This window comes from Triticum aestivum, chromosome 6A (genome assembly GCF_018294505.1).
Source record: "Triticum aestivum cultivar Chinese Spring chromosome 6A, IWGSC CS RefSeq v2.1, whole genome shotgun sequence".
Classification (NCBI taxonomy): domain Eukaryota; kingdom Viridiplantae; phylum Streptophyta; class Magnoliopsida; order Poales; family Poaceae; genus Triticum; species Triticum aestivum.
The window spans coordinates 387,841,239-387,913,327 of record NC_057809.1 but is presented as its reverse complement, the minus strand read 5'-3'; positions in this window follow the sequence as shown (position 1 = coordinate 387,913,327).

The window sequence follows — 72,089 nt, the reverse complement described above, 5'->3', positions numbered from 1 at the left end:
TGTTTGGCTAGCATTGGCGTCCTGTAGCCTTTGCAGTCTTGCATTCCAAATTTCTTCAGGCAATCTTTGAGGTATTTCTCTTGAGATATAAAGATGCCGTTGCATTGCTGACGTATTTGAAGACCAAGAAGAACTTCAGCTCACCCATCATGGACATCTGATATTGCTCTTGCATCATATATCCAAACTCACCAGTGTATTTCTGATTGGTGCAGCCGAAGATAATGTCATCCACATATATTTGGCACACAAACAGTTCACCATCATATGTCTTTGTGAAGAGAGTGGGGTCGAGGGAACCAGGTTTGAAGCCTTTGCTCTTCAGGAAGTCTTTGAGTGTGTCATACCAAGCCTGAGGGGTTTGTTTGAGGCCATACAGTGCCAGGCGGTTGTGCAACATACACTTCTTCTTCAATCTTGCCATTGAGAAAAGCACTCTTCACATCCATTTGATACAAAAGAATGTTATGATGATTTGCATAGGCCAGCAGTATGCATATGGCTTCAAGCCTAGCCACAGGAGCAAATGTTTCATCGAATTCAATCCCTTCAACTTGAGTGTATCCTTGAGCAACGAGACGAGCTTTGTTTCTGACAACTTGACCATGCTCATCTTGTTTGTTGCGATATATCCATTTAGTGCCTATTATATTGTGCTTACGAGGATCAGGACGCTTAACCAGTTCCCATACATTATTCAGCTCAAATTGTTGAAGCTCTTCTTGCATAGCTTGAATCCATTCAGGTTCCATGAATGCTTCATCAACTTTCTTGGGTTCAGATATTGAGACGAATGCGAAGTGCCCACAGAAATTTGCTAGCTATGTTGCCCTTGAACGAGTGAGTGGACCTGGTGCATTGATGCTATCAATTATTCTCTCAATCTGTACTTCATTTGCAACACGTGGATGTACAGGATGAAGATTTTGCTCTTGCTAATCATTGTCATCGTTAGAGGGATTGTCTTCAGGTTGATCAGTTGCAGAGATGATAAGTTCCTCTTTAGGCTGAGCTTCAGATGGTATGATTTCTCCAGTTCCCATAAGTTTGATTGATTCACTGATGGAACTTCATCTAGCACATTTGGCAGGTGCTCTCTTTGCGAGCCGTTAGTCTCATCGAACCGCACATCCACAGTTTCAACCACTTTATAGTGAAAGAGGTTGAAGACTCTGTAGGAGTGCGAATCCTTTCCATATCCAAGCATAAAACCTTCATGTGCTTTCGGTTCAAATTTTGAAGTGTGAGGTGGATCCTTGTTCCAGCACCTGGCACCAAATACTCTGAAGTAACTGACATTTGGCTTCTTGCCAGTAAGGAGCTCATAGGATGTCTTGTTCAGAAGCTTGTGAAGATAAACACGGTTGATGATATGGCATGCAGTATCAATGGCTTCAGGCCAGAACTTTCTTGGAGTCTTGTATTCATAAAGCATCGTCCGGGCCATCTCAATAAGTGTTCTGTTCTTGCGTTCCACGATGCCATTCTGCTGCGGTGTGTACGGAGTTGAGAATTCATGTGTGATGCCCAAAGTATCAAGAAAAGTATCTAGTCCAGTGTCCTTGAATTCAGTGCCATTGTCACTTTTGATGTGCTTGATCTTGACGCCATAGTTGTTCATGGCTCGATTGGCGAAGCGTCTGAAGACATCCTGCACTTCAGTCTTGTAGAGGATTATATGCACCCAAGTATATCTTGAATAATCATCAACAATGACAAAGCCATAGAGACAAGCAGTAGTAGTAAGAGTTGAGTAATGAGTGGGACCGAACAGGTCCATGTGGAGCAGTTCGAAGGGTTGAGTCGTTGTCATGATTGTCTTCGAGGGATGCTTGGCCCTCGTCATCTTTCCTGCTTCACATGCACCGCATAAGTGATCCTTCTTGAACTTGACGCCCTCGATGCCTATGACATGCTTCTTCTTTGCAAGGGTGTGCAGGTTCCTCATGCCAGCATGCCCTAGCCTTCGATGCCAGAGCCAGCATTTAGAAGCTTTTGCTAGAAGACATACAGCAAGTTGTGGTCCTGCTAAGAAATCTACCATGTACAAATCATCTTTCTGATACCCTTCAAAGACTAGAGACTTGTCAGATTCCATTAGAACAAGGCAACGATATTTTCCAAACATCACAATCATGTTCAAATCACAAAGCATTGAGACAGACATTAAGTTGAAACCAAGGGATTCAACAAGCATGACTTTATCCATGTGTTGATCCCTTGAGATTGCAAGTCTACCTAGACCCAATACCTTGCTTTTACCAGTGTCAGCAAATGTGATGTGACTTTTGTCAAATGGACGTAAGGTTGAGTCCATAAAAATACTTCGCTTGCCAGTCATGTGATTAGTACACCCACTATCAATAATCCATTATGAAGCAGCTAGTGTCGTACCCTACAATGCAGTTAGGGGGATAGGCTTCACGAAGAGAATTGTGAAGCATAAACATTTGACGAGCAAGTGGATTATGAAAGCTTAGATAAAGGTTAGGACTGATAGGGCAAGTAGCAAGCGACTCAGGAACAAAATACATAATAAGACCATTTGGGCATTTGATCTTGCGCCCTACAATAGCTTCAGACGATTTTGGTTTTCGGCTGGAGACCTTTCCCTGCAAAAGAGAGTTAAGCTTTCTTAGCCACACACATCTTCAAGGGTGGCTTCGAAGCAATGAGTCTAAGTGCAGCATCTGAGAACTTTGGCTTTGGAGCCCTAGCAAAAAGTCTTGCAGGTGGACAATAGTACTCATAAGAATAAGCAGAATAGTTCTTGGTCTTATGAACATGGCGGTTTGATGAAACGCGCTCATATTCATAGGCCTGAGTATGGCTTCCCTGCAAAACATTTGCATTAGTGCGACTCAGGTGAGTCCTTTGTCTGTATGAAGCCTTTGGACCATATGAAGCCTGTGGTCTGGGGTTTGCCTTCTTCACTTGTGGTGTCATGACAACATTCACAGGAAGATTCCCCAACAACCTTTTCGGCACCCAGACTTTCTTCATAGGTGGCCCGTTCCTGCAGTTAGTACCAATATACCTGGCAAACACTTCACCATTCTAATTCTTAAACATTTTATAGTTTGCATCAAAGGATTCATCAACAACAATGGGATTAGCACAATTGAAGCCTGGCAGGGTGGATGGATCCACTAAGGGTTCCTTTGCAGCAACCCATGTGGTTTTGGGGTACTGCTCAGGTTTCCAGTAAGAGCCATCAGCATTCATTTTCCTTTCAAACCCAAGACCCTCTTTCCTAGGGTTTCGGTTCAGGATCTGCCTTTTAAGAACATCGCATAGTGTCTGATGCCCTTTGAGACTTTTGTACATCCCTTTTCAAGCAATGTCTTCAACCTAGCATTGTCATCAGCAATAGCAGTGGTATCCTCAGCAGAGGGGTTAGTTACCATATCAACAGTTGAAAATATTGCAATAGTAGCAGCAGTAGAACACCCAGCAACATAAGTAGCATTGTCACGCTCAATGCATTTAAGACATGGTGGTTCAAATCCTTCCTGAGCGGAACTGATCTGTTCGGCGCAAAGTGACTCGTTTTCCTTTTGAAGATCTTCATGAGCCGCTCTCAATTTCTCAAGATCTTGCTTCCTTTGAAGATAATCATAGGAAAGCTTTTCATGAGTTGTTGAGAGCGTTTCATGACGACTTTCAAGTTCCTCATACTTAACGTGAAGATTTTTTATGTCTTCAATTAAGGACTGAGATCGAGTCATTTCAGCGTCTAACAAGTCATCACTTTTGTCTAACAATTTTTGAATATGTTCCATAGCTTTCTGTTGTTCAGTTGTAATTTTAGCAAGTGTTTTGTAGCTGGGTTTGGAACCACAATCAGAGTTATCTTCACTGGATGTTTGATAGTGAGTAGTGCGTGTGTTTACCTTGGCACCGCGTGCCATGAAGCAGTAGGTAGGAGCGGAGTAGTCCTTGTCATTTGCATCGGTGTCGGTGATGAAGTCATTGTCTTCAGTGTTGAAGATGGACTTGGCAACGTATGTTGTAGCCAGACTCGCAACGCCAGAATCGGACTCCTCCTTAGACTCCACCTCCGCCTCCTCAGAAGTGGACTCCTCCTCTGAATCCATTTCCTTGCCAACAACGCACGAGCCTTGCCGAATGAGCTCTTCTTGTATGATGAAGACTTTGAGGAAGACTTGGAAGAAGACTTTGAGTATTTCTTCTTCTTCTTGTCATCAGAGTCATACTCCTTGCTCTTCTTCTTGTTGTTGTTCTCATTGTCCCACTGCGGACACTCAGAGATGTAGTGGCCAGGTTTCTTGCACTTGTGGCATGTTCTCTTCTTGTAGTCATGAGCATAAGCTTCATCATTCCTTGAGCTTGATCGTGAAGACTTTCTGAAGCCTTTCTTCTTGGTGAATTTTTGGAACTTCTTCACAAGCATAGCAAGCTCCTTTCCAATGTCTTCAGGATCATCAGAACTGCTGTCAGATTCTTCTTCAGATGAGGAGACAGCTTTTGCCTTCGAGGCACGAGTTCGCCCATAGTTGGGACCGTAGATGTCTCTTTTCTCAGAAAGCTGAAACTCGTGTGTGTTGAGCCTCTCAAGTATGTTAGGCGGATCGAGTGTCTTGAAGTCAGGACGTTCTTGAATCATCAGGGCTAGGGTGTCAAACGAGCTGTCAAGTGATCTCAGGAGTGTCTTGACGACTTCATGCTTGGTGATCTCAGTAGTGCTGAGGGCTTGAAGCTCATTTGTGATGTCAGTGAGTCAATCAAACGTGAGCTGGACATTCTCATTGTCATTTCTCTTGAAGCGGTTGAAGAGGTTGCGAAGGACACTGATTCTTTGATCTCTCTGGGTTGAGACGCCTTTGTTGACCTTGGAGAGCCAGTCCCAGACTAGCTTAGATGTTTCCAAAGCACTCACATGGCCGTACTGTCCTTTAGTGAGATGACCATAAATGATGTTCTTGGCAGTGGAGTCCAGTTGAACGAACTTCTTGACATCAGCAGCGGTGACACCTTCACCAGCCTTGGGAACGCCATTCTTGATGACATACCATAGGTCGACATCAATGGCTTCAAGATGCATGCGCATCTTATTCTTCCAGTAGGGATATTCAGTTCCATCGAAGACTGGGCACGCAGCGGAGACTTTGATTATCCCTGCAGTCGACATAGCTAAAACTCCAGGTGGTTAAACCAAATCACACAGAACAAGGGAGTACCTTGCTTTGATACCAATTGAAAGTGCTAGTGGTCGACTAGAGGGGGGGTGAATAGGCGATTTTTATGAAGGTCTTCGAAACATGGAAGTTTCGAAGACAAACGATATTAATAAACCTATTAATTACCATGCAGCGGAAGGTACTACACTAAGCAAGCCATAGTCAAGTATTCAATGAAGTGAAAGCACAATGACTAATAGCAGCTAGGCAGTATAGATTAGGTAGGGAGATAGTGTGAAGCCAATCAGAACAAGCAGTCACTCAGTGAAGACAAAAGATAATGCAATCATACAATGACTTCACCAGGGCCAATAGTAGGTAAAGGAAAGGGAAGGATGAAACCAGTGACTCGTTGAAGACAATGATTTGTTGGAGCAGTTCCAGTTGCTGTGACAACTGTACGTCTGGTTAGGGAGGCTGAGATTCAACTCAGAAGACCGCATCTTCACCTTATTCCCCTTGAGCTAAGGACACCCAGTCCTCGCCCAATCACTCTAGTAAGTCTTCAAGGTAGACTCCCAAACCTTCACAGACTTCGTTCACCGGCGATCCACAATGACTCTTGGATGCTCAGCACGCGACGCCTAACCAGCTGGAGGATTCACAGTCCTCAAGTGTAATAAGTCTTCAGATCACATAGACAGGAAGACTTAAGTGATGCCTAACACTCTTTGGCTCTGGGTGTTTAGGGCTTTATCCTCGCAAGGAATTCTCTCTCAAAGGCTTCGAGGTGGGTTGCTCTCAAACGACAAAAGCCTTACACTAACTCTGAGCAGCCGACCGTTTATGGTTGTAGGGGGTGGGCTATTTATAGCCACTAGGCAACCCGACCTGATTTGTCCGAAATGACCCTTGGCCACTAAGGAACTGACACGTGTTCCAACGGTCAGATTTCAAACACACACGACAACTTTAGTTGGGCTACAAGCAAAGTTGACTTACCCAACTCTTAATAAGATTTCCTCTCATAGTCTTCACTCTAAGACATGGGATTTTGGTTAAGCATCACTTCTGTCAGTCTGACTGGTTCTCTTGGACCCCACTTAACAGTACGGTGGTTCCTATGACTCAACAAAGAAAAAACAAAGAACGACGAAACTGCTAAGTCTTCGCGCTCCATAGTCTTCACTCGATGTCTTCTCTTGTCATAGTCTTTAATGTGAATGTCTTCACATACCACCTTTGACTTCAATGTCTTCATACATTTTTAGGGGTCATCTCTGGTAGCAAAACCGAATCAATGAGGGACTTCTACCTGTGTGATCCTGCAATTCTCACAAACACATTAGTCCCTCAACCAGGTTTGTCGTCAATACTCCAAAACCAACTAGGGGTGGCACTAGATGCACTTACAGCTTGTAAACCGTCTGGTTAGGGCGGGTCACCATTGAGTCGCCAAGCTCCAGCCAGGTCATACATCCGGCGGGTTACACCGCGGGGTATATCCCCGACATTAGCCCCCAGTTTAGCTTGGAATTATCCATGGTAAACTTATGCTGCAAACTAAACACAAGAACAAATTTGACAGGTTGTGCCCCGGTTTAAAAGTTCTTGTAAACCGGCACATAAGCATCCTTAATTCCTTTGCAGTTCCTTCTTCTAGAAAATCTAGGTCAATAAGCCAGCTTCATAATCAATTGACGTTGGTTTCTCACATAAATATTGTAAGAAATAATCCACTTGAATCGGCTTTCTAAAGCACCAGCTTAAAAATATTGGTCTTGAAATACTCCTTTGATTTTCAGCCGGCTTGCATATGTAGATCTTGCCAATTTATGATTACCAAAATTGACGGGTTATAAACAGATGATGCCGAGTCATAATTTGTTGTCGACGCCAGGTCATAATTGTTGCAGACACCGGGTCAATCTGGTTTACTCAAAACTGAGAATTTGAAGATTTTTCTCCCTTATATCCATATTACCTGTAGTACCCAAGTCTTGAGTAGAAGAAAGTGATGGCTTAAGACTCACTTCAATATAAATACTGCCACTTTTGAAGAAATCCATGTTGTTCATCTGAATCACTAGTAAAAACTGAATACTCCATATTATGTAGCCCCCAAGTGTCAGGTTGTTATGCTTGCAGCAACGTGGGACTTGTAATTGCCTGATGCTCAAAAAACATCAACCAGTGTAGCCCCCAAGGGCCGGGTCATTATGCAATAATGAGCAGGGAGTTTATGAATATGATCATGCTTCATTAAAAATAACATCATATGATATAACTCCACCATGGGGCTTGAACCCACGTCCACAAGGTTAAGAGCTTTGTGCTTTACCAACCGAGCAGTGGACCCTTGAATATAATGGATTAAGACTTGTGTGCCTTGAATCATTGATAGGAGCAATGGGTAGCCCCCAAGGGCGGGCTCATTATGATGTAATGAGTCGGGTCTTCAATAAGGCCAATAAAAATGACTTTGCATTAGCCCCCAAGTGTTATGGTGCATGATTGTGATGTCTACTACACAACCTTCTTCTTGTAGATGTTATTGGGCCTCCAAGTGCATAGGTTTATAGGACAGTAACGAATTTCCCTCAAGTGGATGACCTAAGGTTTATCAATCCGTAGGAGGCGTAGGATGAAGATGGTCTCTCTCAAGCAACCCTGCAACCAAATAACAAAGAGTCTCTTGTGTCCCCAACACACCCAATACAATGGTACATTGTATAGGTGCACTAGTTTGGCGAAGAGATGGTGATACAAGTGGTATATGGATAGTAGATATGGGTATTTGTAATCTGAAAATATAAAAACAGCAAGGTAACGAATGATAAAAGTGAGCGTAAACGGTATTGCAATGCTAGGAAACAAGGCCTAGGGTTCATACTTTCACTAGTGCAAGTCCTCTCAACAATAATAACATAATTGGATCACATAACTATCCCTCAACATGCAACAAAGAGTCACTCCAAAGTCACTAATAGCGGAGAACGAACGAAGAGATTATGGTAGGGTACGAAACCACCTCAAAGTTATTCTTTCCAATACATCCGTTGGGCTATTCCTATAAGTGTCACAAATAGCCCTAAAGTTCGTACTAGAATGACACCTTAATACAGAAATCAACCAAAACCCTAATGTCACCTAGATACTCCAATATCACCTCAAGTATCCGTGGGTATGAATATACGATATGCATCACACAATCTCAGATTCATCTATTCAACCAACACATAGAACCTCAAAGAGTGCCCCAAAGTTTCTACTGAAGAATCACGATGAAAACATGTGCCAACCCTATGCATAGGTTCATGGGCGGAACCCGCAAGTTGATCACCAAAACATACATCAAGTGAATCACGTGATATCCCATTGTCACCACAGATACGCACGACAAGACATACATCGAGTGTTCTCAAATCTTTAAAGACTCAACCCGATAAGATAACTTCAAAGGGGAAACTCAATTCCTTACAAATGAGTAGAGGGGGAGGAGAAACATAAGATCCAACTATAATAGCAAAGCTCATGATACATCAAGATCGTATCACCTCAAGAACACGAGAGAGAGAGAGAGATCAAACACATAGCTACTGATACATACCCTCAGCCCCGAGGGAGAGCTACTCCCTCCTCGTCATGGAGAGCACCGGGATGATGAAGATGGCCACCGGAGAGGGCTTGCCCGCTCCGGCAGGGTGCCGGAACGGGTCTAGATTGGTTTTCGGTGGCTACGGAGGCTTCTGGCGGCGGAACTCCCGATCTATTGTGCTCCCTGATGTTTTTAGGGTATATGGAGATATATAGGCGGAAGAAGTACATCAGGGGAGACATGAGGGGCCCATGAGGGTGGACGGCGCGCCCAGGGGGGTGGGCGTGTCCCCCTACCTCGTGGCCTCCTCGAAGCTTCCCTTACATGGACTCCAAGTCTTCTGGGCTTCTTCTGATCCAAAAATAAGTTTCGTGAAGTTTCAGGTCAATTGGACTCCGTTTGATTTTCCTTTTCTGCGATATTCTAAAACAAGGAAAAAAAAATTGGCACTAGGCTCTAGGTTAATAGGTTAGTCCCAAAAATCATATAAAATAGCATATAAATGCATATAAAACATCCAAGGTTGATAATATAATAGCATGGAACAATCCAAAATTATAGATACGTTGGAGACGTATCAGCATCCCCAAGCTTAATTCCTGCTCGTCCTCAAGTTGGTAAATGATAAAAACAGAATTTTTGATGTGGAATGCTACCTAACATATTTCTCTAAGTAATTCTTATTTATTATGGCAAGAACATTTCAGATCCATAAGATTCAAGATAGAAGTTTAATATTGACATAAAAATAATAATACTTCAAGCATACTAACAAAGCAATTATGTGTTCTCAAAATAACATGGCCAAAGAAAGCTATCCCTACAAAATCATATAGTCTGGCTATGCTCCATCTTCACCACAAAAAATATTTAAATCATGCACAACCCCGATGACAAGCCAAGCAATTGTTTCATACTTTTAGTGTTCTCAAACTTTTTCAATCTTCATGCAATACATGAGCATGAGCCATGGATATAGCACTATAGGTGGAATAGAATGGTGGTTGTGGAGAAGACAAAAAGAAGAAGATAGTATCACATCAACTAGGCGTATCAACAGGCTATGGAGATGCCCATTAATAGATATCAATGTGAGTGAGTAGGGATTGCCATGGAACGGATGCACTAGAGCTATAAGTGTATGAAAGCTCAACAAAAGAAACTAGTGGGTGTGCATCCAACTTGCTTGCTCACGAAGACCTAAGGCATTTTGAGGAAGCCCATCATTGGAATATACAAGCCAAGTTCTATAATAAAAAAATTCCCACTAGTATATGAAAGTGATATCATAGGAGACTCTCTATCATGAAGATCATGGTGCCACTTTGAAGCACAAGTGTGGTAAAAGGATAGTAGCATTGCCCCTTCTCTCTTTTTCTCTCCCTTTTTTGGGCCTTCTCTTTTTTATGGCCTCTTTTCTCTTATTTTTTTGGGCTTCTTTGGCCTCTTTTATTTATTTATTTTCATCCGGAGTCTCATCCCGACTTATGGGGGGATCATAGTCTCCATCATCCTTTCCTCACTGGGACAATGCTCCAATAATGATGATCATCACACTTTTATTTACTTACAACTCAAGAATTACAACTCGATACTTAGAACAAAATATGACTCTATATGAATGCCTCCGGCGGTGTACCGGGATGTGCAATGACTCATGAGTGACATGTATGAAAGAATTATGAACGGTGGCTTTGCCACAAATACGATGTCAACTACATGATCATGCAAAGCAATATGACAATGATGAAGCGTGTCATAATAACGGAACGGTGGAAAGTTGCATGGCAATATATCTCCGAATGACTGTGGGAATGCCATAATAGGTAGGTATGGTGGCTGTTTTGAGGAAGGTATATGGTGGGTTTAAGGTACCGGCGAAAGTTGTGCGGTACTAGAGAGGCTAGCATGGTGGAAGGGTGAGAGTGCGTATAATCAATGGACTCAACATTAGTCATAAATAACTCACATACTTATTGCAAAAATCTATTAGTTATTTAAACAAAGTACTACGCGCATGCTCCTAGGGGGATAGATTGGTAGGAAAAGACCATCGCTCGTCCTTGACCGCCACTCATAAGGAAGACAATCAATAAATAAATTATGCTCCGACTTCATCACATAAAGGTTCACCATACGTGCATGCTACGGGAATCACAAACTTCAACACAAGCATTTCTCAAATTCACAACTAATCAACTAGCATGACTCTAATATCACCATCTCCATATCTCAAAACAATTATCAAGTATCAAACTTCTCTTAGTATTCAATGCACTTTATATGAAAGTTTTTATTATATCCCTCTTGGATGCCCATCATATTAGGACTAAATTCATAACCAAAACAAACTACCATGCTGCTTAGAGACTCTCAAAATGGTATATGTGAAGCAAGAGAGTTCATCTATTTCTTCAGAATAAAACCACCACCATGCTCTAAAAGATATAAGTGAAGCACTAGAGCAAATGACAAACTACTCCGAAAGATATAAGTGAAGATCAATGAGCAGTTGAATAATTATGCAACTATGTGAAGAATCTCTAAGATTTAAGAATTTCAGATCTTGGTATTTTATTCAAACAGCAAGCAAATCTAAATAAAATAAAATGACGCTCCAAGCAAAACACATGTCAAGTGGCGAATAAAAATATAGCTCCAAGTAAAGTTACCGATGAACGAAGACGAAAGAGGGGATGCCTTCCAGGGCATCCCCAAGCTTAGGCTATTTCCACTCCTTATTCCATAGTCCATCGAATCTTTACCCAAAACTTGAAAACTTCACAACACGAAACTTAACAGAAAACTCGTAAGCTCCGTTAGCGAAAGAAAACAAAACACCACTTCAAGGTAGTTAGCGAAAGAAAACAAAACACCACTTCAAGGTACTGTAATGAACCCATTCTTTATTTATATTGGTGTAATATCTACTGTATTCCAACTTCTCTACGGTTCATACCCTGCGATACTACTCATAGATTCATCAAAATAAGCAAGCAACACATAGAAAACAGAATCTGTCAAAAAAAGAACAGTCTGTAGTAATCTGTAACTAATGCAAACTTTTGGAACCCCAAAAATTCTAAAATAAATTGATTGACGTGAGGAATTTATCTATTAATCATCTGCAAAAATAATTAACTAAATAGCACTCTCCAAATAATAATGGCAGCAATTCTCGTGAGCGCTAAAGTTTCTGTTTTTTACAGGAAGATCAACAAGACTTTCCCCAAGTCTTCCCAAAGGTTCTACTTGGCACAAACACTAATTAAAACAATAAAACCACGTATAAACAGAGTCTAGATAAATTATTTATTACTAAACATTAGCAAAAAGCAAGTAACAAAAATAAACTTGGGTTGCCTCCCAACAAGCGCTATCGTTTAACGCCCCTAGCCAGGCATGATGATTTCAATGATGCTCACATAAAAGATAAGAATTGAAACATAAAGAGAGCATCATGAAGAATATTAATAGCACATTTAAGCCTAACCCACTTCCTATGCATAGGGATTTTGTGAGCAAACAACTTGTGGGAGCAATAATCAACTAGCGTAGGAAGGTAAAACAAGCATAACTTCAAAACTTTAAGCACATAGAGAGGAAACTTGATATTATTGCAATTCCTACAAGCATATATTCCTCCCTCATAATAATTTTCAGTGGCATCATGAATGAATTCAAGAATATAACCAGCACCTAAAGCATTCTTTTCATGATCTACAAGCATAGAAAATTTACTACTCTCCACATAAGCAAATCTATTCTCATCAATAGTAGTGGGAGAAAACTCAGCGAAATGATTATCATGTGAGGCATAATCCAATTGAAAACTAAAATCATAATGACAAGTTTCATGGTTATCATTATTTTTAATAGCATACAAGTCATCACAATAATCATCATATATAGCAAGTTTGTTCTCATAATCAATTGGAACCTCTTCCGAAATAGTGGAATCATTACTAAATAAAGTCAAGACCTCTCCAAATCCACTTTCATCAATATAATCATCATAAATAGGAGGCATGCTTTCATCATAATAAATTTGCTCATTAAAGCTTGGGGGACAAAAAATATCATCTTCATCAAACATAGCTTCCCCAAGTTTGAGGCTTTGCATATCATTAGCATCATGGATATTCAAGAAATTCATACTAACAACATTGCAATCATGCTCATCATTCAAATTTTAGTGCCAAACATTCTAATGCATTCTTCTTCTAGCACTTGAGCACAATTATCGGAATCCTTATTCTCACGAAAGACATTAAAAAGATGAAGCATATGAGGCATCCTTAATTCCATTTTTTATAGTTTTCTTTTATAAACTAAACAAGTGATAAAACAAGAAACTAAAAGACTCGATTGCAAGATATAAAGATATACCTTCAAGCACTCACCTCCCCGACAATGGCGCCAGAAAAGAGCTTTATGTCTACTACACAACCTTCTTCTTGTAGACGTTGTTGGTCCTCCAAGTGCAGAGGTTTGTAGGACAGTAGCAAATTTCCCTCAAGTGGATGACCTAAGGTTTATCAATCCGTAGGAGGCGTAGGATGAAGATGGTCTCTCTCAAGCAACCCTGCAACCAAATAACAAAGAGTCTCTTGTGTCCCCAACACACCCAATACAATGGTAAATTGTATAGGTGCACTAGTTCGGCGAAGAGATGGTGATACAGGTGGTATATGGATAGTAGATATGGGTATTTGTAATCTGAAAATATAAAAACAGCAAGGTAATGAATGATAAAAGTGAGCATAAACGGTATTGCAATGCTAGGAAACAAGGCCTAGGATTCATAATTTCACTAGTGCAAGTCCTCTCAACAATAATAACATAATTTTATCACATAACTATCTCTCAACATGCAACAAAGAGTCACTCCAAAGTCACTAATAGCGGAGAACGAACGAAGAGATTATGGTAGGGTACGAAACCACCTCAAAGTTATTCTTTCCAATCAATCTGTTGGGCTATTCCTATAAGTTTCATAAACAGCCCTAGAGTTCGTACTAGAATAACACCTTAAGACACAAATCAACCAAAACCCTAATTTCACCTAGATACTCCAATGTCACCTCAAGTATCCGTGGGTATGATTATACGATATGCATCACACAATCGTAGATTCATCTATTCAACCAACACATAGAACCTCAAAGAGTGACCCGAAGTTTCTACCGGAGAATCACGACGAAAACGTGTGCAAACCCCTATGCATAGGTTCATGGGCGGAACCCGCAAGTTGATCACCAAAACATACATCAAGTGAATCACGTGATATCCCATTGTCACCACAGATACGCACGGCAAGACATACATCAAGTGTTCTCAAATCTTTAAAGACTCAATCCGATAAGATAACTTCAAAGGGGAAACTCAATTAATTACAAGAGAGTAGAGGGGGAGGAGAAACATAAGATCCAACTATAATAGCAAAGCTCGCGATACATCAAGATTGTATCACCTCAAGAACACGCGAGAGAGAGAGGTAGATCAAACACATAGCTACTGGTACATACCCTCAGCCCCGAGGGAGAACTACTCCCTCCTCGTCATGGAGAGCACCGAGATGATGAAGATGGCCACCGGAGAGGGCTTGCCCCCTTCGGCAGGGTGCCGGAATGGGTCTAGATTGGTTTTTGATGGCTACGGAGGCTTCTGGCGGCGGAACTCCCGATCTATTGTGCTCCCTGATGTTTTTAGGGTATATGGAGATATATAGGTGGAAGAAGTACGTCAGGGGAGCCACGAGGGGCCCACGAGGGTGGAGGGTGCGCCCAGGGGGGTGGGCGCGCCCCCCTACCTCATGGCCTCCTCGAAGCTTCCCTTACGTGGACTCCAAGTCTTTTGGGCTTCTTCTGATCCAAAAATAAGTTCCGTGAAGTTTCAGGTCAATTGGACTCTGTTTGATTTTCCTTTTCTGCGATATTCTAAAACAAGGAAAAAATAGAAACTGGCACTGGGCTCTAGGTTAATAGGTTAGTCCCAAAAATCATATAAAATAGCATATAAATTCATATAAAACATCCAAGGTTGATAATATAATAGCATGGAACAATCAAAAATTATAGATACGTTGGAGACGTATCAGCTTGCAGCGACATGAGACTTGCATATTTGATGTAATCCCAACTTGAATAATGTAGCCCCAAGTATCGGGTCGTAAGCCTGCGACTCGGGACTATTCCTTCAATTGTAGAATAAATCATATCCATTGATAAAATAATAGCCATTGCACTAAAGTGACTTTGAAAACCTTAATCATAATACTGGTTATTGATAACCATAATAAAATCCAGCCATGTTGGCTATTTGAAGATTTGAATAATATAATCCAATGATTTATGAGCGCATGATTCCAATGGCACAATCCAAATATATATTGGCGACTTATAGTCCCAAGCCAGGCCGGTTTAATAAACACCGGATAATTTATCATCATACTAGCGACTTATAGTCGAAAGCCGGACCGGGTCAGTAAACGCCAGATTAACATAAACCTCATCAAAATATACCGCCAAAAGAAAGACTTCAAAAGAAAACCATGCAAGAAGCAAGGCTTTTCATGGGCTACCAGGCCACTGAGTTAAACCATTTTACAAAGCCTTATAAGATGGACCTCACATTAACCAATCATCATTTTAACTATGACAAGTTCAGGGTCTGTATAAGATTGACTTGTCAAACATTCGACAGGTCTTGCCAGGATTACCTGGGCGGAGTGACTTACTTAAAAAGGCAGGATAACCCGGGGTTTTAGGTGAATACACCTGGCTTCCAAGCCTGGCTTTTATAGCCTATTACAAGGTTATAGACTCTTTGTTCTTGTAGAACAAAAGATCCCCCAAGAAATATTTTGAGCTGTGCTCAGGGCGAACCTATGTTTGAGTTGTGCTTTTGCAACAGACTCTCTTTGGTCCCTTTAACTTTTCCGAGAACTCGAACTTTGCGAGAAATATTTCTTCTTGAACCAGTTCTTAAACCGGATATTGAGAGCTTCAAAGCTTTGTGGGAGACATCTTTCCCTTGAACCGGATTTTAAACTGGAATCTTCATTTTCAGCCGGAAATTTTCTGATGACCTTTAAACTCGATCTTGCGAGAGATTAATTCTTTTTGAACCGGAAATTCTTAAACCGGATTTGAGAGCTTCAGAGCTTTGTGGGAGAACAGATTTCCCTTGAACCGGATTTTAAATCGGCATTCTTCATTTTGAACCAGAAACTTTCTGACGGCCTTTAAATTTTCATCAATATGGTAGTAGCCTCCGGGACCGGGTTATTTTCCCTCCAACGTCCTGGGGTTCTTGACTTCACTGAAAACCGGCAACATTTGTTGAGTCATATCATTGTAGCCCCCGAGTCTCAAGGTGACTCGAGGAGTTGGCTTGAGATTCTCCATATTTAACCGTGATATAAACCGGCATAAGTTGTATATCATTGGTGTTGATAGCACGATGTGAATCCACAGAAGGTTGAGGTGACTGCAGCGAGTTATAAATGATCCCGTATGAGCCGTGTCAGCAACTCGACCAATGGTTCCTTCCAACTGGCTATTTGAAGTTAACCAAACTGTAGTGGTGGCGACTTGTGCGCCTGCCCATTGGGCCACCCAGTGCAGACGTCGGTTGATACTATATGATAATTTGCCTCCATTTTGTTGAAAGAAAACTGGGCTACCCAAGCTGTGACTTTCTCATACTCAATAAAGAACTCATGCAGACATGTGCGGCCCGGTATGTTGATGTAGACCAGGCCACGAGAGACGGACAACAAAGATGACCGCAACATTAGAGGCAGCTCGGACAGATGAGTCGGCCGCGGCATTGTAAGCCAGTGCAGACGGGGAAAGTCGGCACCAGTGTTGTAAACCGGCATGGACGGGCGAGTTAATCGCGGGGGTAGTAACCCGCGCGAACGGGCGAGTTAACGTAGACCGGGTTCACAGAGGCGGCGACTTATGTACGTCCGCACACTCCATAGATACGGAATGATACCATCTTTACAATGAATCATCATCCTGCAAAAAATATATATTGCCGACCAGAGTAATTGTTTCTTTGACAAAAACAATATGTGCCAAAAATAAACCTTAGATGGATACCACCTGACTCGTCCAGACAGTAAATGAGTCGGCTGCGGCGTTGCCAGCCGGTGCGGACGGGGAAAATCGTCCTCCGCATTGTAAGCCGGTGCGGACGTGTGAACCGATCGCGAAGGCGGACGGGCGAGTCGTCCGTGGCGCTGTAAGGCGGCGCAGACGGGCGAGTCGGCCGACGCGTTGGTGAAAAACGGATCGCGACACGCCTGTCCGTGAAGCCGCGCGGCACAGCGGAACGTGCATCCGTGGTATAAAACCACCCCTTTTTCTTTCAATACTCTCCCTGCGTAAAAATATTACAACTCAGAGTAATTGTTGTCGGATGAATTAACATGTACTGATAAAATACATAGGAAAAATAACACCTGATATTTTTTGCCGGATGCTGGCGCAGGATAATGCATAGTTCTACTCTTGTTTTTGACAGAAGAGTTGATTGGTTCTCTGTCTTCTTGTGCCTGAGGTTTCCATGTGACCTTCTCCTCCTTTTTTTAAACAAGACCAAAACGGTGCACACAGTGTCCCTCGAGCAGAGTTTCTCTTTTTTAACCAGCAGAGGCGATCCCAAAAGCAATCCTGACCGTTTCGACGAGACGAACAACTTTCATGTTGAATGTTTTTTGATCAAAGGTCATCTTGAAGGTCAAATCAGTCGCACAAAACAGACTATTCCCTCGCGCTACCCATCAGACATGTGTCTGGTGGGGTGCGCCACATCTCGCCTCGTGACAGGGCTGCACTCCGATTGCTCTAACCTTTGCATACGAACTCGGATTTGGACGATTTTTATATCAAAATCGATCGTTTCAATGAGACGAAGACAACCCTGTAGATCATTTTTCCATTTGATGTCGTCTTGGGGGCTTAATCGGCCAAATTGTACTCTGAATATAAGATCTTAGTACTTTGAGCATAGTTTCGGCCTTCGAGATGAACTCGGACGGTGATGACCCAAACTTCAAAGATGTTCATATCAACAATACGGAACTCTTTCATGTAGATCACTTCTCCATTTGAGGCCATCTTAAATAAGTTCTTGACCGTGACAAAATCTGGTGTCAACACATGCCACACTGTTTTTCGGCAAAACTTGGATGGCGAAAAATAATTTGCCCAGAGTTTGTTCTAAGGATGATGCCAATACTCCATCGTCCATTTATATGTGCTTAGGGCGATAATTATATATCGGCCATGTCTTTTCTTAGGGTGATAGTTATATATCGACCACTTTGATTAGCAACAAAATACAGCTAATCGAATGTATGTTGATGAGGTAAAACCCTTGCATGTTGTAAGAAGTTATATTGCGTCCATGGATCAAAATAAGTCCATGGAGGGTAACCAGTCATACCTGAGGATGAATTCCATGTCATCGACATCAATGGCATAGTTGGAAAATGTGGATAATGTGCGCACCGAAGACGTTGAAACCTTCGGCTTGGTCATTCATAATTTTCACTCTTTTCCTTCTTTACCTTTGTCGCACTTCTTGCAATGGAACCTTGCACATCACTCTTGTTTTGATTATTTCCTTTGGGAACCCATGCCATGTTTCTCTTTTCGAGCTCTTGTGCACTAAGTTTTTGTAATTTCTTTTTTTGCCAATACGATAAGCCAAGTGAGCGCCCCGGCTGTGATTTTGTTTGAACTAATGACAATTCTTGTTTTACCTTGTGCACTTTCAACTTCTTCTCTTCAGAGTTGGCACTTTGATTCTCGACAATTGATTGCTTCATCTCATTGCCTTTAGTAGCCAATGTTAACACTTTAATTGGCTCTTTATCCTTTAAGATCAAATCTGAATTGGCACTCTTGCGACCATCTTTTTTAACTCGATATACTTGTTTGCTCACCTCTTCCTTCTTTCTTGAGATCCGGACCAATTCTTTCTTATTGAAATGGTCTTGAACATATGACAGCTCACTGAACGTTGATATTCTTGAAGCTACATAATAATGGTGAGATGGTCTAAAATATGATGGAGAATGTGCCGTTGTATCGTACCTGTCCCATGATGAATATCGATCTACATGAGCATAGGGAGGCATCCACATCATCACAATTGGCGACCAAAAATAAGGATATGAACATGTTGCATTAAAATTCTTTTCTTGTCAATACCGATACTTGGATTTGCGCCTAGGGGTGATCTTGATGCTTTTGCATTACTCGGTCGATAAGCACCATTCTCTTCACTTTTATTTTGATATTTATCTAATAACTGTGCAAAAGTGACCTTGGATTTCTTTTGCTTGTGCTTATTGCGGCCTTTATCTCCTTTTGTTTTGCTTGCATTGATCTTTGGATTGCTTTGTTGCCCCCCAGTCCTTGGGGTCTTCATTGTATCTTCGATAGAACTCATGCCTTCAAGAATATTTTCATTGTGCTCTTGAACAACTTCTTTACTTTAAAGCTTGTTCCCATCATCCACTGTGATTTCCTTCTCATCATTTAATGAATCAGCTTGAAGAAGCCGATACAAAAACTTTTTGCCATCAGGACCAATCGAAATAGACCGGTCATCCTTTGGTGTCTCAACAAATCTCAATCGTCCTTTATCAATGGCTGATTTGACTACTTGACGAAACATATTGCAATCCTTAAAAATTATGTTTGAACGAATGATGCAACCTACAATACATTCGTCCTTGAATTGATGGCTTGACATGGTGATCAAGAATTTTTATGTAATTATTTTTCAGCAAAAAATCAAATATTTGATCACACATGCTTGAATTGAAGGTAAACTCTTTATTCTTTAGCCGATCTTGCTATGAGAATGTCTTTGAAGTTAAGCAAACGAATGGTTTAGATTTTGCATTACCCCATTTGGCTATGCGTTGTGTTTTGCACTCTATCTCCGATGTCTTTGAAAAGGAAATTATACCATCATCGGTTTTCTCAACACAGTATAACCTTGGCTTTAAATTTCTGAAATCAAAGTAGTTAGAACATACATGTCTCAATTGAGGCCATGCATAAGCCAAGTATGAAGCAAGCAAAGCTACCCAATTAGATATGAATTTTAAAAAAATCAATGGGAAAAACTTTGGCTGCAATAATAAATCATTATCAGTCTTTGTAAATGGCATAATAGGTTGACCGAGATGTTCCATAACAATTTTATTGCTAAGAAGTAAATTACCCTTCTTCATTGGTCTTTCAAAATTACTTATGAGAATTTTTCTTATAGAAGCATCAACAATAAAGTTGTAACCAAATCGGAAGATAGGTAAATCACTTGCTAGACATACCTTTTCTAACACTTTGGGAAAGCATGATGGTTGCGTTACTTGAACGATATGTTGTTCCTCTTTCGAATTGCTCTCCAACACCTTGTTGTCCTCTTTTTCTAGAACAGATTCGGCATATGTAATATTTGATTCGGTCTTTTCAATAACCGAATGAACTTTGTTATCCCAATCACCACTCCTTTTGATAATTCTATCCACACTCAATGCTTTATCTTTTTGACATAATGTAGCTTGTATTGCAGCAGAACTAATAGGTTCCCCTCTTTCATTAATTCATTTAGAACAACATTTCACTTGTCCCAAAAAGATGTAAGATTTTTCTTAATGACCCAATCTGGATAGAATTGCCCCCCGACACTTTTAGACTCTTTTGGTAACAAGATGTCGCCGAAATTCTGTAATTGTGGAGGGGAAACATTGTATGCGATGGTACTAGGTGAAGGCACATGTGATCCTATAGAATTTTCAGTTATTCGGCTATTAGCGTGAAGGTGCAAAGCCGAATTATGAATACCTATAGTTGCATATGATGCCAAAACATTAGAAGCATGAGGTGTAGCATATGATGGGTAATTGGCCAGATAACTAGTAGTATCATGGCCAATTCCTCTATCCACCAGCATGTTTGGATTAACATATTGCAAGCTAGTTGCCGATGAATAAAAAGGAGAAACACTTTGTTGCATACTATCAGAAGTTCCCGTGTGAGGTGTTTCAACTTGATTAACTGAACTCATCATGTTGTTCATCGGCATATGCATTTCTGGGGTTGCCGATGCATGGGAGTTGGAATACATATGTTGCATGTTGCTAAAATTATATGAAGCTGAAGCATGAAGATTATTCTGAATCGGCTGTTGAGCATAACAAGATGCTTGATTTATAAAACTAGGGCTAGCCGCCACATTATGCTGATTAAACGATCTAGCAACAACATATGCATTATTTGCATCTACATAACTGAATTGGGTATTCATATTACCTTTGTAGATTGCAAACCCTAGATGACGCTCTCTTCGTAGCAAGAACGGGCTGGAGACCGTTCAAAGCTTCATCCCCAGCGGAGGCGCAAAAAATTGTGTTCGCACATGAACACGTCACCATGTACCCTCGACGCCGGGGGTGATGCACCGCATCTCACGTCGAAGGAGACCCGGCCGGAAGCGCGGTACGCAGGCAATCCGATGGGTGCTTTTGAAGACCCGAAACCCCACACGCCCGGGAGGGACCCCGTCAGGGCGCGCAGTGGCTATGGTCTTCCCTAGGTCGACCTGATCACCCCTAGGGCCTCGAGGTTCGTCGCCCTGCAACAAGAAGAACAGACGAAGAACGAGGAAGAAGAACTAGGATTAAGGAGAAAAGATAAAAGATAAAAAGTGGTAGATGAATTGATCGATTGTGTGTTGTTCAATCGGTCGTCACTCCTTAGATATATAAGAGGCAGCTGGACTTCCCATGCAAAGAAAAGTCTTAGATTCACGTCCAAAACCCTAGTCAAATTCGGATTGGTTTTGTCTGAACTTTCCAAAACTGTTCGGTTTAAACTGGCTGCACCATGCGGATCTTTTTTGTGGTGGTAAACGATCTCAGATGGAAATGATCCCAAAAGCAACCTTGACTGTTTTGATGAGACGAACAACTTTCATGTTGAACGTTTTTTGATCAGAGATAATCTTGAGGGTCAAATCGGTCACGCAAAACAGGCTATTCCCTCGCGCTACCCATCAGACATGTGTCTGGTGGGGCGCGCCACATGTCGCCTCGTGACAGGGCTGCACTCCGATTGCTCTAACTTTTGGATACGAACTCGGATTTGGACGATTTTTATATCAAAATCGATCATTCGACGAGATGAAGACAACCCGTGTAGACCATTTTTCCATTTGAGGTCGTTTTGGGGGCTTAATTGGCCAAACTATACTCTGAATATAAGATCTTAGTACTTTGAGCATAGTTTCCGCCTTCGAGATGAAATCAGACGGTGATGACCCAAACTTCAAAGATGTTCATATCATCAATACGGAATTCTTTCATGTAGATCACTTCTCCATTTGAGTCCATCTTAAATAAGTTCTTGACCGTGCCAAAATCTAGTGTCAACAGTATGGTCTGATGACAGATTTAAGTCATGTTCATCGTGGTGACGGGGAGCGACTGCCGTGGTCTCGAATCCGTCGAAGATCAAGTCTCCGCGGATATCCGCGACATAGTTAAGTTCCCGAATCTGACCTGACGGCCAGGAGCATAGCTATCGATCTGCTCTAGATGGCCAAGCGAGTTGGCCTGCAGTGCGAAGCCGCCAAACACGATGATCTGTCCGGGGAGGAAGACTTCCCGTTGAATAGCATTGTTGTAGATGATTGAAGGAGCCATCAAACCTTTAGAGGACAGCATAGTGGAACTCTCAATGAAAGCACCAATGTCAGTGTCAAAACCGGCAGATCTCGGGTAGGGGTCCCGAACTGTGCGTCTAAGGTCGATAGTAACAGGAGATAGGGGACTTAATGTTTACCCAGGTTCGGACCCTCTCTATCGAGGTAATACCCTACGTCCTGCTTGATTGATCTTGATGAATATGAGTATTACAAGAGTTGATCTACCACGAGATCGTAATGGCTAAAACCCTGGAAGTCTAGCCTGTATGACTATGATTATAAATCCTGGCCTCTACGGACCTACCCCTCCGGTTTATATAGACACCGGAGGGATCTAGGGTTACATAAGATCGGTTACAGAGAAAGGAATCTTCATATTTGGACGCCAAGCTTACCTTCCACGCCAAGGAGAGTCCCATCCGGACACGGGAGAGAGTCTTCGGTCTTGTATCTTCATAGCCCACTAGTCCGGCCCATGTCCAACAGGCCGGACGCTCGAGGACCCCTTAGTCCAGGACTCCCTCAGGTGGCTCTCTGATATATTGGGAATATTTGAGAATTTATAGTGCTAGAATTAGGTTAGGAGGGGCCCACAATCCTGGGGGCACCCCTCCCCCCGGGGCGCGCCTGGCAGGCTTATAGCTGCCTCGTGGCACTTTAGGTCTTTTCCCGAAGCTTCTAGGGTCTCTTCTAGTGCAGAAAAAATCATCAAAAAGTTTCGTAGCACTTGGACTCCCTTTGGTACTGATTTTACGGAAAACCAAAAACAAGGAAAAAAACAACTAACACTGGGCACTAGGTTAATTAACATGTTAGTTCCAAAAAATGATATATAATTGCATAATAAGCATCCAAGATTGATATATAATAGCATGGAACAATGAAAAATTATAGATACATTGGAGACTTATCATGAACCCATTCATATTTTATTATTGAATAATACCTACTATATTCCAACTTCTCAATGGCTTGTACCCCCGGATACAATGCATAGATTCATCAAAAAAACAAACTATGCAACGGAAATAGAATCTGTCTAAAACAGAACGGTCTGTAAAGATCTGAACAATGACTATACTTATGTAACTCTAAAAATTCTGAAAAATTAGGATAATGTGAGAAATTTACATCTCAATCATGTGTAAAATATGCAGGTCAAAAGCGTGTTCCAATGATTTTTAGATTTTTTTGGACTGAGTGCAAAAGTTTCTATTTTTTCACAGAATCAAATCAAGTATCAACCAAATCATCTCAAAGGCTTTACTTGGCACAACACGAATTAAAACACAAAAACATAATCATAACAAAGTAGCATAATTGTGTGAACACTCAAGAACAAAAAGGGAAAACAAAGATAACTATTTGGTTGCCTCCCAACAAGCGTTATTGTTTTATGCCCCTAGCTAGGCGTAAGGCAATGTTTTAAGTGTTATCATCTTTCGTTCCCAATTCATCAATCATACACAACCACGCTTCTAAGGAGGCTTCATTAGATCAATGAAGTCGGGGTGAACACTAATCATTTTAAGATCTTCACTTCCACTACTAGATGTGGCACCCTAGTTCTTAGGAACATACATAAACTGCAAATTCTTGCTAGTAGGAGTCCTAATATTTTTAACAGAAGAAAAAATGGAACCCAAATTATTAATAACTTCTTTCAACTTATCAATTCTAGTGAGACTTCGTTCCATCCTCCCATTAGTTACCGGTTCCTTATCTTTTAGCACTTTCAAAGTAGTTCCTACCTTTGATCCAAATTGAGTAATATGATTATGAATATTTTTATCTAGATTCTCAATATGTTCTATGGTAGGCATTTAATTTTCAATAATTTCTAGCATTTGCATAAAGTTCACCGTTTCATTAATAGTGATAGGTGGTGATCCCAGTAAATTTCCCATAGCATTGAATGCATCCATAGGGTGACTAATCAAGAAATTTCCTCCGGATAGTGTCGAGCACAAATCTATACCAAGTAGTGACAACCACATAAAATTGTGAAGAAGAACAATAGTAGATTGCTTACGAGTTGATCTATTTTGAGCATCGCAAATTCTATACAAGGCATCTTTTGAATTATCTCATCTCCTTTGTTTAAAATTGAGCACTTCATTTTTAGGGGTACATGTTACAAAGAAGAACTAGCCATAGTGGTAAAGCAAGCAAGCAAGTGAAAATATTTTTGTGTTTTTGTAAAAAAAATTAGGAGTGGGGGAGATGAAAATGACAGAAAAAGGCAAAAAAAAGGCAAATAAAAGTAAGAGCAAGTAGATGATAGTTTATGCGAAGGTACTTTATAGGTTTTGGTGATGTCTCCTTGACAACGACGCTACAAATTCTTCCTGCTACTTCTGATCTAAGTTGGGATTTCCTCGAAGAGGAAATGATGAAGTAGTAAAGTAGATATAAGTATTTCCCTTAGTTAAGAACCAAGGTTATCAATCCAATAGGAGAACCACACAGAACCTCATTAGCAGCACCTACACACACAAAAGCAAATACTTGCACCCAACACGATCAAGGGGGCTGTGAATCCCCTTGGCGGTTTTTTGCAAGGATCAAATCTCATAGTTGTAGACAGATAAAATAAAATAAGATAGAAAAAGTGCAACAAGGTATTTTTGGATTTTATATATGATAAAAGTAGACCCGACAACCATAGCTTTCACTAGAGGCTTGTCTCTCGAACACGTAGCATACGGTGGGTGAGGGAGTCCTGGATTAGGGGGTGTTCGGATAGCCAGACTATACCTTCAGCCAGACTCCTGGACTATGAAGATACAAGATTGAAGACTTCATCCCGTGTCCGGGAGGGACTTTCCTTGGCGTGGAAGGCAAGCTTGGCGATACGGATATGCAGATCTCCTACCATTGTAACCGACTCTATGTAACCCTAACCCTACCCAGTGTCTATATAAACCGGAGGGTTTTAATCCGTAGGACAACATACACATCGACAATCATACCATAGGCTAGCTTCTAGGGTTTAGCCTCCTCGATCTCATGGTAGATCTACTCTTGTACTACCCATATCATTAATATTAATCAAGCAGGACATAGGGTTTTACCTCCATCGAGAGGGCCCGAACCTGGGTAAAACTTCGTGTCCCTTGTCTCCTGTTACCATCCGGCCTAGACGCACAGTTCGGGACCCCCTACCCGAGATCCGCCGGTTTTGACACCGACATTGGTGCTTTCATTGAGAGTTCCTCTGTGTCGTCGCCGTCAGGCTTGATGGCCCCTGCGATCATCAATAGCGATGCAGTCCAGGGTGAGACCTTCCTCCCCAAACAGATCTTTGTCTTCGGCGGCTTTGCACTGCGGGCCAATTCACTTGGCCGTCTAGAGCAGATCGAAAGCTACGCCCCTGGCCGTCAGGTCAGATTTGGAAGTTTAAACTACACGACTGACATCCGTGGGGACTTGATCTTCGATGGACTCGAGCCACTGCCGAGCGCGCCGCACTGTCCCGACGAGCATGATCTAGCTCTACCACCGAACAGTGCCCTGGAGGCCGCACCCGCGTCAGCTTCGACCCTTAATTCGGAGCCAACTGTGTCGATCGAGGATGGGCGGTCGGACGCCACCTCGGGGGCTGCGATCCCAACGGCGATTGAGCCGAACGCCAGCCCCGTACTCTGCGAGACTCGTGACTCCAAGGAGCCGGACTCCTCTCCGGACTCCGAACCCTCTACGCCCCTGCCGATCGAATCCGATAGGGCGCCGATCATGGAGTTTACTGCCACGGACATCTTTCAGCACTCGCCTTTCAGCGATATCCTTAAGACACTGAAGTCTCTCTCTCTTTATCAGGAGAGCCCTGGCCGGACAACGGTCAGCAAGGTTGGGGTATGGACGATGAAGAAATTCAAAGCCCACCCACCACCCACTTTGTAGCCACTGTCGACGATTTAACTGACATGCTCAACTTCGACTCCGAAGACATCGACGGTATGGATGCCGATGAAGGAGACGATGAAGAACCAGTGCCTATTGGGCCCTGGAACGCCACCTCGTCATATGACGTATACATGGTTGACGCACCAGAAGATGACGACGAGGAGCAGAAGGACGCACCGAAGGTCTGTTCCCTCGAAAAGCAGTCAAAGCAGCGACGCAAGCGCCGCCCCAAATACTGCCTCGATAGAAATAGCGATCACGCAGACCCAGCGCTGGAGCAGGGCGAACCGCTGCCGGACAACGGCAATCCGGATAATCAAACCGAACAAACAAATCCTATCAAGGATAATGGTCCGGACGACATAACGCCGGACAAACACCCGGAGCAACAGACTGCCCGTAAAAGGCTTGTTGCCACTGCAAGGAGCCTGAAAAAGAAGAAACAAAGGCTCAAGGCCACGCAAGACACACTCTAATTCAGATGGAGTAAAATACTCAGCACTGTAGCAAGGTACGACGACAATCGCCCTTCCAAAAGCTACCCAAAGCAGAAGCTGCTACCCGAATTCGATGAGGCCTCAGAACCCCTACAACCAAATATCAAAGCAGCCACCTGGTCGGATAGACGACCCCTCTACCAACACAGAGCGGCATACAATGCCGCTCACAATACAATATGCGACCCATGCGAGGGCCCGCACCCAAAGGACAGCGCAACAAGATCCATCTATGGACCATGCAAGCGCGCCCAGCATACAATGCAACACAACAAACATCCGAACAACATGGTACACCCAGCTACGGGGGTGCCGCACACCCCCTATTTTTCATCGATGAGGTCCTGGACCATGAATTTCTAGAGGGATTCAAGCCCATAAACATAGAGGCATATGACAGAACAACAGACCCTGGGGTCCGGATTGAGGACTACATCCTTCACATCCATATGGCTCGAGGAGATGATCTCCACGCCATCAAGTACTTACCCCTCAAGCTCAAAGGGCCAGCTCGTCACTGGCTCAAAGGCCTCCCCGAAAGCTCCATTGGAAGTTGGGAAGAGCTCGAAGAGGCCTTTCGGGCAAATTTTCAAGGGACTTATGTCGGCCCGAAAGCTTTGGAACAGGTTTCTTACTAAAAAGAACCAGATTGTCGACTATCCGGACGCCGAAGCCTTGGCAGCTTTCAAGCATAGTGTCCATGACGAATGGCTCGCCAGACACCTCAGCCAAAATAAGCCGAGAACGATGGCCGCATTAACAAACCTCATGACCCGCTTTTGCGCGGGTGAGGACAGCTGGCTAGCCAGACGTAGCACCAGCAACCCCAGTACATCTGAAGTTAGAGATGGAAACGGGAAATCACGGCGCAATAGCAATAACAAACGCCGGAATAAAGAAGACAGCATGAAGGGCACGTCGGTCAATGCCGGATTCAAAAGCTCTCGGCCAGGTCAAAGGCCACCCCCCTAAAGGCACCAGGGATGAACTGTCCAGCCTCAACAAAATTCTGGACCAAGTATGTCAGATCCATAGTACCCCTGGTAAACCTGCTAATCATACCCACAAAGAATGTTGGGTCTTCAAGAAGTCCGACAAGCTCAACGCCGTACACAAGGGGGAGGATACACCAAGTGAAGACGAGGACGAGCCCCCCAAGCAAGACACTGGGGAACAAAAGAAATTTCCACCAAAAGTCAAAATAGTAAACATGTTACACGTAATCAAGGAAAAAAACAATGCAGCACTCCTAGGAAAGTATACCCAAGTGCCTATCACCATGAAGTCCTGCAACTGGACATCTCAACCGATCACTTTCGACCATTGCGATTACTCAGCAGGTATCTGACACGCAGGATGGGCTGCCCTGGTATTAGAACCAGTAATTGGCGGATATCACTTCACAAGGGTCTTGATGGACGGCGGCAGTAGCCTAAACCTAATATATCAGGATACAATCCGCGGGATGGGGCTAGACCCAACACAAATTCGCCATAGCAATACTACCTTTACAGGAGTAACGCTAGGCCCAGGGGCTCGCTATACGGGCTCCCTCCTACTACAAGTTACATTCGGCTCCCCCGATAACTTCCGTCGCGAGCATTTAACTTTCCACATTGCTCCGTTTCAAAGTGGCTATCAAGCACTGCTCGGACGCGAAGCTTTCGCTCTCTTTAATGCAATACCACACTAAGCCTCCCTCACACTCAAGATGCCCGGTCCACGTGGCATCATTACAGTGCATGGAAATATCAAGCGATCTCTGCGCGCCGAAGAGAGTGAGGCTGCCTTGGCAGCCACACGCTAAAGGCGCCCGGACCAGAAAGCGTCCAATAGGTCGTCAAGACCTTAGACACAACTAATCGAGTCCGGCGCCGCTACTTATACCAAACAAATGGTCACACCCCTATTTGTCAAGACAAGGGGCTCAAAGCGCAGACAAGTGGCAATTTCTTCTCATCTTGAATTATGCATGGTTTCTTTAAACTATCTTTTTGCACGACAACTTTTTCACCTAAATTCCTCTCTTTTACAGATGATCACCATGCTACACCCGTCTAGGATACGGCACAACGGAGACACATGCGCAGACGTGCAGCAGGGACCCGTTCCAAGGATTCTTTTTAGATTAAGACCCTATGTAAACCTTTTTTACTGTCCCTTGTTGATACATATCCATTGAAGGATGCTGACGTCTTGGCATGTGGCCACGCCAGAACAATGCACGTACCTGGACAGAAAGGGCTTCTTACAAAGGCCATTATTTAGGCCCGATTTATACCACTAGGACCGAATACCTTAGGGAGTGTTCGGCATCGCGAGTTCGGCCTTATATGCATCAGCTCCAAATCATTGTCTTTGGTCAAATGTTGGGTTTGCCTGGCTCCTGTGTTTTGGTGCCTTACGTTCCGCTTTACCTGCTAAGGTAGCACCAGGAGAACTATTGCGATTGTGCCCTGGTTCATTCGGACGAGCACCTCAGTAGAGAAAGCCGAAAACTGACTGCCATGATATAGCGTGAGACTGGTCAACCACTCGATGACCTGTCGGAATGTTAGAATTCCTCCGCCTTGACGAAGGGCCATTTTCCAGCCAGGCATGTACGCACCCCAGTATCGAGAGAGTGGGGAGCCACCAGGGGCTATCTAGTTGCCCCATTGTCAAACTCCTATGGCTAAGTGAAAGTGCTAAAGCATTATAGTCCGGTTGCCTCGCTCGCTCCGCTATCACCTCCTTAATAGGACCAAGACATTGGGTTAAGTGTGAACGCGTGTTTTTGCGAGAACCTCCGCATTATATGCGTGAGGGTTGAAGCCGACGGCTGCAATCTTTTAGGTTATACACATGTATACATAAACGGCCGCCCAGGAGGCATCATATTACTTTCAGGCAAAAGTATAAAAATAGCCTTATAAAAATTTACACAAGCATTTAGCTTACAATGAGATTACATATCACTCAAACATAATAGTTTTTGAGCATTGGGTCTCTATCAAACGAGCACCCTCAAGAACTTCTTCAAAGTAGTGCTCAGCAGCCCTTCGACCTATAGCCGAGTCCCGCGCTGCAACAGTGGTAGCATCCATCTCCGCCCAGTATGCTTTAACACGGTCAAAGGTCATCCGTGCGCCTTCTATGCATGCCGACCTCTTCATCGCATTAATGTGCGGCACCATGTCAAGGACCTGCTGCACCAAGCTGAAATAGCTGTTTGGTTTTTGCCTTCCCGGCCATAGCTGATCGACAACAAACCTCATAGAGAGCCCGAACAACCTATTTAGTTCGGCCCATTCAACTAATTGGTCAGTCAATGAAAGTGGACGCTCGGGAGAATGGAATTGCCTCCAAAATAGCTGGTCTACTCCACGGTCCGTCTGACCCCGGAAGTACTTGGCCGCATTGGCAGCGCTCGCCGCCAAGTCCATATACGCATCCTCCAAACTCCACATCCGATCCAGAGGGGCATACCGTGGATCCCCGAATTTCCTCCGCAACATAAAGGATTTCCCAGCTACAATATCCCCGGCTTCCCGCAGCTCCTCCTTCTTTGCCCTCATAGCAGAGCGGAGATCCTTTTTCATCGCAGCAGCCTTCTCAAGGTCCGATGATTTCGCTTGGTTTTCCTTTTCAAGAACCCGGCACCGGTCGGCGGCAGCTTTTAATTCCACAGCCATGTTGGCCATCTTGTCTCGGGTCTCGCCATGCGCGGCCTTCTCGGCTTGCAACTCTTCGGCCACCTTCACAGCAGCCGCATTACCTAACCTTGCTTGTTCCTTGGCTCGGGCAAGTTCTGCCCGCAAGGCTTCAACAGTGGCAGCTCCATCTGCAGTCACAACATATTTAAGATATTGGCATCATGCTGCTCTTCCTATGTGGCGTTTACCAGATATTGATACTTACCCTATGCCTCGTCAAGCCTTTTGTTAACAAGCTCGATGTCGGCGTCTGCCGCATCCAACTGCCGTTCTAAATGGGCAAACTCGCTAGTCTGGCTAGCCACCGGAGCTTCCATCACCTGCACATAAAGGCAGTATGGTTATTTCCTGGGAATATGATCCTTTGTTCGACGTTGTTCCCAACGACAACCAGAGTCTCAGGGGCTACTATCTACACAGGGCACACCTAACATGTGCAGGGTTATTTTCTCAGATGAAAAATGGCATATCTATACTATTAAAGGTATTTCGGGTCACTTACGACTCGTGGGAGAATTGATCCCCCCGCGGACATTGTGCGGCAACAGCGCCCCCCGAGGTAGGACCCTCTATGGGATACTTCTTCTCCCGTTTGGAAGCTTCGGCTTCCGAATCCCCGGGCGCAGTCCTTTTCCTCTTCTGGTCGCCTTCCCTCATGGAGACGCTCGCTCCCTCGGCTAGGATGGGCAGCGTTGGGGGCCCGCGTCCGCCCGCATTATCCTCCACGGTATCTTCCTTCAAGGGCTCCGGGTAAGGTGCGGTCTGGAGCATCTTTTCCAATATCGGATTTTCCAAACCCTCAGGGAGGGGGGCCGAACACTGAATCAACTTCGCCTTTATTAGCCAGTCCTAGTCAAAAAGCGAACTCGCAGAGATAACTTCGTAACAAATGAGAGATAGTATATTCGGCCGGAACATTCCTTACCTGTTCGGCGGTGCGGTTACTGCTCAGGCCCACGTCCTTGGTGATTTCCGGACACTCTACCTGAGGTCCGAAGAATGACTTGTACATCTCCTCGTGCGTTAGTCGAGAAAATTTTGAATGGCACGCTGTCCCTAGGGATTGAACTCCCACAGGCAAAGAGGCCGGCGTTTGCAAGGCTGGACTTGACGGACCAGCATAACTTGTATTACCGCAACCAAACTAAAATCTCCATTAAAGAGATCTCGAATGCGGCTTTGCAGTATAGGCACATCCTTGGCTGGAACCCAGCTCAGTCCTCTGCTAATCCATGACATCAGTTGTGGTGGAGGGCCCGAGCGGAAAATGGGGGTGGCCGCCCACTTGGCACTTCTAGGAGCCGTGATGTAGAACCACTCTTGTTGCCACAATTCAGACACCTCTGGAATGGAACCTTTGGGCCACGGAGCTCCCGTCATCTTGCGTATTGAGGCACCTCCACACGCCGCCTATTGCCCCTCGATCATCTTTGGCTTTACTTCAAAGGTCTTGAGCCACAGGCCAAAGTGAGGGGTGACCCATAGGAAGGCCTCGCACACGATGATAAATGTCGTGATATGAAGAAAGGAGTCCGGAGCTAGATCATGGAAATCTAGCCCGTAGTAAAACATCAAGCCCCTGACGAATGGATCCAGAGCAAGGCCTAGACCTCGGAGGAAGTGGGAGACGAACACGAAGCTCTCGTTGGGTTCGGGGGAAGGGACGGCCTGCCCCCGGGGAGATAACCGATGCAAGATCTCCGCGGTCAGATATCTGGCCTCCCTCAACTTTTTGATGTCTTCTTCCGTGACGGAGGAGGGCACCCATCGGCCTTGAAGGCTAGATCCGGACATGATTGAAGGTTCGAAGCACCTGACCTAAACTTTGGGCGTTTGAGCTTGAGGCGGGGGAAGGATTCGATTGAGCACGAGAGGGAACAATAAAAGCCTTGTCCCTTTATAAAGAGGGTGGATATCAAGCGTCCTCTCCGTGTCCGTTTGGACTTGCCTATAATCTAGGAGTCCTAGAAGCGGTTGGGTTACCCACGCCCATATTGATGTGAATCTCAGAATAAAAGGGACACGATCTCTGCTTTAACAAGACGTGCCAAGGAAACCGCCTCGCATAACGCGCTGAGGTGGGATAATGAAACGATTCGGATAAAGGATTGGCCGTGGTGTGTCACGCTATGGAATACATCAGCAGATTAGATTGGTGTAAATATTATTCTCTCTATGGCAATATGTGGAAACTTATTTTGCAGAGCGGACACTATCTTTGTGTTCAAAATCTTCTATGAAGTACTTGGAGGAGTAACCCGCCTTGCAATGCCAAAGACAATCTGCGCGCTGGACTCGTCGTCATTGAAGCCTGGTTCAGGGGCTACTGAGGGAGTCCTGGATTAGGGGGTGTTTGGATAGCTGGACTATACCTTCAGCCGGACTCCTGGACTATGAAGATACAAGATTGAAGACTTCGTCCCGTGTCCGGGAGGGACTTTCCTTGGCGTGGAAGTCAAGCTTGGCGATACGGATATGCAGATCTCCTACCATTGTAACCGACTCTATGTAACCCTAACTCTACCCGATGTCTATATAAACCGGAGGGTTTTAGTCCGTAGGACAACATACACATCGACAATCATACCATAGGCTAGCTTCTAGGGTTTAGCCTCCTCGATCTCGTGGTAGATCTACTCTTGTACTACCCATATCATCAATATTAATCAAGCAGGACGTAGGGTTTTACCTCCATCGAGAGGGCCCGAACCTGGGTAAAACTTCGTGTCCCTTGTCTCCTGTTACCATCCGGCCTAGACGCATAGTTCAGGACCCCCTACCCGAGATCCGCCGGTTTTGACACCGACAGTGGGTAAACAAAATTACTGTTGTACAATTGATAGAAAAGCACATAGTTATGACTATATTCAAGGCAATGATCATGTATATAGGCATCACGTCCGAGACAAGTATACCAACTCTGCCTACATCTACTACTATTACTCCACCCACCGACCACTATCCAGCATGAATCTAGAGTATTAAGTATAAAACGAAGTAATGCCTTAAGCAAGATGACATGATGTAGACAAAGTAAAGCCAACCAATATGAATAAACCTCGTCATTTTCCCCTTAATGGAAATAATGCAAATACGTGTCTTGTCCCCTTTTGTCACTGGGATATAGAGCACCGCAAGATTGAACCCATTACAAAGCACCTCTCCCGTTGCAAGATAAATCAATCTAGTTGGCCAAACCAAATGGATAGATCGGAGAGAAACAGAAAGCTATAACAATCATGCATAAATAAGTTCAAAAAAGAATCGAATAATATTCATGTATAATCTGATCATAAACCCACAATTGATCGGATCCCAACAAACACACTGCAAAAAAAGATTGCATCGGATAGAACTCCAAGAAGATCGAGGAGAACATGGTATTGAAGATCAAAGAGAGAGAGAGAGAGAAAGAGAAGAAGCCACCTAGCTACTAGCTATAGACCCATAAATCTATAGTGAACTACTCACGCATCATCGGGAGGCAGCAAGCACGATTTGGAAGCCCTCCGTTATCAATTCCCCCTCCGGCAGTGTACCGGAAAAGCCCTCCAGATGGGATCATGGAAGAATATAGACTTGCGGTGGCGGAAAAGTATTTGGGGTGGCTCTTTGTTGGTTTCCATATTTTAGAGAATTTATAGAGGTGGAATTAGGTTAGATAGAGCAACGAGGGGCCCATAAGGCATCAGGGCGCGCCCTCTTGCCTTGTCGTCTCCTCGTTTGCCTTCTGGTCTCCTCCCAAAGCTTTTAGGGTCTCTCTTGTCTAGAAAAAAATCATCAAAAAGTTTCGTAGCATTTGGACTCCGTTTGGTACTAATTTCCTAGAACACAAGAACATGCAGAAAACACAACAACTAGCACTTGGTACAGGGTTAATAGGTTTGTACCAAAAAATGACATACAGTTGCATATAAAAGATCAAAGATTGATACTATAATAGCATGGAACAATCAAAAATTATAAATACGTTTGAGATAGATCAAGGATAGTAGGACCAAATTGGCTCGCAAGGAGGGTCCTTTTTACAAATTGTGCGCACAAATTGCTCCACTCCAATCTGGGCCATCAATCTCGCATCTGATGGTCCAAATCCATTTTTTATTTTCTCTCACAAGCCCACATTCTATTGTAGTTATCCCCAATTCAAGCAAACATATATTTCGAACTGCACGGCCCTAGAAAGGACACAACAAAAGAGACGCACATACATATTACATTGCATGAGATGAAAATTGTGGGTACATCATGGCTTAGACTAAGTATGAAAGACTAAAATAATCATAACTCAAGAAGCATTTCCATTAAAAAACTGCATCAACTTTGCTAGCTTGCCTCCAGCCTTTGCCTCCAGTTCTAGTGCTTTTTGCTCATCAAGCTTCTTGTAGTGGGAGGTCAAACATAACAAGTATGATTCAGTTAGCATAGGTCCATGCAAGTGTCATGGATTCAAAACTTTCTACGAAGTATAGATGCTTACAAACCGAAGTAGAGGAGTATAGAGATTTTTTTAAGCAGAAGCATAGTTGCTAGCGGTTGCATGCAAGAACGACGACCAAGTTAATTCAAGAAACCCAAGACTGTAAATGAGTATAGAATGGGAGCATGCAAAATGAGTACTTTGAAGTCATGCGTTGTTGAACAAGGCATTGACATAGCCGACCCGCCGCTGTTGTGCATCACTAATCAAGGAATCGACTTGGCCGACCAGCCGGTAACCACGCAAAGCTCAATGGACACCTCCTGGCAGCCTCAGGGGCATCTCGTCGTAGAAGGAGCAGAGATAATTAGTTTGGCGCGCGGTCGCGACCACTGAACAGCCCGCGCGTGCAAGTGGGATCGAGGCAGAATTTAAAGATGCTAATGGAGGCGCACGTCACAGCACCACCCGATCCTGTAGCCTGCTCCATGCCATTGCACCAACCATGGGTATGATCTGCTACTTACGATGGTGCACTGCAAGTGATATTGGTTTCGTCTGACCAACGATCACACCCACCCAACCACGACCACTGCAACTCTCTCTCCATGACCAATCTTTTCTGTTTGCTGGGCCAGAATGGTTAGCAGTAAAATTTATTTAGTAAAAAATGCATGTTATGCACTTATGAGATCTCATTTTCTATCACAACCAAAAAATTTACTCTCAACACACCTAAATTCAATTACTATTTGGCATTCACCACATGTAATGCCTATCTAGCGAGTATTATAGGTTGTGACCATGGACAGCACAAAATAGGGACGTTGTACTGTTTTACCATGGACATGGAAATCTCTCGGTTGTTTAATATAAGGGTGTATACTGTCCTATTAAACATGACTTAATCATGGACTTTAACATGGAAAAAAGTAAGAAATTATATTACATAATATTCAAAGTGTGTGTACCTTGAGAGAATGATTGTCTCTATTCCGGTGTACTGGAATGATTGTCTCTTTTCCGGTGTACTAGAATGATTGTCTCTTTTCCGAGCTAAAGCCCCGTGGGCCTTACCCCTTGGCCCAACTGATACATCCATTTTGCATCATGTTTTCCTATTGTTATTTATAATGTTTTTATGCATAATAATGCTTTATGAAGTAATTCTAATGCATTTTATCTCATAATATGCAAGGTTTACACAAAGAGGGAGAATGCCGGCAGGTGGAATTCTGGACCTAAAAAAGCTACCCTAGAGTTACCTATTCTGCACATCTCTAAATGAGCTGAAAATTTACGGAGAACTGTTTTGGAATATATAAAAATACTGGAGCAAATAACTATCGGAGGGGGCCACCCTGGTAAGCACAAGACACCGGGGCGTGCCCGGGCCCCCAAGCACTCCCTGGTGGGTTGTGCCCTCCTCGGCTCACCTTTGGTGCCCATCTTTGGGTATATAGGTCATTTTGACCTAGAAAAAATAAGAGGGGGACTTTTGGGATGAAGCGCCGCAGTCTCGAGGTGGAACTGTAGGAGCACTTTTGCCCTCCGGCGGAGCGATTCCGCCGGGGAACATTCCACCCGGAGGGGGAAATCATCGTCATCATCATCACCAACAACCCTCTCATCTTTCGGAGGGCAATCTCCATCAACATCTTCAACAACACCATCTCCTCTCAAACCCTAGTTCATCTCTTGTGTTCAATCTTTGTACCGAAACCTCAGATTAGTACCTATGGGTGACTAGTAGTGTTGATTACATCGTGTAGTTCATTACTATATGGTTTATTTGGTTGAAGATTATATGTTCATATCCATTATGCTATTTAATACCCCTCTGATCTTGAGTATGATTATTATTTTGAGTAGTTACTTTTGTTCTTGAGGTCACGGGAGATGTCATGTTGCAAGTAATCATGTGAACTTGATATGTGTTCGATATTTTCTTTTGAGGAAATGAGACTGTGGGAGAGGCCCCCTTGTGTTCAATATTTTGATGATATGTATGTTGTGATTCCCTTAGTGGTGTCATGTGAACGTCGACTACATGGCACTTCACCATATTTGGGCCTAAGGGAATGCATTGTGGAGTAGTTATTAGATGATGGGTTGCTAGAGTGATAGAAGCTTAAACCCTAGTTTATGCGCTAATTCGTAAGGGACCAATTTGGATCCAAAAGTTTAATGCTATCGTTAGATTTTATCTTAATACTTATCTCATAGTTGCGGATGCTTGCAAGGGGGTTAATCATAACACTACAAAAAAATACACTTCCATGATGATACATGTTTGTCACAGTAGGTCACGTTTTTTGTCATGCATGTACATCCATGACGATTTTATGACAAAATCAAGATAGTCATACTTGTGCTGTCATAGAAGCATTCCATGACATTACAAAAGTTATCATCATGGAAGTGTCCACTTCCTTGACGATAAATTCCGCTTCATGGAAGTGCTTTCATCAAGGGTGACTGACACATGGCATCCACAGTAACGGGTCGCCGTTAAGCTATCAGGTCCAGTTTTGGATCCGATAACCCGCTAACAGCCCGGACCAATGAGGATTTTCCACGTGTAAAATTCTCATTGGCCGGAGGAAACACGTGTTAGCTCACCGTTCGGACAGATGTCATCCATTCATTGTATAGGACGCGCCTATGATACGTCGACATGTGGCAGGGCCCAATAGAGGCCCAATAGGTTAAAAAGGTCATCCCAGTCAAAGGCCCATAGTACTTACTCAGGTACTAGTGGGCCAGGCCAATAATGGCATGTTTAATAAAGGCCCATTTACGGCCCCAAGCCAGATCTGGCCCGTTAATTGTTTGTCGAATATTTGGGCCCAATTATGGCCCAGTGACTTTTGGCCTGTTAGAGGCCTGATGTAGATGTGGGCCCATTTCAGCCTGGTGTGTCTTTCGGCCTAGGAATGGCCCGTGCTGCCCATGGGCCATATATGGTCCGACGCAACATCCGGCTCACTAACAGCCTGCGATAAAGGTGGAAACAGTTCTGCCCAACGTGACTTTCTGCGTGTTAAAAGCATGTCATATAATTCGGCCCGTTGATGCCTGTACTAAGCTTTTGGCCTGTTAAAGGCCCATGATATCGGTCGGCCAACTAAGGCCCGAGATATGTTTCAAACTGGTGATGATGGCCCGTCATATAACTAGGCCAAAAAAGGCCCGGTCTACATTTCTGCCTGCTGAAGGCCTGTCGACGACTAGTGAAAATTGAGGCCCAACATGCATTTCGGCCTTCTAAAGGCCCATTGTTTCTTCAGGGTTGTAACAGGCCAGCAGAATATTCAGCCTGTTAATGGCCCAACGTACATGGGCCAAACTAAGCGTTGGGTCCACAAAAGGCCCAACTAAAATTTCGGCCGAATATAGGCAGGAGTAAGTTGTGGGCCTGGCGCAAAGTGTGAAGGCCCCAATGGCCATTCGGGCCCAAGAAAGATGCAGGCCGACCCAATTGTGGTCCACTAAAAACCAGGCCTGTTAGAGGCGAATGTTTCGGCCCAGTCGACTACATCAGTTTTTTTTCAGATAGCGAGTGATGGCAGTAACTAGTAGGAATTAAGAACAAACCTACTCTATACAATAAAGAAATTACGGCTTAGTAACTTAGAATAAACCTACACTATACAATAATGGATTTATGGTATATTACATCCACTAGGCATCGAAGTTCGCCACCAGTGATCATAAAGCACAACGAAGAAGTAGATTACAAAAATCAGGCACCATTGTAGCGTAACAAAATAATACTAAACCAAGACCACTTCCCAGATAGCTCAAGAAAGGTTAGGTTTGCGTGGGAACTACTGCGCAAGCTGCTGGGCAAGGCTGTGAGACCGGCCTAGCATGTCGGTCATAGCTTCCAGGTGTAGCTGTTTAGCAATCAGGTTCTCATTGGTGTTCTCCGCAATCTTTCTTAGAGATAGGACTTCAAGTCGAAGTTGAGTTGCAGAATGCCTTTCTGCTAGAACTTGGGATTAAAGAAGTCGAACTGATTCAGACAACGAATTCTGTGAGCTTGTCTAACTACTAGTCTCAAGTAACTTGAACACTGCATCAAGACAAGACTTTGGAGTTGTCTCGCTATCTTCAAGATGTTTTGCCTTCTTTTCTGCAATATATGTTGGGTTTATCTCATAGCCTTCAGCAGACTTGTGCATGCCATCAGGCATATCACCATGAAACAAGCAGAGAGATGACATGTTTTGCACGTGTATAAACAAAAATGATAACTGTGCTGTCAATTCCATCCAATCTAAAATTAGAAAATAAAGAGTAAGTTCAAAATATCAATAGCATAATTTGGCATTGTTCATAATAAGGGGAGCTTCACCACACTACTGGATTACCATGTTAACATAACAAGCATAGATGAAGGGCAAAGACAATCATTGTATCTATTTTGGTTAATGTTCATGGCATGTTGTTCATATCATCAACCACATCAGTAAGATCAAACAGGAGATGACAAGGTGCAAATGTAGGCTGCTTCACCACACACTAGATTATAGATCCACAAAAACAAGCATACATATAGGGAGTATTGAGTAATGTGCATGGTATGAATAAGGAATTTGGTTTTACAAGTAAAACTTGGAACTTACGGTTCTTGCGAACATGCATTTTTATAGAAACAACAAACTAAACAGCAGTAAACGATAGGGAGTATGAGCAAATTAAACAGCAGTTGAGGATAAAGGCTTTAGAAGGACTGACTTACATTAACAGTTAACATCGGCTTTATAATGCCCTTCTCCATGTCAAGGGAAGGATAACTCAAGAAATTCAGCACAAAATCTTCTTCATAAGCATTGCCTGTACTCTACATTTTGTAGAGAGTAATTATAGATATGATAATACTGGAAGGGAAAGAGGATAATGAAGATAAGATGCAAATTGATGCTACATAATCAACTACCAATCCCTGGAAGTACAAGCATTACATGAAAAAATGTACTGACAAGAGCAATGGGCTACACTTCTGCACTGGCATTGTCTGTGTATTCAACTTTTTGGTAAGATTAAATATAGATCTGATAGTTTTTAGTAAATGGTGGGCGAGGGAGATAAGATGCAGAATGCTACACAATGAACCAATCCATCTTCCCATAATACAAGAGTATTTTGAACACTAGTGTACTATACAAAACGTTCTTATATTATGGGACGGAGGGAGTAGCTATTAATGTAAGTACAGTGATAGACGACATTCAGTCCTTACAAGAGGACTATAGAGCTAAACCTCTTCAAAAGCATTGGGTTGATTCTAAATTTATGTAAGTGTCCATACGGATCTTATAATGTCCACCAAATGGACGATAACGAGGCTAACATGTGCAGTGATGCTATATAATCAAACAGCTATGAAAGTAAGTATGGTCATACAGGGCAAGCGGTACTCATAAGAGCAATACAGTATGAAGTATAGTTGTGAGATTCTGTGGTCCCTTGAGAATGAGTGTTCTTCTGCTAACAGTTTTCGTACAAGTTAGACGTTAAGGCAAATGCAGAAATGTAGTTCAAATTGTGATGTGATGTCATAGATTGTACCTTACGCTGCAGACAAGACCAATGTGTAACAAGATTATTCCAGTCACTGTCTGATAAATGTAGCACCAGAGACTTTACAGAAATTTTGTTTAGAGGCTTGCCATCGAAGTGCGCTTGCCTCAGGTAGGAACAATACTTCATCAACGAGTGCTTAAAAGAATGAAATCTTGTGTCTTGTATTAGCAGAAACATATGAAGTAATTACCATGAATAACATTAGTACATTACCTACGCGTAAGTCGCTGAGGAAGACTGGAAATTGTTTTGTGTCTGAAGTATAATCTTTCCATGAAGGAAAGATGCGCACAAAGTTCCTAACAACAATATAAGATTTGTCTTCTAAACTGGGAAGAAATGTAACATGGGTCCTATTTGCTGCAATTGGGGCTCTCTCTGGTTCGGAAAGGGATTTGGCAACCGGATTTGGTGTACTCTTTGCTAGAATAGGGGTTTTGCATCATAGAGCTGGTGCTATGTCAACTGGCATCATCATACTATTTGCTGCAGTTGGGGTCTGCTGAGTTGGGGCATCGGAAATGACCACTGTAGTAGGGCTAGAGTCTGCTAGATTTGGGGTGTTTTGTGGGTCAGGTGATATTGCAACTACACCTAATATGCTATTTGATTTATCAGGTGTCACTACCTTTTACAAATACTTTGCTCGTGCTCCTCCGTGATCAGCAATCGTCCTCTTCCTTTTGAACGTTTGATACACAAGAACAACATTTGAATGGATAAATATGGTATGATGACAGATGGAACATGTACTGAAAATGGATAGGCAGGGCGTATTCACATACACGATGTGTAAACTAAGCTAATGGCAGTGCAACAAAGTAGAAGTAATGCAAAGCATCAGTTGCAAGATATGTGCAACCAATATAACCTTGGAAAGTTAGAGCAAGCACCTTGATGGGTGAATAAGATAGGGCATCTGCCTCTGACTCCTCCACTAGGGAGCTACATTGCCTTAGGTCTCCCTCTAGCTCAGAATCACTGTTAGGATCATATTCTGAGCATGAATCTATAGGTGGAGAGCCTTTGCATTGCATTGCATCCAGACTTGATTTCAGTCCCTTAATGCCAAGTTTGACAGCCATGGCATTGTTCTGCTTTATTCTTTTCATGCGCGCAAGCTCATAATCATTATGATGCTATTCAGAATCTGAGATTCATGAAAACATAAAAAGTAGTCAGATTATCTATGAAATGCATTGCAGATTCAACTCGAATGTCTGCATATGCAAAGTTCACCCCAACCGTGCTGACCAGACCACACAGAAATAAAAACCTCTTATGTCTCTATAACAGGCAGGCACACATTTCAAAACTTAAGTAGGAACATTAGAATCATATCAAATTCGTATTTGAACAAATAAATTAAGGAATTATGAGTGGCATAATGTTTAGCTTCAAGGGTGGAGTGTTGGTAGTGCGACACGTAGCAAGTAGGCAGATTGTATTCCATGTAAAAGATTGTAGTCTATGTAAAAGCTGGAAATGACACTTTCTTTATATAGAATGCAGTGTTCGTTGCCCACACATGATGGAAGAGATCACATATAGAAATACTATTCACTCATGTCTATGGTTCCAGTATTTTGAAACATGGTGGTCCACCCTAAAAGAATATTGAGAAAAGCTGGAAATGACACTTTCTTTCTATACAATGCAGTGTTCGTTGCCCACACATGATGGAAGAGATCACATAGAGAAATAATATTCACTCATGTCTACGGTTCCAGTATTTTGAAACAGGGTGGTCCACCCTAAAAGAATATTGACAAAAAATATGACAAGGCAAGCATATATGTAGTGAATCAATCATTTACTTGTGAGCTTACTAGGACAAGTATGCAGAATTGTAACTGCAGTAAGATACTGATGAGGACATGACTACCTTGGATATGACCAAAAATATTGCATATATGCATATTTGTCAGGTGATTTCTAGTGCAAACTATTCAATAATCTATTTATGTTATCCAGAACAAAAATACTTCACACACTTTTGTGTTTTGTCTAATTGCAGGTGTATGGGACATTTGTACAATCCACATATGAAGATAAGGAAGAACGAGATGTTTATTTGCTGTCCAAAAAGTTCTCTCACGTCACTTTTGGCCCAAGAGAAGATAGAGTCCAAGTCTCTCACGTTCTGGATTCAGATTCGGACTGCACAGACATACCTGACTCAAAACGCACACAAGTTTTTCATACGGACTCCGAATTGGGTGATTCTTTTTTTGTTGGAAACTAGATTTCATGCACTTTCCAACCCAATTGGAATCACCTTCAAATTCGTCCGGAGCGTTGAGTTGTGGACGAAACAATCTGATGCTGCAGCAGAATCCGAGTCAAACTACAAGTTCAAAGGTGTTACATCACCTCCACTTGGGCCCATTGGCCTTGTACGACCTAGATTTAGTTTTAGGCTGCCTTGGGACGTCCTCCCACCTCCTTGGCCGCCACCCCTTGCTTCTATATAAGTAGATCCATCTAGTAGCTTTTCCTTGGGTTTTGTTTAGATTAAAAGTTCGCCATAGCTGCAACTTCGCGTACTTCGTTTGTGTTCAACGACCAGACAAAGGCGTCACAGAACCCCACCTTGATCAATAAAGCTTTCATCTTATATTCGCAATATTCAGATTGCTTTATCATATTCTTGCTCGTTCTTCGATTGCTTGCAGGAATTGACCTTCGTGGTCAGGCTGACCGTGCTTCCGGCGTCGTCAGTAACCTCAGGAGATTGGTTTAGCGATTGCTAAGGCGCAACGTTGTGCACGTTTGTAGTCGGATTGTCAAAGTCGTCTCCACCAAATCGATAGTTATCATCTCATCGAAAGATCGGGACCCTCGCCTCTATCAAGTGGTATCAGTTTTTAGGTTGCTCGGTGAGAATTTCCAGTTTTCCTAGATTAGATTTATTTTCTTACCTATTGTCCAAGAAAAAGCCACAAAAAAGAGTTAGATCTATTCATCCTTGCTCCAAGCCAGTCTGAGCCTTTGCAATTTTCTTTTCATTGCTTGCATAGTTGAATTATCGGTTGCATCATCGTGTCGAGTTGCTGGTCTTAGTGTCTAGTTCGTTTAGAGTTTCGAGTTCTGTTCACATTAGTCACGCCACCGCTGCATCATTATCTCTTCCGCTGTCCACCACCCATCCATCAATTTCCACCACGTGCTACCCACCATTCAATGTCATAATAATAGTTGAGATCGTTCACATCTTCACTTGATCCAATCTGCATCTTATCTAGTTTGTTTTGGAAAGAGGGAGAAAAAAGAGAGAGAAAAAAACGAGAGAAAAAAAAAGGAGAAAAAAAAAGTCAGAGAAAAAAAAGGAGAGAAAGAAAAAAAGTGTGAGGAAAAAAAAGAGAAAAAAATCAAAAAAATCGGCACAAACTTTTTCAGAGGAAAGTTGGAGACAAAGTTGTTGATATATCCTGCTTGGCTGTTGTTTCACATCATTATCTTTACTGCCGTTGTGATCTTCACTTATATCTTGCTGTCCAGAGCTACTTAGTATCCTTCATTGATGCTAGTTGTGCTACTACGTGACCTCATTAGTGTTCTAGGATCGCGTCTCTAGTTCAGTCTAGCCTAGGACCAGCACAGTACCGTCGTTGAGCGTTTATTCAACATTGCATCTTTGAATTGATTATTGCTAATCTTTTGCTACCATATATAGCCAACCCAGCTCCACATATTTCTACACCGTGTATACGTACGCTCCCCTGGCAATCGCTTTACTCAATATTCGGAGTTACTTGACACCGCTGGTTGCCGATCACCGCCTGCTGCATGGTAAGAATGTGTAAGACATTGATATTTGCTTTACTGTGAGCGTTTTACCACCACATCCTAGTAGTTATAGGAACATTATTTTTGGGTTTTGTTTCTTGTTCTACTAATCATGACAGGATCCGGAGTCAATTCATGGGCTTCATCGATCGCGGGAGACGTGCCACCACCTTTGCAAATACCACAACCGTCACGAGAGGTGCACAAACATCCAAATGCACATGATCAGGTTAATGTATCTATACCACCATTTAATGGCCGTTTTAAACCTGCTTTATATATTGAATGGGAGTTCGACATAAAAAATATATTTGCTTCCCATAATTTCGATGAACATAAATAGGTTAAGGTTGCGGTTGGTTCTTTCACTGGTTATGCTTTGGTTTGGTGGAGTGAATATTGTCGGTTACACCCTGATTATATACCTACTACTTGGGATGATTTGAAACTTGCCATGCGACATACTTTCGTCCCTGCTTATTATACTCGTGACATGATTAAGAAGTTGCAACACTTAAAACAAGGTAGTGAAACTGTAACAAAATATTATGATGATTTACAAACTACCTTGTTGCATTCCTCTTTAGAAGAAAGTGAAGATGATTTTATGGATAGATTTTGGGGAGGATTAAACCGTGATATTCAAGAGATACTAATTCATGAAGAGTGTTATCCTATGGACCATTTGTTTCATCTTGCTTGCAAAGCTGGACAGGAAATAAAACGACATGTTGGCCACGAGGAGAACAAGTGCACGGTGCACATTCCAAGAGTTGATATGATTGTTCCTTCAACTACTAGGCATACTATGACAACCACATCCGTTGTTGTCAGGACTACATCACCTCCACCATGTGACACATCGCCCCCGAGAGTGGCTACATCATCTGAGTTGATCATAAGAGGTAATGACAAAGGTACTGATCTTCCATCTCTACATGAGAATGATGAATGCCTTGTCAATTTGAATGCACCATCTGATGAGCTACCCACTACTTTGATCACACCACCTATTTTAGAGGACTACGTTGATAATTTGACTTTGCCATGTGATCAAACAACTGAAATACCAACAATTTTGAGTGCACCCATTGAATTAACTATTGATGCAAAAGAACCAATGTTTAATCATTTTGATATGACCTCTAATCTTGGTGATGATTCTGTGTTGAATGACTTATTGCATGTTTGCTTATTTAAGCATGTTGTAGCATGTAAATTTAATGCAAGTAAGGTTTATTCACCAATGTTGGGATGGTTTAATGATGAACATTGTCAATATTTTGAAATGAATAAGAGCTTCACTTATATGTGCAAACTGAGTTGCAATATTTTCATGCCTTCTACTTCTTGTGCTAATTTTTTGGCTTTAGATTTTATGAACTATGCAAGTTACTCATCTATTCATGTGTCATATATGCAAAAATCAAGGGAAGTAAAAATGGATGACATATACATATACAACATGTACACCTTGTCTCTTTTGTTAGCCACATTTCAGATTAAGCAACGCCGAGGACGGCTTTATTTTCAAGAAGGGGAGGATGATGAGGATATGACTACCTTGGATATGACCAAAAATATTGCATATATGCATATTTGTCAGGTGATTTCTAGTGCAAACTATTCAATAATCTATTTATGTTATCCAGAACAAAAATACTTCACACACTTTTGTGTTTTGTCTAATTGCAGGTGTATGGGACATTTGTACAATCCACATATGAAGATAAGGAAGAACGAGATGTTTATTTGCTGTCCAAAAAGTTCTCTCACGTCACTTTTGGCCCAAGAGAAGATAGAGTCCAAGTCTTTCACGTTCTGGATTCAGATTCGGACTGCACAGACATACCTGACTCAAAACGCACACAAGTTTTTCATACGGACTCCGAATTGGGTGATTCTTTTTTTGTTGGAAACTAGATTTCGTGCACTTTCCAACCCAATTGGAATCACCTTCAAATTCGTCCGGAGCGTTGAGTTGTGGACGAAACAATCTGATGCTGCAGCAGAATCCGAGTCAAACTACAAGTTCAAAGGTGTTACATCACCTCCACTTGGGCCCATTGGCCTTGTACGACCTAGATTTAGTTTTAGGCTGCCTTGGGACGTCCTCCCACCTCCTTGGCCGCCACCCCTTGCTTCTATATAAGTAGATCCATCTAGTAGCTTTTCCTTGGGTTTTGTTTAGATTAAAAGTTCGCCATAGCTGCAACTTCGCGTACTTCGTTTGTGTTCAACGACCAGACAAAGGCGTCACAGAACCCCACCTTGATCAATAAAGCTTTCATCTTATATTCGCAATATTTAGATTGCTTTATCATATTCTTGCTCGTTCTTCGATTGCTTGCAGGAATAGATCTTCGTGGTCAGGCTGACCGTGCTTCCGGCGTCGTCAGTAACCTCAGGAGATTGGTTTAGCGATTGCTAAGGCGCAACGTTGTGCACGTTTGTAGTCGGATTGTCAAAGTCGTCTCCACCAAATCGATAGTTATCATCTCATCAAAAGATCGGGACCCTCGCCTCTATCAGATACCGTCCAAAATCTGAATCAAGAAGTTTTTCTAGCACTTGATGTTTGCAACTAATCGATGAGAATAATTGGATATCATATCGAATGAGTAAGAAAGACAAGTAAAATTGTCAACAAAGCTGGCCTGCAATAGTAATCTGGGTCAATGTCACTACGACCAACAATCCAAAATGACTAGTGTCTGTTCCTAGGGCCAGAATTTCGAAACCCTGTGAACTTTATAGGTACTAAAGATTACTAAAATACATCTGAACCATTAAGTGTAGGTAGCACTCAGCACACAACAAGCCCTAATTACATTCCCGCCTAATGAGTAATGAATCAATTAGAAAATGGGTGATGAGGAGTGGCTGCTGAGTGTTGAGGACGTATCTCAGGATAAATCGGGTTGGCTGAGCGGGTGCTGCACGCCTGAGCCCTGAACGGACTGCGAAGGTAGGCACGGCGGCGCGCTTGGGCAGTGGTGACGCTGTTGGGCGAGCAGCTCCTGACCTCCTGTTAGTCCGGTGTCTCCTCCTAGAGTCATGCCATCCAGGGATGGCAAGTCGCCGGCGAGGTAGGCAGCTGGGGGCGAGTAGATATCGAAAGAACGCAGCAGAATAGAGGGGAATCGGGGCCTGGGCCGACCCAAAATCGCAGGGTGGGCCACGGCCCACCTTGGGTGTCCTGTAGAGATACACACCCGAGTGTTCTCCTACTAGCATTTTTTGAGCAAAATAGGGTTTCCCCTGCGATTTCTATTGAAGAAACCACCACGGAACCAACATGATCAATTAAACCCTAAGCATGATCAATTAAACCCTATTATGACTGTGCCATGGCAGATTTAAAGCTACAAACCAGAGAAATGCTATTTAGCATCCATTGTTTGCTTCGAACTAAAAACTAAATTCTAAGAGCTGAAAAGAATGTACAGTAACCAAGTTACGATCTATTTTCTGGTTGAGATCAAAAAGTTGAGGAGATATGAAGTACCACCTATCTTGCAGCGCCGTGTAGGCATCGGGGGTTTGATGGTTGTCGGTGGTGTTGAAGCAGATCTACGATGGTAGATGGGTGCATCGGGGGATAAGTCCCATTGCGGTGGAAGAGAGAAGGTCGTGTGAGCAGCCCCAGCAAAGAGGACGACGGCACCGATGAAGCGAGAGAACGCGATGCAAGGCTCTTGGTCCATCGCTGTGGAAGAGAAACGTCCATGTCTAGCAGTGGATGACGCGGTCTTGGTAGGAGCTCCGGCATGGTGGAGGACGGTGGCGATGGATCAGGTGGAGGACGGCGGTGATGGATGGGGTGGCGGATGCAGGGGCTGGTGTGGGGATGGTGTTCGAGTGCGGACGGGGTATGAATGGGAAAATGGAGGGAGAGGCACGGGGAACCATGTTTTTGGGACACGCCTGTCTGAAATATGGGAAAGTTACGAACTTAGCCCCCGTTTAAAATTGGGATGTCCCATCGGTTGGGGATAGGACGGTAATCTCGCATCTCGCCAATATTTGCCCAGAGCGATTTCTAGCGAGGAGAGGGTGTTTTGGCGCCCATGGTTCGCGCCCATGGTGTATGAACAGGGCTGACAAGTAGGGCGGTTGTGTCACGTATGAGTGAAGTTACAAACCTGCCCCTATTGAAAATATTTGCCTACATCAATTTCGGCTGAGTCGAGTTTGTTTTGCTGCCCACTTTGTATGAATGGGGAAATGGAGGGAGAAACAGAGATCTTTTGGATGAGCTTGAATCAAATGTGTTTTGCCGCCCATGTTTGGCGCCCACCGTGTCGGAATGGGCTCAGAGGCGGTTGTGTCACGTCTAATTGAAGTTACTAACCTACCCCTATTGAGAGAAGTGCAAATCGGGCCGATGGATTGTCCGTGTAAGGGCTAGACAGTAATTTCCATCTCCCAAACACTTGGCTTCGGGCAGCCGGCATGGGAGTGGACATTTTGCCGCTTCTTTCGAATTTTGGGACAATAAGCATCCACGTTTACCCAGGCAACTAAACACGAATCCATTTTGTATTCCTATACGAATCTTTATAATCATTCTTTGTGTTTTTATATATCTTCAAAAGCACGACAAAGATGTATTCCACTGTCATATATGAATATGATTTACAAATTCCGATACTCGAATTCAAAAGCTAGAATCTAGTTTATGGTGAATTCGAATATTCGGAACACTTTATGTCCAACTCAAATGTCACGTGCAACATAATGTGTACTCCCATTTAGATATGTACACAAGCGATGAATCAAGATTCAAATACGAGTCTATCCACCAAGAATGTACAAAACTAACGGACATATAAACACTTATAGATATGGATCAATAATATCAACTAACATACATAAGCCATGCCGCTGTATTTTTTTGCTAGAAGAGCATCCTTTTTTAGCAAAGCTAGTAATGTATCTTGGCCCTTTCCGATGCGTGCCACTTATGGTCCATGTATACTACTATTATTGTTGAATGCACATTCAGTACGATTGGCATATTTGTAGGTCTGGCACAGCAATCAAAATGAAATGTCTTCGAGTCTTATCAATTGATACAAACTTGTGCTGAAATAAAATTACAAACCAAAAAACAAAAAAACAATTATTACATGATCTCTAAAACAAATGGTTTGATCGATTACATGAACAAACAACACAAGGTTTATTCAATGATGGAAATAACATTTCACCTATGATTTACCAAGTGGGAATTTAATTTCCTTTTTTCCTTCAGGACCTTAACAATGCGGTCAGTATCAGCTTGCTTCGATTTGAAATCCACCAAATATTTAATGGTTGTCTTGAGTACTTCCTGTGATTGTGCTGTTTGCTTCCTCAACATGTCAACTTCATCTCTGAGTGCAAAAGAAGAATCTCTTTCTACCACTAGTTTAGCCTCTAGAGCATCAGAAGTTGGCAATTCATGATGCATGATTGGGTCTGTGCCACTACCGTGGGATGATACAACGTCCATGGGGACCTCACTCTTTGATCCTGGGATAACCTGTTTTGCCATTAAAGTTCTGATTGGATTCCGAAAAGTTGAAGTTAGCAAAACATCTCAACTGGGAGTTATAACAGCAAACCAGTTAAACAAACAAGGAATTAAAGAGTTTCAATTGGATGCTGAAAAGTAGTTATTAACATCATTGTAACCGGTTGCTGCAGCAGCAAAGAAGTTAAACAAACAAGTTTTGCAAAAGGTACCTGTTGTGGCATTGGAGTTTCTCTAGGATCCTGAAAAGTCGAGTAGCCAGTAACGTGATTAGAGCAACTGGTTGCAGTAGCAAAGCAATTAAATAAACAAGTTTTGCAAAAGGAACCTATTGTGGCATTGGAGTTTCTCTTGGATCCTGAAAAGTTGAGTAGTCAGTAACTTGATTAGAGCAACAAGTTACAACAGCAAACCTGTTATACAAATATATTTTTGAAAATGTACCTGCTGTGCAATTGGATTTCGAATTGGATCCTGAAAACTTGAAGTTGGTAAGATGATTACAACAACAAGTTACAGCAGCAAACCAGGTAAACAAGGAAGTTTCTGAAAACAGACCTGTTGTGCCAACGAAGTTTCAGTTGGATCCTGCAAACTTGAATTGCAATTAATAAATAAAGTTTTGCAAGAGCCATAAGAAACTAACGCCAAACTAGTAAAACTAACTAGTTTTGGCAACATATTTAATTACACATGAACTAGTAAAACTAACTAGTTCTTGCCAACGTATTAAAGTAACAAGTCGGTACTGTTTACCAGCAACACGGACATGTGTAAATTTCTTTGATGTAAGCAAAATGATTCCAACACATGTATAAGTTAAAAAGATGGTGTCCCTCATATAAACCTGACAGCTGTCTATCTATGAACATGCAAACATTACTAGTGCAACTAGTGATAACAGCAAACCATTTAAACAAACAGGGTATCAGAACGTAAATTACACGTGAATTCTGCTGCACCCTAGAAGTACATATGACCAGCTATCTACGTGCTTAAGTAGCTATTTAGGTTCAGGCAAACAGGTAATTCTTAACAGTAAGTATCAAACACATAGATAGGCGCAGTTTATAATAGGATTAACATGCTATGGCATTATGTAATCAGTAGCAAACTAAATTAAGCCAAGCAACATAATTGAACAATTTTGCAATAAATGGCTAACTAAAATTCCGAGAAGCATGTAACTGGACTTACGCTAGCTCTTTGTACAGGAACACTGCAACTTCTTTTTCGCTTACAAGGTTCTACGAAGGAGTCCATGGAATCAATTGCTTGGATACGCAGTCCCAATACTTCTTTCTTCCCACACTACATTGGTAAGTCAAATGGTTAATCAGGTAAGATGGTGCGTCCTTGATATGTTATATGAGGACGTGTAGTCAGACTAGTTGTAGCCACACACCTCACATTGGCTTTTACTATACATTTCATGCGATTACATTTGACATATCAAGATCTAAGCAATATACAATAGGATGAAAAGACTGGCATCCTTCACATTATTGGCGAACTCAGTTCATAGAAACAAGCAATTCAACCATTTTGTGGGTAAATCAAAAGCTCCACTGGAATATTTTTCACTACCGCAATCATACACGCAAAAAGGGGCGATGCCACCATAGGGGCTAGTATGGGCGGCCGCCTCGGGTGGCTGGAAAGTGTGCACCTAGTTTGAGTCGTCCAGGTTGGCCCAGGCTAGTTTTGTTCGTCCCAATGCACGAGCAGGCAATGTAAAAAATGAAGAAAATGTTTCAATTTGAATGGGCCAATAACGTAAGTGCAAGGCAGGCCCTATAGCAGGCTCGCGGCCCAAACGAGTGCCTCCCATATTGATCGATAGCAGGAAAAATCCCATTTCATTCGCTCCAGCCTCCAGTCTGGTTCGCTCCTAACGTATAGCTGCCGCTGGACAGACCGACACAACACTTCCCCGCGCCCTCGTTTGAGGGAGGTCGCCGGGCTTCAAGTGAATGAAAGAACGAAGACGAAGATCCAACCCTGGGTGTAGCCTGCATGGGAGGCAGCGGCGGCAGCACGGGCATGGCATCGAGCTTGTGCAAATGGACAGTCGCAACTTGCAAGAGCAGCATGCGCAATGAGCAGGTACATCACATCCCTTATTATATCTAATTCAACTGTTCAATTTCTGGCCAATGGTTACACCTGACGGTGTTGTAAAACTGCTTGTATGTAGGGAATCTATGAGAAAATGAAACCAATTTCTTCTTATTTTATAACTCCCCCAATCAATACTAAACTGACTGAATCTGATGTATCTAATCAAGTTTCCGGTGCAAACATACAAGCTCATGTTGTTCTTGATCCTGAAGTGTCTAATGAACAGACCGCTAATGAAGGATTTGATGCAAAAAAATTACATGCTCCTGGTGATGAACATATAGTGTCTAATGAGGGATCTAATGCAAGCATTTTGCAAGCTCCCATTGAAGGATTTAGTGTCTAATGATGATCTGCTATGTTGAGAGAGACATAGGGATTTGTAGGCATTGATGACAAGCAATTATAGTACATTTTCATGGCTTGAGAAAACATTGAGGACATCTACCAGAAAGTCCCCGTACCATGACAACGTAGCATAAGTACTTCTCTAATATGTTGTTTGAAACTCTTGGCATACTTGTGCAGGATAGATATATTGATATGCAGTTTGCGCACTGGTTATAGGTGCAATTACACTTTGATATTTTCAGCCAGAGAAAGAATAATTCAAGCAGGTACAGACCATGTTAGTAGTCCTTGTACACCATGTTGCATTTTGTGTTTTTTGGTGCTTACATCATTTAGTGTTTTATAATCTGAATTACTTTGGATCATTAGCTGGTTTTCAAAGTGCATGTAGCTTCACATTTCTGAAGTTATGTTGATTTCCAGAGTGCAAGTGCCTTCATATTTTTTATGTTAAATGTTCGCCCCTGGTAACTTGAATTCATGGATCTGCCACTACACACAAATCATACACGCAGACCAGTACGAATTAAATGAAATGCAGGGACTTATGCTAGCTTATTGTACAGGCTCACTGCAGCTCTGCTTGTGCTTGGGATGTTCCATGTACAAGTTGGATGTGCATGCCTTGTGCTCCTTGCATCCCCCTCTGCATTTTCGATGCAGCGAATGGTTGATCAAATAAGAGGAATCGACCTTGTTGTTGTACTAGAGGAAAGATACTTACAAGCTTATACGGGTGTGCAGGATGTGTACCTGATCCCGTAGCACCATCATGCTTCGCTAAAAAATGGTTTTGCTTGTTTCAGATGATATCTCCGGAAGAAATAAGAGTTAAAGTTAGAGTTGCATAGGCGTGTAAGCTAAGAGAGAAGTGAAAGGATATCCAAACATCGTCAGACCAGTGCACAAGGGAGTGATGTGTGGATACCTAGTTCAGGCCGGCGTTTGGGCATGCTCGCCTAGCAAGAGTGCGGGTCACTTCAGAGCCATTGATGGTGATGCGTTGGCATTGGCTGGCCGTGCACGGATGCAAATCTTGAGTGGCAACGAAGCGCTACAATGCGGTGGACGAGACCGTTGGTGAAGCCCCAACGGTCTCGAGGGGCGGAGGTGTGACGATGTGCTCGGTGAAGTAGCCCTGGTGAGGTGGGAGACGGTGTTAGTGAAGCGCACCTGATGCTATGGAAGTCGGTGTCTGTGAGGAACGTTGGTTGCGGTGGCCGACGTTGTCGATGGACCACCCGGTGCGGTGGACGAGGGCGTAGATGAGGTAGCTCCGGTGCGGCTATGAAGCGTGACCGTCGTATTCGTCGTCGTCGTCTGGCACAGAGGTGGGGAAAGAGACGAGACGAGGGGCGATTCGAACTTTGCTTGGGTTGGTGGCGAATTAGGGATTTGAGCAATCTGGGCGTGGAAGGGGATAGTGGAGAAGGGAGATTTTGCTTGGGGTCGCTAGATATTTCAATCCGAAACGTGGAAGCGCGAACTTATTTTGTCATCATTTTTTTGGGGGGGAGGGGGTGGGTGTCTAGGTGTTAAGCATTCATACGACAGATGCAACCACCACGACACGACCCTGGTCTGCCTGGTGCCCATACATTTGAGAATGCAAACGAATCTTCTTTCATTTGCAAACAAATCTGCATGTATTACCATGCCTGTGTTTTACTTGCAAATAATTAGTCATTTGAAATGAGATACTATAAATTAATTAATGAGGAGTTATTTGAAAAAATAAATCGAAACGGTATCCACGCTAACGTGGATTAGAGTGTGTGTCACAAAATTAGTTATTTGAACTAGAGTGTGTGTCACATAGCGATCTCCAATTCTGACGTGGATTTCGCATTTCACGGTATCCACACTACTTTTTTAATACAAATTCATATGTATATGTTGAACGCCATGGTAGTGAGAAAACTTTGGATGGATTCAAACATATGACCTAATAAATAGCACAACAATTGAGTCAATGTCAACTTTTCCAAACCTAGTATGGCACGGATTCGAAATAATTACCCATATGCATGGTCCTCAGTTCAAATCTTACAATGTACACCGAATTGAAACATCGATATTAAGTCTCATACTATCTACATTCAAATGTTGTTTTTAGCCCCCCCCCTCGACACACACGCTACATACTTCCTGTATCGGTCAATCTTGCTCTCCTAACCACCTTAGGAAGCTATCAGTTTCTGACAAACATTCATTCTTTCTCTCCATGTTTCGATCTCTAACTATCTCAACTACACAACCCCCTTTTTACACTCTGTTACCAAATGTATTTACCTCACACACCCACCATTGCACCCCATGCCGAGCTCTCTCTCTCTCTCCCTCCCTCCCACCCTCTCTTGCTAGATACATGCATTGGCTATCTATCCCCCAACCTATCATGCGCACGCATGCACGTTGTCTATCTAGGTCACTCCGTCGAGACTGTCTCACTCTTTCTTACGCACGGCGGAACATAGTCGCTCAATCTCGCTCTCTTTATCTGAGTCTCGATTAACCTCGTTTTCTTTCACACACAAATGATATATCTCCCTGTCCGGGCCTCGATCGACACACTCTATACTCTCTCACATAGATTGTCTATCTAGGTAAGTCCATCCAAGCCATCCCCGCTCTTTCGACCTCATGGCGGGCCACACTTTCTCAATCTCTCTCTCTCTCTCTCTCTCTCTTTGTATGTCTCGATTGACCTCGCTCTTTCTCGGACACAAACGATATATGTCCATGTTTGAGCCCAATTCGACAGATTCATATTATATTCTCTCTCACGCACATTGTCTATCTAGGTCACTCTCTCCAACCAATCTCACTTTTTCAATCACACGACGACCCACACTCGCTCAATCTCTCTCCCTTTATATATGTAATTGATTGAGCTTGACTCCTCCCACGCACAAAATATATCTACATGTCATTGACTGGATCATCTCTCAAGCTCTATCTTACAGCCCTCACCCTTCCCAAAAGCTCAATCGGACAATATCTCTCCACAGCATCTATATCTTTTCAATGAATGTCAGACCACACTCACTTTGTCTCTCTATCTATATGTCTCTCGATTGACCTCGCTTTCTCACGTCGTATCTTCCACACATTGAAGCTACCTCTCCATCCCTCGCAAAGTCGGAGCTATTTACATTGCGAGGGGGACTCCAACCTTGGATTAATTTGTGTAGGCATTTATTCCAGTGGGTTTAGATTATATTTTCATAGCATTCGGCCCACAACTAATCCAAACACCGTTGCAACCCCGGCACCTCCCCCAATTGATTTCCCTCTAGCTCGGTCATCGCTCTCTCGCACGTATTTTCTTGCCTTCAACGTCGCACCATGGTATTATTGCAAAAAACTCTGTTGTTCTCTTGAATTATTACAAATAAGCTACAAAACTACACACCGATAGTCCACTTGGAATGGAACAAATTTCTACCCACAAATTAAAGTGCTACAAACTACACACCTAGGGGACCACCTGTCATGAAACAAATTTGGACCCATATACAAATTAAAAAAATAAAGGACGAGGATCGAAATGCGACCAGGGCCTTCAAGCCGCACATCAATAGGCAACATATGTAGAACAACAATGTTTGTTGTACCCCTCTTTGTTCATATAATGTTTTTATATTACCACAACCTATTGAATGGATAACATGTAATATTATTTTTAGTACATTAGTGGGACTGGCTCGTTAGCATGTACTATTCGCCTTCACTTACTGGTGGGTTCCATGTGTGCTCTCTCTCCTCCCCTTCTGCGTTTAGACGCACGAGCAAACACGAAGAACTCGTGGGCGAAGTTGCCATTGACCATTTCTAGACGAGTTCACAAGTTACGGCACCAGTTTCACGTACTAGTAGTACTAGTCAATGTGTACATGCAATGCACGTTAATTTGGAAGTATATTAAGTGCATGCGGATATTAAGTAGGATATTATTTGCGTGTTATTATGTGATTAGCACTATTTTTGGTGAAATTAACTACATGCTAAACGTGTTGAGCATTCAACATTGAAGCAGTCTAGGTCGTTGGATGAGAAGGAATACATGTGGCTTGATGAAGTTTTATATTTAATTTGATACGGCTCTAGCAAAACATTCAATCGATCGAACCATAGATTTCATTCAGTCTGAATCCGACTTTACATTCATAGGACGATCGATCTAAAATAAACGGAACTGATAAACGTTTGGATTTTAAGCATGGTAATCTGAACGTTTTTCATGGGAAATTTAGATTACGCGGCGGCGGCGGCGTCTTGCGGTGGGACGCGACTCCTCTGCCGTGCTCTGTGTGTCGACGGGCCACTGGCTGACAGCGACGGCGACGATGACTTCTTGCGCCGTTGTTGGCGTACTCCTAGACGTTGGCCCTAGCTTCAAGGAAGGCGACAATGTTTTGGACTTCGGTCTCCAGGAGCGAGTCAACTGGCGGGAGGAGGCGACTAGCGTCGGTGCAAGGAACCGGTCGACGGTAGCCATCCATGCCGCTGAGGGGGCATTGGCACCCGCGCGGCGACAGGCGCTGGCAACGGCGCGGCGGAGACATTCGTGTGCACGGGCACCGGCACGGGCACGCACGTCAGTGCACGCGCAAGCGCATGCACTGGCAGGTGCACGGGCACCGGCGTGGGCATGGTCGTCAGTGCACGCGCAGGCGTAGGCGCTGGCAGGTGCACAGACGAGTGGAAGTTGGCGGGGACCTTGTGGAACCCCGTGGCATCAAGCTCGGTGACAATGTGCGGATCCTAGCCCATCAATGCCACGAGGATGGGCGCTGGCGCAGTCGGGGCGATGGGAGCCGGAACGGGGGCGGGGACAGGCGCGGCGTCTTCCCGCAAGGCCGGTTCAAGCTCGTCCCAAAGCGCCTTATGTTCTTGAGACTCCGGCTAGGTGTCTTCCTTGGGAAACTAGAAAACTAATGGAAGACCATTGTGATGCAGCATGGCGTACAGTTAGGTCAGGCTGGTTGGAGGTAGATGACAGGAGAATCAGAGGGGAAGAGAGAAGATTGTAGTGATACCCGGTAGTGCGGGGTTGATTTTAAACTGTGGCGTCAGCGACATTAAAAGTGGGAGCAGTTGGGACGAAGGTGGGTGGCAGAGCCTGGTCAAAGGGCTCGCCTCCCGGTGAGCCTGCGCAGCCGTCTGCTTGCACGCCTCCCTGTCAGCCGGTGCAACGGTCTGCTCGCACGCCTCCCTGTCAGCCAGTGCAGCGGTCTGCTCGCACGCCTCCCGTCGACTCACATGCTTGCTCGGACGGCACCTGCCGGTGAGAAGCGGGACTCATGGCGGCACGTAAACACCCATGGTTTCAATAGTGAAAGCGTTCACCTTAACGTGATAGGTCTTTGTTCCAAAATACCTTGGCTCTTCATTTGTGCAACTTCTCGTAAGCAGCTTGTCTCAAATTGAAGAAAAAAATTACGTAGGAATATTTGTGCCATATCACATGACCATGCTCAGTTTCATGAATTTCTGGTTACTTTTGGATTTTTTGAAATTTAAAATCTAGGATTCAAAACAATATCATAACCTGCATCATGCAACAAATTTTCAAGCGATACATCTTTCCTATTGTATTTCTTAAGAAAGGATTTGGTCAAACATTTTGCTTAGTTAGACTTCAAACAAGTTATATATGTAGAGTAAAAGGATAATCCCTCCGTACCAGTGCATTGCCTGATATATTAACTCAAGTACTATTAGGCATGAACAAATGGGCTCAATTTTGTGCTCATCCTGGTGTAGTAGTAGTACTAGGCAATGCAGTTGACAGGTGACCTTGGGTAGCGGCAACCAAGGGAATTGAACCGTGCTCGGCATGGTAGGTAACATTGTTTAGTTACTAAAGCATCCTTCCATTGTTCATCAGTAGTCATTATGGACCGGGTACATGAGGGGAATTTCCTAGGGCTGGAATTTTGGCCGCCAGATATTTCGACTCGAAACACGGAGGCTCGACTGGTTGGGGTTTGCTAATGTGCATATCACGCATGCCACCAGAAGGACACGAGCCCCCTTTTTTTTAGGATCAACACGACCCAACGTCTGGCTGGTACACCGTTGGGTCTTACCATTCGAGAATAAGAAAGGATCCCTAAAAAAAGAATACGAAAGGAATATTTTAAATTGCCGAACGAATCTATGTGTATTACAATGCCCGTATTTTCCTTGCAAATAGTAATCTCAACGTGGTAATTGATTTATGACGAGTTCTTGAATTAGAGTGAGTTTGTGATATAGTGATCTCAACATGGATTTCACATTTCATGGTATCCCTAGTAAGTTTTTCATTGCAAATTCAAATTTAAAAGATGAACGGTATGGTGGTGAGAAAACTTTGTAGGTATCAAGCATATGACCACACACACACACACGAACACAACAGCAATCCAATAAGTATAGTGCATCTATTTTTCCAAACCATGCATGTATGACACAAATTCAAAAATACTCCTTCTGTTCCTAAATATTAGTCTTTTAGAGATTTCAACAAGTGACTACATATGGAGCAAAATGAGTGAATCTACGCTCTAAAATATGTCTATATACATCCGTATGTGGCAGTCCATTTGAAATCTCTAAAAAGACTAATATTTAGGAACGAAGGGAGTAAAATGTAAGAAATGCATGGTCCTCAATTCAATATTTAAAATGAACAGGAAACTGAAACATGAATATTAAGTCTAGTACTACAGTACATGCAAATGTTGTGTTTAGGCAGAGCTATGTAGATTGTCGGGGGTTAACCCCTCGACCCTAGATAAAATTGTGAAGCTATGTTTAGGATTGTTTAGATTATATTTGTCCCCACCCTCACAAACACTGATTGGTTGTGCACCCCCTCCTCCCCGGGAGAATATCATGTGCCCCCACACCTTAGATGCTATATGCTGATACGAGTTGCTTGGAGCTTGTTGATCTGAGATACAGCAGCTCACAGGATGCCTTAATATTTTTACAGGAAACCTTAATGAGTTTGGGAATTGCACACAATTTGTACAAAAACTACTCAGATGCCCTTGGATCCCATATCCAGTGACCTCGAAGCTCGTATCACCGTAGCATCTAAGATGAAGGAGAACATCATATTCTCCTGTACTGTATGTAAGAATATCATGTGCTACCACACCTTAGATGCTTTGGTGATACAAGCTCTTCGGAGCCGTTGGATTTGTGATCCAACAACTCCTCGGTGGTTGAATGTTTTTTTTTTGCAGAAAAATCCCCAAAGAGTTTGGCCACTGCTTACAAGCACAAAGACTGCTCAGATGCCATTGGATCTCAGATCAAACGACCTCAAAGCTCGTATCACTGTACCATCCAAGCTGCGAGAGCACCTGATGTTTTCTCGCACGGGAGAATATGAGGTGCTCCCACATGGGAGAATACAAGTTCATGGAGATCTGATGGCTCAGAGTAGGAGGTTTGAATGTTTTGCAATATACGCCTGAGAGGTTGGGAATTGCACAGAAAGTACAAGTACTACGCATGTGGCATCTGATCACAGATCATACGACCTAGATGCTCGTAGCACCATAACAGCTAATTAAGCTACAGGGAGCACCTAATATGAGCAACGGGGAGCCGTTGGATCCAAGATGCAGCAGCACACACGAGGCCTAAATGTTTTATTTGCAAAATAAACCTTGGAGAGTTTGGAAATTGCGCATAATTACAAAGACTACTCCCAAGCCATTGGATCTCAGTTCCAACGATGTAAAACTCGTATCACCATAGCATCTAAGCTGCGGGGTGGATGTCATATCCAATGCCGCTATCATTTTTGTTTGTAAACTTGCAAAATACGTGTAACTCGTGCCATTACTTGTCTAGCCACGCAAAGTGTTTGTTCAAAAAAACCATCTTACACTGAAATATCGGAACAACACGTGGGGGTCCCACTTTTCATTGATCAAATTTGGACCCAAAACTAACAAATCTAAAAGACGAGATTTGAACTGGCAACCTAGGCTACAAAGCGTAATTCGATAGCCTGAAACATCAATGGTTGTTGGCTTTGTCCGATAACTTGATGTTATACAGTATTATGTTGAGTAGAGTAGAGGGAGTGCCTCGTCAACACGTGCATGCCAATTGACTCACTTACTGGTGGGACCCAAGTCTGTGATCTCTCTCTCCTCTCCATCTTCTAACCTTTAGACACACGGGCACACACAAAGAGCGGCGCGAGCTTGTCGTGGTGTTATTGTAACTAAAAAAGTTTGGAAAATAGAAGAATTGCCTAGAACAAGAGACGCTGTGGCTGGTCGAGACGGAGCTAACCACACCTATCCTCCATGCCACGTTATCATGATGAAGCTGTGTGGCTAGTGGGGTGTTTTCAACCGACTGGCTGGGTCCCGAGGTCGAACCATAGGTACTACTACGTCTGATACAGTATATTTTTACACGCACATTTTTCCTCCGTGTCAAGACATGGCACACCCTACCGCACGGTTTCGGGGTCCTCCCGGGTGGTGCACGCATATATTCTTCCTTTCCTAGATGTGGGACGCCCTACCGCGCATTTTCTGGGTCCTCCTCGGTCATAGCACCAAAGCAAGTAAATGAGTCGTCAAATCACGAAAGACCACCTTTCCCGCCGAGTACATCAGTGAAGCACGGTGGCTAGCTAGTTGGGCTAGTGCGACCGATTAGCTAGGCCGCCACCACATTTGTTTTTTCATCCCTTTTTTTATCTCCTTGCCAGCTGGTAAATTTAAATATGCACCACGGCGTTGCTCTACTCTTTGGGTGCGGCAGGCACAACAGGATTTTTCTTAATTGACGGGAGCAGGCGTGGCAGTAATTAGTCACGAGGACTCCGCCTATAAAACCCACTACTCCCTGATGTGAGAAGTCGTCGACTGGTGTTTTCCCATGGTGAAAACCAAAAGATTCCCCGCTCCTTGGCTGGCTCCCTCCGCCTTCCTGTAGATTGCATTGCCTTTCAGCCGTTTCGCCCCCTTTGCTTCCTCTTCCTATTGCTTCTACCTGGTGCCATGGCAGCGCAGCAGCTCACACTGTTTGAGGTGAGGCACCTGACGCAGGAGCTCCAGGCCAAGGATGCGGAGCTCAGGGCCAAGGACATGAAGCTCCATGATCTCAAGGAGGAGAGGAGTGCCATGCTCCTCCGTTATGTGTGGGAGTACACGGAGCTTCAAAAGCGGCAGGCGTCCACCACAAAGATGCTCGAGGCATCGGCGCGTTGCTGCAGAAAGCGGGAGATACGATAGGCCATTAGGGGAGCCGGCTGGAGTGCGAGTGGGCCAATCATGACGAGGTCCAGGATCACCTCAGCCACTTGGTGGACCAAGTTGCCACGCACGTGTTGCAGCTGCGCGATGCCTACTGTCGTGCCAGCTTGACCATGCTGGCTGTCGGGCTAAACTCGTTCGACCACCCCGTCAACTTCAACGAGCTACGACTTCCTGACCTGGTCTCCTTCTTCACCTATATCTCCAAGGAGCTAAGCCGTCTCCACACGATGGTGGGGTAGAGCTGGACAAGGAGGGGTTGCGGGCTGCCGTCGCCATTGCCGGGCGAATCCTCTCAGGGCTCCGTCACCAGAATCTGTTCGTGCCATTGGACGCTGTCTTTGACGTGTTGGCTCCCGTCGACCGGGAGCAGGCTCTGCGGGCCGTTGCACCCTGCATCACCAATGTCATGCGCCTCGAGAAGCAGAGGGACTTCGGTGGTGTTTAGGCGTCCTCTACATGGGCATGTCCATGTCTCGGCGCAACATGACCGTTGGATCAAACTCAGACGGTGCAGATCAGTCACTATAGCACAAAGCGCGTGGGTGTGTTTGGTTGCATTCTCATCTCAATATAGTTGTTCCCTCTTTAGGATGAGTTCTACTGCTAAACTATCTAGCTGATGTGTCCTTGTCGCCACGTGTCCTGAACTAATGTTTTCCTGTAGCATTGTTGTAAGGTGTGTTCTCGAGGCTGTACTTGACCACAACAATTTCCTGGCTGTGCCTTCGATTACGAAGGGTGCGGTTCTTGTAAAGCTTCCCAAAAAATCTGATGCAGCCTGTCTTCATCGTCATGTTTATGAGTGGAAAGACCACTCTATTAGGTTCTCCAAGGTTGACGAGATGGTGATGGTGCGGGTAGACATCTCTCACGAAGTCCATGGCCTAGTCAATTATGTTGGTTTCTTCCCGTAGGTCGGTGGCAAGAAATAGTCTGCAAATTGAATTAGTGCAACTTTGCTTGTCTGTAGTAAGTACTATTTTTCAGTACTTGATTTGTGTTTGTGAACCCTGTATTGTTTAGTACTACCGCTTTTGGTGTGTGGTGAGTCCTGAGAACAGTCCATGTTGATGTCTGTCCACTCAATTTAGTCTGTATATTTTGAAGTATCTAGATCAACTTTTTTGTGAGGATGGCTTATCAATTATGGTTACACTCCAATATCTGTATGCATTGCAGGGTTTATCGCACCCACCAGGATTTCCAGTCCCATGGATGTTCGGTCCATATGATTTGTTACGACCTTTGGACTGTCCTGCTTGTGGAAGTAGGCGGGGGCCCCACATGCCACGCATAGTTGGACGATCAATCTTCTGTTTAGTACTTCAACATAGTGATTTCTTGGTAAGGATTCACTCGTGTCACATCAAGTAAATCTTATTGATTTACTGTCTAAATCTTATTGATTTAATGTCATGTTTTCTTTCTTTTACTGCAATTTTATGATGCAGGTTTTGCCATCTGACATTCATCACAGAATAAACCGTTTGGTTTGCTCTACGATGGCTATTTTTGCAGGTTTCACTTCTTATGTCGTGTCAGTAATGAGGGCACTGTCCATCACTTATATTACTGGAAAAAGTTGGATCAGTCTGTTGTCTGAGTACAAGCTGAATCCCTATGATGAACTGCAGTTTGGTTTAACAAACACGCCACAATTAGTCCTTCTCGCGTTTTAAAGAAATGAAGAAAAAGACTGGATCACGGTCACGGAGCCTAGTCAAGTTAGAAAGCTGATCATAGCAGACCAGACAGGATCGCCGCTGTCTCGCACATCAGTACCACCTGCAGCAACGGATCGAGCACCGGCAGTTGCTCTAGCACTGACATCGGCAGCAACTCAGTCTAATCCAACTGAGGATTGGGCACCGACCGCATCAGCGGATCAGGATGATCTACCGGAGGATCAGACATGGACACCGGCACCTGCTCCGACACTAGCACCACCTCTACAAGGAGCACCATCTCCGGCAGCAGCAACGGCACTACCAGTCGCACCGGCACGGGCACCAGCAACGGCTTCGGCACCTGCACCAACACTTGCACTTGCATCTGCTCCGGCCCGTGCAACGGCAACGGAACCAGTAGTTGCACCAGCAACAGACTGGGCTGCAGTTCGCACTTCATATACCAAAGTCCTTACAAAAACCGACATGTCCACCTTCTTGGTAAGCATTGGTCGCCCAAGTGCTTCATTCTTTTTTCTTTCCATGTTGTTTCACATGATTCACTGTGTTGATCTAACTATTTGTGTATGTCTTCTTGTTTGCAAATAGAGAATTCCTAGAGCAACGAGGGAGTCATTCAACAATCCGAGCGACCGTGGCCAAGTTTCTCTTACCATGCGCAGCCTTGGTGTGAATGAACCCGCTCAATATACTGTAAGTACAAAGGATGCTCGCATGATGATTGATGCTAAAGGATGGTCAAGGTTCAAATCTAAATCATATCTTGCGGTAGGGGATGATGTAAAAATCGAACTTTCTCGGCAAGGAGAGCTGGTCCAAATCAACTTTGAAATTCTTCAGTAGCAGCACACAACTGCCGAACCGATCTATCCTCCGAGAGATTTTGATGTAATACTTTGGCATGGTGAAACAAGTGTCATGTGTGTATAAGTAGTACGACAGTATCGTTGATAGAATTGCAACCTGATTGCTGGTTAGGAACTCGTTTGATTTCATTGCAACAGCTGCCGTGCTTTATTCAATTTTGTGTATTTGCCTTGCGACAGCATCTAAAACCAGCACTGTACCGATTCCTTGCAATATGAAAAGCGCTGAGGTAGAACACATGGGCCCCCAAACATGCAGTCCCATCGGCCTGTGGCCAAAAGTCCTGAACCGTGAGCCTGTCTGAGTATTTCTCAGCTGAACCCCCATAATGCCTATGCATTGCACGTAACATCAAGATGCATTTGTATGAGTATTTTATCTTGTGAGAGAAAAGGATGAACGAGGGAAGGCCTTATTTGCAAATGTGGAGAGGTGTGTGGGTACCTTTTTTGCAAAATTGCCATAGTTTCATTCCTACCCGTCAGATATAAACCAGACGGCCTATACTGCAGGATGGCAGGCACACCATCGTCACCAACTCGTCTATACCGTGTTAAAAAACTCTATTTTTTATAATTATATATGTTATATATATTACCCTTGATTATTCTTATGTATAAAGTTGTGATATAAAAGATCTTTATATTTCTTTACAGAGGGAGTATCTCTCTGTTAAAAATATATTTATGTGTAACTAGTTACTCCTGTCTTTCTACTTCCTTTCGCTGATATGTGGGGCATCCAGCAATGGGGTCTACGTGCCATATGCACCAAATTAGAGTGCACAACTGCGCGGTAGACGCCCCGGTCGTAGCGCCATAGTAATGCCCAATGAGCCATCAAATCAAATCACAAAAAAACACCTTTCCAGGTTTAGCAGTAAGCTGGACGGACGAAGCGGCCATATTTCACTGGGCCTGAATCCCCTTCTCCCTTGTCTGCTTGTTTAGAGAAAACCCCCGCTCGGCGATTGCATAGTGTTTTCTCACGGAGAACCTAGTATGAATTCTTCATCCATCCCTGATAAATCCAAGTCCTTTGGTCGTGGGTAATCCTAGGATGGCAGCCACCGCCGTTGATGCATTTTTCTTCCTACTGAATCTAGTGTGTTTCATTTGCAGTGCCAAAAGTGCGAGGACCCTACAGGTTTCTGCGCCCTCGGCGAGACGCCACACTTGTTCCTTCTCATCCTAACACAGGATTTTAAAACGCGCACAATATGTTCCTAGATTCCTCTTTTCTATTCAGGAGGGTGGTGTTTTTTCAACATGCTGTCGACTAATTTGGAAATTTGAATTGCTATATTTGGATAAAAGGTACTAGTACCTGAAGTAAATATGCCCTAGAGGCAATAATAAAGTTATTATTTATTTCCTTATATCATGATAAATGTTTATTATTCATACTAGAATTGTATTAACCGGAAACATAATACTTGTGTGAATACATAGACAAACAGAGTGTCACTAGTATGCCTTTACTTGACTGGCTCGTTGATCAAAGATGGTTATGTTTCCTAGCCATTGACATGACTTGTCATTTGATTAATGGGCTCACATCATTAGGAGAATGATGTGATTGACTTGACCCATTCCGTTAGCTTAGCACATGATCGTTTAGTATTCTGCTATTGCTTTCTTCATGACTTATACATGTTCCTATGACTATGAGATTATGCAACTCCCGTTTACCAGAGGAACACTTTGTGTGCTACCAAACGTCACAACGTAACTGGGTGATTATAAAGGTGCTCTACAGGTGTCTCCGAAGGTACTTGTTGGGTTGGCGTATTTCGAGATTAGGATTTGTCACTCCGCTTGTCGGGGAGGTATCTCTGGGCCCACTCGGTAATGCACATCACTTAAGCCTTGCAAGCATTGCAACTAATGAGTTAGTTGAGGGATGATGTATTACGAAACGAGTAAAGAGACTTGCCGGTAACGAGATTGAACTAGGTATTGAGATACCGATGATCGAATCTCGGGAAAGTAACATACTGATGACAAAGGGAACAATGTATGTTGTTATGCGGTCTGACCGATAAAGATCTTCGTAGAATATGTGGGAGCCAATATGAGCATCCAGGTTCCGCTATTGGTGATTAACCGGAAACATGTCTCGGTCATGTCTACATAGTTCTCGAACCCGTATGGTCTGCACGCTTAAAATTTCGATGGTAGTTATATTATGAGTTTATATGTTTTGATGTACCGAAGGTTGTTCGGAGTCCCGGATGTGATCACTGACATGATGAGGAGTCTCGAAATGGTCGAGACATGAAGATTGATATATTGGACGACTATATTCGGACACCGGAATGGTTCCGGGCGTTATCGGATATATACCGGAGTACCGAGGGGGTTACCGGAACCCCCCGGGGATTAATGGGCCTACATGTGCCCTAGTGGACAAGAGGAGGGGCCGCCAGGGTAGGCCGCGACCCCCTCCCCCTCTAGTACGAATTGGACAAGGAGGTGGAGGGCAGCTCCCCCCTTTCCTTCTCCTCCTCCTCTTTCCCCCCTTCTCCTAATCCAACAAGGAAGGGAGGGAGTCCTACTCCCGATGGGAGTAGGACTCCTCCTAGCGCGCCTCCTCATGGTCGGCTGCCTCTCCCCCCATTCTCCTTTGTATATGGGGGCAGTGGGGGACCCCGGAGACACAAAATTGTTCATTGATCTTTTAGCCGTGTGCGGTGCCCCCCTCCACCATAGTCCACCTCAATAATACTATAGCGGTGCTTAGGCAAAGCTCTGCGTCGGTAGAACATCATCATCGTCACCACACCGTCGTGCTAACAAAACTCTCCCTCAACACTCGGCTGAATCGGAGTTCGAGGGACGTCATCGGGCTGAACGTGTGCTGAAATTGGAGGTGCCGTGCGTTCGGTACTTGATCGGTTGGATCATGAAGACGTACGACTACATAAACCGCATTGTGCTAACGCTTCCACTTTTGGTCTACAAGGGTACATGGACACACTCTCCCCTCTCGTTGCTATGCATCACCATGATCTTGCGTGTGCGTAGGATTTTTTTTGAAATTACTACGTTCCCCAACAGTGGCATCCGAGCCTGGTTTTATGCGTAGATGTCATATGCACAAGTAGAACACAAGTGAGTTGTGGGCAATATAAGTCATATTGCTTACCAGCATGTCATACTTTGGTTCGGCGGTATTGTTGGATGAAGCGGCCTGGACTGACATTACGCGTACGCTTACGCGAGACGGGTCCTACCGACGTGCTTTGCACACAGGTGGCTGGCGGGTGTCAGTTTCTCCAACTTTAGTTGAACCGAGTGTGGCTACGCCCGGTCCTTGCGAAGGTTAAAACAACACCAACTTGACAAACTATCGTTGTGGTTTTGATGCGTAGGTAAGAACGGTTCTTGCTAAGCCCGTAGCAGCCACGTAAAATTTGCAACAACAAAGTAGAGGACGTCTAACTTGTTTTTGCAGGGCATGTTGTGATGTGATATGGTCAAGGCATGATGCTAAATTTTATTGTATGAGATGATCATGTTTTGTAACCGAGTTATCGGCAACTGGCAGGAGCCATATAGTTGTCGCTTTATTGTATGCAATGCAATCGCCCTGTAATGCTTTACTTTATCACTAAGCGGTAGCGATAGTCGTAGAAGCATAAGATTGGCGAGACGATAACGATCCTACGATGGAGATCAAGGTGTCGCGCCGGTGACGATGGTGGTCATGACGGTGCTTCGGAGATGGAGATCACAAGCACAAGATAATGATGGCCATATCATATCACTTATATTGATTGCATGTGATGTTTATCTTTTATGCATCTTATCTTGCTTTGATTGACGGTAGCATTATAAGATGATCCCTCACTAAATTATCAAAGTATGAGTATGCACCGTTGTGAAAGTTCTTCGTGCTGAGACACCACGTGATGATCGGGTGTGATAGGCTCTACGTTCAAATACAACGGGTGCAAAACAGTTGCACACGCGGAATACTCAGGTTAAACTTGACGATCCTACCATATAACAGATATGGCCTCGGAACATGGAGACCGAAAGGTTGAGCGTGAGTCATATAGTATATATGATCAACATAGTGATGTTCACCATTGAAACTACTCCATCTCACGTGATGATCGGACATGGTTTAGTTGATTTTGATCACGTGATCAGTTGGAGGATTAGAGGGACGTCTATCTAAGTGGGAGTTCTTTAGTAATATGATTAATTGAACTTAAGTTTATCATGAACTTAGTACCTGATAGTATTTTGCTTGTCTATGTTGATTGTAGATAGATGGCTCGTGCTGTTGTTCCGTTGAATTTTAATGCGTTCCTTGAGAAAGCAAAGTTGAAAGATGATGGTAGCAATTACATGTACTGGGTCCTTAACTTGAGGATTATCCTCATTGCTGCACAGAAGAATTACATCCTGGAAGCACCGCTAGGTCCCAGACCTGCTGCAGGAGCAACACCAGATGTTATGAACGTCTGGCAGAGCAAAGCTGGTGACTACTCGATAGTTCAATGTGCCATGCTTTATAGGTTAGAATAGGGTCTTAAACAACGTTTTGAACATCATGGAGCATATGAGATGTTCCAGGAGTTGAAGTTAATATTTCAAGCAAATTCCCGGATTGAGAGATATGAAGTCTCCAATAAGTTCTACAGCTGCAAGATGGAGGAGAATAGTTATGTCAGTGAGCATATACTAAAAATGTCTGGGTATAACAACCACTTGATTCAACTGGGAGTTAATCTTCCAGATGATAGCGTCATTGACAGAATTCTTCAATCACTGCCACCAAGCTACAAGAGCTTCGTGATGAACTATAACATGCAAGGGGTGGATAAGACGATTCCCGAGCTCTTCGCAATGCTAAAGGCTGTGGAGGTAGAAGTCAATAAGGAGCATCAAGTGTTGATGGTCAATAAGACCACCAGTTTCAAGAAAAAGGGCAAAGGGAAGAAGAAGGGGAACTTCAAGAAGAACAGCAAGCAAGTTGCTGCTCAGGAGAAGAAACCCAAGTCTAGACCTAAGCCTAAGACTGAGTGCTTCTACTGCAAGCAGACTGGTCACTGGAAGCGAAACTTCCCCAAGTATTTGGCGGATAAGAAGGATGGTAAGGTGAACAAAGGTATATGTGATATACATGTTGATGTGTACCTTCCTAATGATCGCAGTAGCACCTAGGTATTTGATACTGGTTCTGTTGCTAATATTCACAACTCGAAACAGGGACTACGGATTAAGCGAAGATTGGCTAAGGACGAGGTGACGATGCGCGTGGGAAATGGTTCCAAAGTCGATGTGAACGCGGTCGGCACGCTACCTCTACACCTACCTTCAAGATTAGTTTTAGACCTGAATAATTGTTATTTGGTGCCAGCGTTGAGCATGAACATTATATCTGGATCTTGTTTGATGCAAGACAATTATTCATTTAAATCAAAGAATAATGGTTGTTCTATTTATATGAGTAATATCTTTTATGGTCATGCACCCTTGAAGAGTGGTCTTTTTTTGTTGAATCTTGATAGTAGTGATACACATATTCATAATATTGAAGCCAGAAGATGCAGAGTTGATAATGATAGTGCAACTTCTTTGTGGCACTGCCGTTTAGGTCATATCGGTGTAAAGCGCATGAAGAAACTCCATACTGATGGACCTTTGGAACCACTTGATTATGAATCACTTGGTACTTGTGAACCATGCCTCATGGGCAAGATGACTATAACGCCATTCTCCGGAACTATGGAGCGAGCAACAGATTTATTGGAAATGATACATACAGATGTATGTGGTCCGATGAATATTGAGGCTCGCGGCAGGTATCATTATTTTCTCACCTTCACAGATGATTTAAGCAGATATGGGTATATCTACTTAACGAAACATAAGTCTAAAACATTTGAAAAGTTCAAACAATTTCAGAGTCAAGTTGAAAATCATCGTAACAAGAAAATAAAGTTTCTATGATCTGATCGTGGAGGAGAATATTTGAGTTACGAGTTTGGTCTTCATTTGAAACAATGCGGAATAGTTCCGCAACACACGCCACCCGGAACACCATAGCGTAATGGTGTGTCCGAACGTCGTAATCGTACTTTACTAGATATGGTGCGATCTATGATGTCTCTTACTGATTTACCGCTATCGTTTTGGGGTTATGCTTTAGAGACGGCTGCATTCACGTTAAATAGGACACCATCGAAATCCGTTGAGACGATGCCTTATGAACTGTGGTTTGGCAAGAAACCAAAGTTGTCGTTTCTTAAAGTTTGGGGCTGCGATGCTTATGTGCAAAAGCTTCAACCTGATAAGCTCGAACCCAAATCAGAAAAATGTGTCTTCATAGGATACCCAAAAGAGACTGTTGGGTACACCTTCTATCACAAATCCGAAGGCAAGACTTTTGTTGCTAAATTTGGAATCTTACTAGAGAAGGAGTTTCTCTCAAAAGAAGTGAGTGGGAGGAAAGTAGAACTTGATGAGGTAACTATACCTGCTCCCTTATTGGAAAGTAGTTCATCACGGAAATCGGTTCCTGTGACACCTACACCAATTAGTGAGGAAGTTAATGATGATGATCATGAAACTTCAGATCAAGTTGTTACTGAACCTCGTAGGTCAACCAGAGTAAGATCCGCACCAGAGTGGTACGGTAATCCTATTTTGGAAGTTATGTTACTAGACCATGACGAACCTACAAACTATGAAGAAGCGATGGTGAGCCCAGATTCCGCAAAATGGCTTGAGGCCATGAAATCTGAGATGGGATCGATGTATGAGAACAAAGTGTGGACTTGGTTGATTTTCCCGATGATCGGCAAGCCATTGAGAACAAATGGATCTTCAAGAAGAAGACTGACGCTGACGGTAATGTTACTGTCTATAAATCTCGACTTGTTGCGAAAGGTTTTTGACAAGTTCAAGGGATTGACTACGATGAGACCTTCTCACCCGTAGCAATGCTTAAGTCTGTCCGAATCATGTTAGCAATTGCCGCATTTTATGACTATGAAATTTAGAAAATGCATGTAAAAACTGCATTCCTGAATGGATTTCTGGAAGAAGAGTTGTATATGATGCAACCGGAAGGTTTTGTCGATCCAAAGAGAGCTAACAAAGTGTGCAAGCTCCAGCGATCCATTCATGGACTGGTGCAAGCCTCTCGGAGTTGGAATAAACGTTTTGATAGTGTGATCAAAGCATTTGGTTTTATACAGACTTTTGGAGAAGCATGTATTTACAAGAAAGTGAGTGGGAGCTCTGTAGCATTTATGATATTATATGTGGATGACATATTGCTGATTGGAAATGATATAGAATTTCTGGATAGCATAAAGGGATACTTGAATAAGAGTTTCTCAATGAAAGACATCAGTGAAGCTGCTTATATATTGGGCATGAAGATCTATAGAGATAGATCAAGACACTTAATTGGACTTTCACAAAGCACATACCTTGAGAAAGTTTTGAAGAAGTTCAAAATGGATCAAGCAAAGAAAGGGTTCTTACCTGTGTTTCAAGGTGTGAAGTTGAGTAAGACTCAATGCCCGAGCACTACAGAAGATAGAGAAAAGATGAAAGATGTTCCCTATGCTTTAGCCATAGGCTCTATCATGTATGCAATGCTGTGTACGAGACCTGATGTGTGCCTTGCTATAAGTTTAACAGGGAGGTACCAAAGTAATCCAGGAGTGGATCACTGGACAGCGGTCAAGAACATCCTGAAATACCTGAAAAGTACTAAGGATATGATTCTCATTTATGGAGGTGACAAAGAGCTCATCGTAAATGGTTACGTTGATGCAAGCTTTGACACTGATCCGAACGATTCTAAATCGCAAACCGGATATGTGTTTACATTGAACGGTGGAGCTGTCAGTTGGTGC